The following is a 72,089-nucleotide window of genomic DNA, read 5'->3' as shown; positions in this document are numbered from 1 at the left end:
AAATATACTTTTGGTGAATTGGGGAAAATTGAATATTGAATTGATATTGGATGCTATTATGAGTTAATTGTAATTTTCTTAAGTTTGGTAATGGTATTGTGGTTATGTAGAGATGATCCATTTTTTCTTATGAGATGTGTGCTGAAATATTAAGGGGCAAAATGTCTGAAACTTAATACCAAATGATTCAACAATCACCATCACGACAACAACAGATAGATGGATGGATGGAGAAAGAAAGTAAAACAAAACTATGAGAAAATAATATCTACATGGACCCTTCACATCTCAAGACTGTGTTTGAGTCCATGGTGGCCTCAGCATCTGAGAATGTAACCTTGATAATATAGATCTCATCTCCAAAGATACTAATCTATTCAATTGTGAGAAGAAAACCCGGCTGTGAACAGCTCATGGATAATGTATATCTCTGTACAAGGTTTTGTATTTAAAATTAGTTTGCATCTTGGATACATTCAAACGAAGATTTGTTCTTTCTCTTTAAGTGAACTCAAATTATGCAAGAGACTGATTTTTGTCCATGGCAGGGAACACTTAATCCTGCCATTTCAAGATAACTCTGGTTTAAAATTTAGTTGCTTTGGTGTTAACTATTCAGTCATAGTCAATATTCTCTTCATCCCCCTTCTCCTAACTCCTCATGTTTCATGTATGGAAAGGGATGGTAGGGAGATAGTATAGTGCAGGTTTAAGAGCACAGATTCTGTAGCCAGATAATCTGGGTTCAGATGCCGTCTCTACCATCTCCCAGGTGAGTGGCCTAAAGTAAGCTATCTAACTATCCTGTGCTTCAATTTCTTCACCTGTAAAATGGGGACAATTATAATACTTATAAGTTTGCAGTGAGAATTTAAAGGTAATATTGGTAAATAATGTTTAATAACTATTAAATAATGGTTATCAATAGTAATTATATAAACAAATAAATGATAAAAATTGATAAAGTATCTGATGAACAAATTCTTGCCTAGGTGGCTCCTTAGAGTTATGGGAGAAGCTACAGAGTGAATAATCAGCAGGTGTAGGATCCAGTATTACTAACTACTCATAGGATTTTAGGCAATCTAAGATCTCTTTGGGTTTTAGTAAATGCAGATGTTGGAGAAATAATCTCTAAGGAATTTTCCAGTTCTAATGCTTTGTGACGTTACAGGAGAGATGTAAGTTCTAAATAAATGGATACGTATCAAAGTCCTTTGAATAGTATAAAATATTTGATAAATGAATGTTACAAAAATCATCCCATGAAGTACACTCACAATATGCTTTCAGGAACAGGATCCTGGGAGGAGAATGACCAGAAGCATTGCTGCTTGCTGGCATCATTTACCCTTTGGCCTCTGGCATTCAACCTGCTAGCCATGCACATTGATTATTTTACCCATTTCTGCCTTCCACACATGGGGGATTAATCTCAATGCTAAGATCTCATGTGGCCTTAGAGGTCTATCTCCATAGAGATAGAAGAGGAGCTTTTTGACAAATCACCTGCAGCCATGGAGATTGTAGAGCCATGGTCAGATTGATTTGCTTTTTCAAGACAAAATTGGAAATTCAAATATTATGTTACAGGCACTGTGTCTCCTGTGCCACAGTGCACCTCACCTCTTTCCTTGCTATCTGTCTCTGCCTTGCCGGTTATTTCCATCATAATGGAGCAAGGCTAACAATGTGGGCATGGTACCAGCTCCTATTGTCGTCTGATGCTCCAGTGGGCTTTGGATATATGCGCATGTTGAGGGAACATTTAAATAATGTTTGTGTGCTGCACAGTCATAGAAACAACATTTCCACACCAGCTCCTTTGATCTCCTAAAAACCAGCTATCATAATACAAGCAGGTGTTTGAATGGGTAGAAATAAATCCAGGTGGCTCCAGCCTACCCCATGGGGCCTCATACGACTCCATTGGCTCATTCAGGTTTGCCATTCTCCTGATCTTAGCGGGCACAGTTATCACATTTCAAGTAGGCCTGAGTTCCAGCCACAAAATTAATACAAACAAACAAAAAAATCCTTTCTACTAGAATGGTAAGGGGTCAGTGTTAGAGTTGGGGAAAAAAAAAAAGCAAGGAGAATCAGTTTCTTCAACTGAAAAAATCAAGAAGAGCAGTCTATGTCATGGATTATTAGCAGCTCTGGAGCAAAAGATGTGCTTGACTTTAGTTTAAACCTGGTGCCAGTGTCAAAATACAGATGGCAGCAAATTGTAAATACTTAGCAGGTTACCAAATCTGTTTGAAGCAACTTGGAAGTGGAAATAATTCAGGAGGGAGCCAGAATCAGAAAAGTCTCCACAAAGGAGACATATTCCTGGGGAAAAAGAGCATTTGAGCAGAGGAGACTGCATATGAGAAAAAGAAAACAAACAAAAGCATGACATGTTCTGGAAGTTGTGATAAGAGCGTATGCTAGACCATATTGTGTGAGGTGGGGGTGGATAAGGAAGAGGTAAAGTAAACTAATAGGGAATGTTTGGAGTCAGATTGAGGAATTGATGAGGAGCTTAAATAAAGATTCCAGTAAAGTTGCAAATAACAGGAGTGAAGCCTTTGGCATCTATGTGAGGGGTAGGAACAGTAGAATTGCAAATAACTATTAAAACTCTAGTTGGAGTTACTGAGTGAAACATAGGACTAAAAATACAGGAGAAAAATGTGATTGGGTGAAAAGTTAAGGTTTGTGTGTACTGCATCAGATACACACATAGGACTTCTATATGGAATACTTAGGCTGGAAATACGGGTCTGGATGTGAGGAGAGAGAGAAGAGCTGAAAATCTGATGACAAGAGAAGTATAGGGACTGGAACTTTAAATTTGCATGAAGTTGGGAAGTTTCAAGGATAGAAAGATGAGGAACGTGATCAGTGTGGTAGGAAATGAGCAATCATAAATGAAGGAGATTGGGTTGTTTGTTTTTTTGATATTGAGCCGCATGAGCTGCCTGTATATTTTGGAGATTAATCCTTTGTCAGTTGCTTCATTTACAAATATTTTCTCCCATTCTGAGGGTTGTCGTTTCGTCTTCATACAAAAATGGGCAGAAGACCTAAATAGACATTTCTCCAAAGAAGATATACAGATTGCCAACAAACACATGAAAGGATGCTCAACATCACTAATCATTAGAGAAATGTAAATCAAAACTACAATGAGGTATCACCCCACACCGGTCAGAATGGCCATCATCAAAAAATCTACAAACAATAAATGCTGGAGAGGGTGTGGAGAAAAGGGAACCCTCTTGCACTGTTGGTGGGAATGTAAATTGATACAGCCACTATGGAGAACAGTAGGGAGGTTCCTTAAAAAACTAAAAATTGAACTACCATATGACCCAGCAATCCCACTACTGGGCATATACCCTGAGAAAACCATAATTCAAAAAGAGTCATGTACCACAATGTTCATTGCAGCTCTATTTACAGTAGCCAGGACATGGAAGCAACCTAAGTGTCCATCGACAGATGAATGGATAAAGAAGATGTGGCACATATATACAATTGAATATTACTCAGCCATAAAAAGAAACGAAATTGAGTTATTTGTAGTGAGGTGGATGGACCTAGAGTCTGTCATACAGAGTGAAGTAAGTCAGAAAGAGAAAAATAAATACCGTATGCTAACACATATATATGGAATCTAAAAAAAAAAAATGTTTCTGAAGAACCTAGGGTCAGGACAGGAATAAAGACACAGACATAGAGAATGGACTTGAGGACACGGGGAGGGGGAAGGGTAAGCTGGGACGAAGTGAGAGAGTGGCATGGACTTACATACACTACCTATATGCCTATAGGCCACATGGGTGAATCAGTCTATTAAGATGTTGGAGTAACTAAAGAAAAAAAAAAGGAAAAATTATGTAAATAAAATAAAAAGTAGTAATTATTCTATACATTAGCTACTTAAAAAAATACTTATTGCCCTGGCATTGATGAGGGTATTTTGTCCATTTGTCATCATGTGGTCCTAATTGGCCTTAGTAGGGAATTATCATCTGTTTGGTCTTTAGGTAGCATCACTGCCCTTGCTGTGTCCACCATGGCTGTCATATCTCACACCTTCTCTGTGGACTTTAGTACCAACTCTAGGCTTCCAAACTCTTCAGTCTTCCAACTCTGGCTCTTAAAGTCCAGATGTTTGAGAACCAAAATCTTCTTGGTCTCTAGTAGTCAAAAACCATGGATCTTTATGCAATTTTCTCTGCTTTGAGTTAAAATAAGGCTGTTTGGAAGTCAGAATTAGGCAATTTTCTTTTAATATAGGCTCTATTTTCATCTTCCTAAAAGGATCAAGAGCTGTGGGACAACAGAAGTGATCAGGAGGAAACTCATTCAAAATATTGTTATATTACTCAGGAATCCCACATAGAGACGGGCAATTTAGGGAATTTCCAGGGTAATTTTGACTATATGAGCTAGCTATAGATCCTAACTGCTCAATAGAATGCTATCCCTCTGAATGTGTTAGAAACATCCTCCTGTCAATACGTATTATAGTTTCCTGAGGCACTCTTTATTTTCTTTCATAGCACTTACCAGGTATATATTTAAGTATATTTTAATGTATGCCATTATTAATGACTTTTCCTCTCTCTAGTTTTTAAACTCCGTGAGGGTAAGGACCATGCTTGTTTTGCTCATCACTGGATTGATTCCGAGTGCCCTGAGTCTAATACTTAGAAATTGCTCATAAAAATTTGTGGAATGAATAAATAAATGAATGGATTAACCAAGGAATATCAAATAGTGGAGTACTAATAGAAAGGGGCTCTTGTGTTCTTAGGTAAGAGTTGACCAAAGTATGAAGTTATCTTTATTGTTATTGGTACCCATGCAAAAACCTTTGACTTTTTGGAGGTGGGTTGATATCCAGCCAGAATATGTCAGCATGGTGTCTCTTTTGATTGGCTGATTCCTGTGCTATGCCAGCTCATATGTATTTTGTACGTCATCTCTATGGAGAAATATTTTCATTCTGAAATGATCACACTAAGAGTCAATTGTTTAATTAATTAGAGCGAAATGGGCATTTAAGATAAATAAATTATCACTTTATTATTAATTTGTTATCACTGTACTTCATGAAAGGATGAAGGAAGTCAATATACTAACATATCTTCAAAGATACTTCAGAAGAATAAAATGTACACGTATCTTGAAAATGAACGTGGTAAATTATTAAAAAAAGCTTTTAGAGTGACTTAGTTCAATCTGTCAGTACCCCAAAAACTAAGGTGCTAGAATAAATGTTCTAAACTAAACACTGTAGATCATTTAAATGCTATAGATTACTTGAGAAAACCCTCAACAGAAAGACAGGTGAGAAATGTGGGGAAAGGGAAATAAATGAGCACTCACTTTGTGTCAGAGAAAATTGGAGTAGGTTTTAATCTTAGAAACAACCTTTAGCATTCATATTTCCTCATAGTATACATCAATATCTTTAGAGTCATAAAATTTCTGAATGTTTTCTTGATGACTAAACCTGTTTCCTTCTCTGTTTGAGGCATTATTCTGAAAGTACACGGTGTGTTTTATTCTTTGTTTAGCAAGACAAGGACATTCTATGTTAAAGAATGTGTATGTACATAGTAATGGATATTTCTGATGAAAGTTTTATATTTTCATTTTAATATATATTTGCCTCTAATGTCCCAGTGCAAACACAGAAATAAAGAACATAGAGCTTCAGTGTAGACACCCGATCAAAAAACAGATTTCTTCATTAAATAGTCATTGTCTCCAGCACGGTAAAACTGGTCATTTTGGAGGGTGAGCTAATACATCCTTTTTCTAGAGGCAAGATCATGTAACACCGTGAGACTTGACTGAGCAAGACAGCTGCCTACCTGTACGACTTCAGTGCCTTTTTGCCCCAGATCTTACCTGGGTCCTATTGGTTCCTTTGAAGGTTGAAGTAGGGCTTTATTCTTTCAACTTAAATTTTGATCACTATTAAAATACGTACATTTCTTCTCCTCCCCTTGCCTGGGAACTCTTCAAACTATTTGCAGTCATTTAAAGCTTAATGAACTGTTTCTGAACTCTTCTGAGAAGCAGGCTTGGGTGGGTCATACAGAAGCACCAGGAAAGAGGTTAAGCCCCCTGTAGGGGATAGCAAGTCTGTGCAGAGTAGCAGGTCAGTAAATGCACAGGAGGGCTGAGAATGAGAGGATTAGGGCGATCACTGATGCCAAAGAGCCCATTCCATATTTTTGCAAATCTGTATGATTAAACAATTTGCTTTAGTTTACTAAAAAAAATGCATGTCTTATATACAATTAAATATTTGAAGAAATGATTTTTGGTTTGAATTTTCTATTTTTCTTCCCAGCTAGAAGAGTATCATACACAGTAACCCATATGAAGGTAATAAAATTAAAGAAATATGAAATTTTGATGAATTGTTTCTGCAAAAGTTATTTCTCGAAAGTAGGTAAAAGCAGTTTTGAACAGATTCACTTTTTCTCATGTCACAGGGGTGCTGTTTAATAAATTACTTTTCTTGGGTATTAAGAGCCAACTTTATTCATCTGAAAAGGTTAATGCGTCTGTTCAAAGTGTCCAAGTTATTCCCAGAGAATAATTTATGCACTGAAAATCTGTTTTATTTGGGAAATGCCTAAAGAGAAAAAAAAATGCAGTACAAATTAAACACAGGTAGATGTGGTAGTTCATAAATGAAGTTGTTTTTTTTCCCCCGAGCCTTATTTATATGGACCGATTTATATCCCTGACCATTTAAAATTTCAAAACTCCCTCTCCTCCGCCCCAGAATTTCCTATCATTCCTTTTACTTTTTCTCCATAGCACTAATTGTAAATATACTCTGTATTCCACTTATAGATTTCATTTTCTTCTGACTTCCTTCACTAGAATGTAAGTTCTATGCAAATAATTTTTTCTGATTGCATTACCTCAGCTCCCCTGGACACTACCAGGCACGTGTAAGCATTCAATAATATTTGATAAATGAATGTAGGAATAAATCAATATTGATTAAATTTACCAAGTAATCTCCAAATTCCCATTTGAGGTACTGTTGTAAGGGTCATTTTCTGGAAGGCAATGCCATATAATAGTTGAGGGTGGTTTCTGGAGTCATTGTGCGTTGAATCTTTTTTTTTAATTTTTATTGGAGTATAGTTGCTTTACAATGTTGTGTTAGTTTCTGCTGTACCACAAAGTGAATCAGCTATACGTAGACTTATATCCCCTCTTTTTTTGGATTTCCTTCCCATTTAGGTCACCACAAAGCATTGAGTAGAGTTCCCTGTGCTATACAGTAGGTTCTCATTAGTTATTTATTTTATACATAGTATTGTATATATGTCAATTCCAATCTCCCAGTTCACCCGCCTTTCCCCCCTTGGTGTCCATGCACTTGTTCTCTATGGCTGTGTCTCTACTTCTGCTTTGCAAATAGGTTCATCTGTAGCATTTTTCTAGATTCCACATATATGTATTAATATACAATATTTGTTTTTCTCTTTCTGACTTACCTCATGCTATATGACAGTCTCTAGGTCCATCCATGTCTCTGCAAATGGCACAATTTTTTTCCTTCTTATGGCTGAATAATATTCCATTGTATATATGTACCACATCTTCTTTATCCATTCCTCTGTTGATGGACATTTAGGTTGCTTCCATGACCTGGCTATTGTACATGGTGCTGCAATGAACACTGGGGTGCATGTATCTCTTTGAATTATGGTTTTCTCTGGGTATATGCCCAGGAGTGGGATTTCTGGACCATATGGTATATACATTGAATCTTGATTCTCATACTGGTTATCTGTTTAACCTTGGGCAAATTCCCTAACATTTCTGTGCCTCAGTTTTTTCATCTCAGAATAAGGAGAATAGTTTACCTGTATCATGGTTAGAAAATATACTTAGAAAATATTGTTAGAAAAGTGCTTAAAAAAACATTCTGGTGCATAATCAGCCCTTAACAGTCACTGGCAGTATCATTAAATCAATTTGTGAAAATAATAATATTTTTATGCACTCTGAATAAGTGAAATAAAGTTATGACAAGTATGTAGATATTAAAAATATTTTGCCTCAATCATCTGAAGCACTTAGCTCAAAGCATATTTTAAGAATTCATTATTAATATAATTTACTTTCTGAAAATTAACAAGACATTAATTTGATTTATTTGACAAACTCCAATTAAGTCGAACAGAGTATTACAATAATTCCAAAGATCAAGCTTAGTTTTGAATTCTTCTCTGTCATTTACTAGGTCTGTGACCCTGGACAAGTCAATTAAAAACCTTGACCTCAGTTTCCACATTAGTAACATGGGTGAAAATTAAATCTATGTTAGTAGTTGAATATTAAACATAGCACAGAATCTGGCACTTAACAGATCTTAATAAAAGGAGGGTCAAAAAAAGATTATTAAATGTATAAAATCTAGAGAACAGTGTGACAGAACTATCTCAATTTATATAAAACTGAGTGAGAATTAAAAGTGAAATTATGTTTTTCTGACTCCAAGTTCAATCTTAAGCAAATAAATTAGAAATTCATATTTTAGAAGAAGTTATTTTAAAACAAGAACTTAATATGAGAAATATTGACATTTGATAGTAAGTCACTCAGCATATGACTTCCTTTGTATCGCTCAGTATAAAACACAGAGCCTCAATACCAGTTTAAGAGATGCAAGTGTCTCTTTAAAATCAACACTTCTGAATTCCTTAAAATTCAATGTTATACATACAATCCTCTCCGTCCCCTATCACAATCAATTTAAATTTATGGAGGTACTGAGTTAAGAAAGATGTACAAAAACCTTGTGATACATGTCTTCAGGGTCATTGTTATCTAAGAATGTGTTACTAATGTTTTGTAATATTGACCATGTCAGACAGTCTTGTACAACACTGTTAAGCACCAAAGTAGGGTCATTGGATGCTGCACTTAGTGATAGTGGAGAAGTTGGGAAATGCTTCTGCTCAGGTTCTCTAATCAGAGTTTGCTGGAGCCACAATGGGACAGCAAGCATTTCAGGTCATCCCAGGGTAAACCACAGACCCTGGGTTCTACCTTGTGACATGAAGCTCAACTAAATTTTTTAAGCCAGATAGAGACTGGAGTACACATGTCTAGAATTGCACATGCCCAGGAGCTGGGGAGTCTGAGCAAACAAGACATTATGCTTTAATGAGCGTAAAGAATCTCAACACAGTCTCCAAACCCCAAGCACTCCCATTTCAGAAAAAAATTCTAGAAACTGTGGCAAGTAACATCTCCAAGCTTGCTACTACTGTGAGTTGATAGTCAAGTTTTCTATGTACAGAGCAAATGATGGAGATAGGATTGAGGATGGGGAGTGTACAAAAAAATAGTTCATTAACTCCCAAAGTCTTGAAAATGCCATGAGCACTGCCAATGTTATAGGGATCAGAATGTGGATACTGCCTATACAAAAGTTGTGGTGTCCTTCAAAATTCCCCTGCTTAACGTACCATAATATTAAACACAGACCAATACAAATAACATTATAAATATGATAATGTGATGCAACTAATCAGGGCTGTTACTAGCCCTTGGGGCACCTTTGTATTGTGCAGTCTAGCTCCAGAGCATGTGGCTTAGTCAGAGGAGCACAGACCCTGTCACCATCCCTCTCCACGGGGTTGAGAGTGCCTTATGTCCAGACTGTGCTATGTTCTTTACGTGTTTGTAGTTTATAAAGTCTTATGATCATCATCTTGGTTTTCAAATGCTAAATCTAGAGAATGCCTGAGGGGGAATTTGTATCTGCTGATATCAAAATCAATGGATTTTTTTGTTAAAGCAAGCTGCCTTCTACCTCTACCTTCTTCTTGTCAAAAAAATATTTATTAAGAGTTTTAATCTCCATGACAGAGCTCTAAGTCTTATTCAAAGTGTAGAGATATGTCTTTTGGACAACCTCAGATCTGATCTAATGTTGTAAAGCAAAGACTTTACTACTGCTATTAGTGGTCCATTTCAAGTAGCACGTGTTTCTTAACCATTTTTGCTAAACATAGATGTGTCCAGTTTAGTCTGTAGTAATAATTCTCACTGTTTCCACAATCAGGACCTCCTCTCCCTTTTTCAAAAATAATTTTCTTCCTCACAATGCCCATATTATTGAATACATCTATTAAACAAATTGCATTCACTATGTAAGAATTTGTTTATTTTTATATGAAAAGATCTAATAAAGGGTACACGATTTTAAAAGCTAAAGAAAACAACTGATGATAAATGGCAACCAAAATAACATGAAATTTATTTACTAACAGATGATATCTAGGTAGCTTGTGCAGCAAGCTCTTATCAGAAAGTTCTGGAGTTGAATTCTAATCCCACTTGTTTTCCATGTCACTTTAGCATCCTGAGACTTATTTTTCCTTTTCTGTACATGGAGTGGTGATTCCAGTATCATCCAGTGTTTATAAGGATTTGAATGAGAGACTATAGGTAAATGATCTGGCAACTCACTGCCTTCTTTGTATACAGCATCCACTCAATAAGCATTATTTTTCTCCTGTGAGACAATATAAAAGCTAGAAAGCCTTTTTGAATAATAAAAATAACTCACTCTTGAAAATTCCTGACTCAGAATCTGTTGTCTCTCTAGATTGAGAGACAACAGTGTGAGTCTAGAGTCTCCAGTGCCTTCTAGGACCCATCATGAGAAGGAAGCGGCGGGGCATTGCATTGCTGTGTGTGTGATGGGATGTACCGTTCAGACACAAGCTGCTGTCTTTCCTAAAAGTCTTCCAAAGACTCCAAAACAGCAAGGCTGTCTTCGTCTATTTGGAGTGACCTGAGGAGCTAGACATTGAAGTCATAGGCATGGCCGAGAGACCCCAGGGTCTGGGTCAGCCATTTGTGTGAGTCTTCTGTTTCTGGAGTGTCCTAGCGGATCAGAACTAACCAGACATGGCTGTTCTTCCTAAAGTGACTAGGTTTGTGCCTCAGTGGTATGTTATAGTGCGTAAGGAAGGAAGCTTTCGTTTAATTAATAGTTTTTGTGTCCATTTTGGGGAGTAAACTCATGCTTTCCTTTCCCACATCCTCACCAAAGTGACTTTGTTCACCATAAACATGTTCTACTAAAATGACGATTCAAAAGCAAGATGTATTTCCTTCCTTTTGCTAAAGACTTGATTGATCATCTAAGGGCAGATCTTTAAGGACAGCTAAAACATCATTTTTTTCCCCCAAGCCCAAAGCTTTAAAAATGCAATAAATTATTTGAATAAGCCATTTGCAGTTTTATTTTCTTTTTGTTTTTTATACATAGACCAAAACCACCAACCCAAAAGATTTTTTTCCAGTGCACAAACTATGCTCTGAGAATAAGTTGGGCACTTCTGGAAGATATTTTAGCTTTATCAGGACAATAAAAGGCCATAAAGGAAAAAAAAAATTAAATACCAGACTGACTGGAGTTTAAGTATTAAAGTCAATTTATACTTATTTGTTCAACACACATTGACAATTTCCATTACACTCTCCTAAGAATTCAAGGTTTTCATACTTCTGTATCAATTATCAACCACCAATGAGCAGCCATTGGAGAAATCAGGATGTCATTCTACACGTAGTATTTTTCTGTTCTCCCTTTTGCTTTATTCCTGTGTTTCCTAGGAAAATGATATACAAACCATTGATTTTGAGAAGTAGTAGTATCCTGGAATTCCTTTGTTGAGAGGAAATTTTTCTTGACATTATTTGGTCATTGAGAGAATTGAGAATTCTCTGAAAATCAACTCTTGAATGTTAAATCCCTCTGACTATGGATATTGGTACTTTAAAGGGTAGCATTGCCTCCAAATCAGTCAGTCTGCCTAGCTATGCTGTTCTAATCTGCTAAATACTTGGTTTGAGTTCTTCCTATTTATAATAAAAATCTTTCTTTCGCAAATGTTATGATTTATATCTTAGTTCTACTACAAAAGCCTAGCTTTGTCACGCTTGCAAACTGGAGTCAAAGAATAAAAATAATTTTGAAATATTGTAGCCAAAATCTCTGCCTCATTGTCGATAATTATTTCTGATAATCCTTAGGTCTTTAATGAGCTTTGCCTGCATGGATGTAGACAGCCTGCCTATCCAACAGTGAGGTGAGATCAGCCTCAGTCTTCCCAGCAAGTGAGAGTGAAGGCTGGTGATGTCCACATGAAATGTAACTCTTTTCTAGGTTTTGCAATGGAACGGATATGGTTGCTCTTGCTTCTAACAATTAGAGTGCTTCCAGGGTCTGCTCAGTTCAATGGCTACAATTGTGACACCAACCTCCACAGTAGATTTCCTGGTAAGTCCGAACCCAATATTTTCTCTAATTGTATCTGGAAAGAGCGATTATGTTTGAATAGTAAATCATGTGACGTTTCTAATTTATTTGAGGAAAGGTAATCGGGCTTGCTCCAGAATAAAGACAAGAGTATGTAGGAATGGCTTCATGAGCCCAGACCTAGTATGAAAGTACTTGACAGGTTTAGTAAAATAAGGAGGTCAGGATGGGGAATGTCCAAAGACAAGTTTACAAAGATAAGTTAAAGCAGGGTTCTTAATGATTTTGAATACCACAAATGATAGGATTTTTGTTTTTTTTTACTATGGGAAATTTCAAACATATGCAAAAGTAGAGATTAGTAAAAAAGCACTCATAGTAATCATACAGCTTCATCAGTTGTCAACATTTGTAAATTTTGTTTATCTCTCCTTACTACCTCCATCTCTGAAATATTTAAAAATAAATTCATTATTCATGTTTCATTATATATATAAGTGAAAAGAACTATAAAAAGTCATTACACTTGTATATCTAATAAACTTAACAATAATTACTCAATATCATCTTATACTCAGCCAATTTGCCTCTAAATCCACATGGTGCATTTGTTGACGTGTTTCTTAAGTCTGTCTTAATTTATAGAAGTCCCTTGCTTTTCTAAAATGCCATTTATCTCTTTAAATAATTTGGTTATTTGTTTCTTAGAATTCCAACACTCTGGATCTGGTTGACTGTAACTCTTATGTGTCATTTAACATGCTTCTCTTTTCCTGTATAACCTGTCAACTAATGAGAGCTAGAGGTTTGAGTAAATTCAGGTTCAATTGTTTTGGCAAGGATACTTTTTGTATTATTTGTGTAATAAAAGTGTTTTGTCTTCATTTTGTAAGCAATGAAGAGCCATTGCATCTTTTTAAACATACCTTTTTAAGGATTTGATGTGGTCACATTTTGTTTCAGAAAGCAGACGTTGGGGAAAGTATGAAGGACAGAATCAAGTTAGAAGAGACTAGAGGCAGAGAGACATGTCACAAAGGCAGTGACAATGGAAGCAGTAGAAGGAGACAGTTATTAAGAGATGCAGTATTTTGTGGTGGACTCCCCAGAACTTGAGAACTGATTTGACTTGGGAAGTGAGAGAAAGAGAAGGCTAGAGGCTGTTTTGAACTTAGATAACTGGATGTTGATACTGTTAACTGACGCCAAAAGTATAGGGCATTTGCATGTTTTAGAAAGGAAGTTTGGGGTCGAAAATAATGACTTTGAAGTGCTCTTAGAGAGTAGAGTGGCAGCCTCTACTCAGAAGTAGGAAATATGGACCTGGGTCCGAAGAGAGAGGTTGAAACCAAAAATAGCTGTGTGAGAGTTGAATCCCTGTGCAGTGAGTGAGCAATGAATGAGGGGTAGGAAAAGGAAAGTTGTGGAAATAGACTACTATTTAAATAACCCTGGTGGTGAAAGAAAGGGAGGAGTAAACTGAGCCAGCAGTTTAAATGAGAACGGAGATTTTTGGATTAGAGGACTAGAGACACCTGAGTCTACATGAGCAAAGGGAAAGTATTCAGAGACTAGGAATACTAACAAAGAAATAATTGATGTAATGAGGAAAGAAAATATGGAAGCGATCAAAGGTACAGGTGGAGGAGTTAACCTTGGAAAAGCGGCAGCTGTTTGTTTGATTTAGGAGAGAAGAGAAATAAAAGACAGAGGCAGAGAGATGCTAATTATGTTCATCTTCTTGGTTGAAGTGGAAGGCAGAGGCCCTCAGAGAGTGAGGGGCCAGAGGCCTGGCTGGGGCCTGGGAAGCGTAGTCAAGTCTTACCCTGTTATGGATAAAAGAGAAGGCCAGAATGTAAGAAGATTGCTCGGCAGAGAGGAACTAGCTGATGATGTAGTATACCTGTAAAGGTAAATAAAACCTGTAAATAAGCCAAGGAGTGACTAGGACAGCAAAAGGAAGTATTTTTCATATGGTAAAATTTTAAAATTATGTTAAAACTTCCATTTACAATGGTGCCCACTGACCATCGGCATCAAAAATCACCTGAGATAGTTGTTCAGTGTGGACTTCACTGCTTTCCCCCAGATATGTAGTGTCAGAATCTCTGAATATGGTGCTGGGAATTTGTATTTTAAATCCTGCAGATGAGTCTCATATGCATTATGATTGAGAACAGCTGACGGTATTCTATTACTTTCTTGAATCCATTATTCCAGTTAAAAGCACAGTCATGTTTGGGGAAATATAACTAAAAACAAAATCTTCTCCCAACCCCAAAATTCTTTCCACAAAGATAGTAGAAATGAGAACACATTTATCATTGAATAAGCATTAAACCAGAATGTGATGCTCAACACAGGCAATTCATTAAAAGTTTGCAAAGACAGAAAGGAATCTCACTCTTTTACATAGTCAAGCAGAGGCAACCCATTGCATACATGTTTTCAAAATAAATAATAATTAGTTCTCAAGTAAGAGGACTTGACAGCACCATTTGTCATGTATAGTTCATCCTGAATTTATCTGGTAATTGAGGTGACCATCTGTGTTAGTATAGTAGCTTTCTCCAGAGGGAAGATAAAATTCTCATACCTTTATGAAAGGAGGTACTTTTGTGATTTGGAGCAAGGCTCCCTCAGAAGTGAGGCTCCCACCCTCCCCAGACTGTGAGATAAGGATACTATTTTCCTTGATGCTTACATTTCTAAGAGATGGTTCCCAAGTCCTTGAGAAAGACGTCCCTGCATCATAAAGCTGACAAAAGTCCTATCTAATTTTCAAAAGGATTTATATACATTTCAAGGAGAAGAGAAAGTACTTACAAGTTTTCTGATATAAATGGTCTCTTCCTTTATTTTCAACAGGGAGAATTAAAACTCTTATTTTTAATTTGTATTTGTCCTTACGCATGTTAGCACTTTTAGTACTTTTGGGCTTAGACAACAAATATCCAAACTTTCCAAATTTATACACACACACACACATTGTTGCAATTTAAAATTTATATTAAAAAAACCTAAAATTCAGATAAATCAAAAGTTCCATGAGAGGCTTTAAGTTTATATGGGTAGTCTTTTCAAGTAAGCCCATTTTTGCAGGTTGTGTGCAAAAGACCAGAGTGAGCAAATAAAGCCTGAAGGTTAATTGCTCACTCCCCTCTTGACCTGTGGCTTCTCTTCCACATCAGGATCACCCTTGATGTCATAAGGAGCTCCACAAGCTGCTCAGATACTAAGCAATGGGCTAGAATGAGAATGAGTCTGGCAAAGGAGAGGAGCTATCTAAATGCAAAGTAATGTTAATAATGATGAGAGTAATCATCTCACCCTATCTGACCTTTGCTGTTTCATGACATTAGAACTATTTTCTTTAATTTCCATGCCATTTATCCTTAAGCCAAGGGAACCACCATGGCCTAATTCATTTTAAATTTAAAGGGATACCATTTAATTTTAAAGGTAGTTAACTCTTGCCTATCGAAGCTAGTAGCAGGGAATAGACTCATGCCCAACTGACATTATAATTATGTTCTTCCAAGAATAAAATGCAATCCATAGTTGACTTTTAGAGTACCAAAGAATTATCTGGTCAAAGTGAAACATGCAGATAAATGCATTTGGCCTCTGCAACTAATGGATACCTTCTGGAACCAGCCCCTCTTTTAGAAGACGGTATATGTAAGGGTCGGCCTAAACTTTCAAGCCTCTAAAGAAGTCTTTAATGATAAAGGCACAATCAAGGAGAGATTAGGTTAATGACACCAGAAACTTTGTGGCCTGACATTGTTTTATGGTGAACTAACCAGTCAAGGCACATTATGTAATTCTCTCTTGTTTCTTACAATAAACCTACAAAACTTTTTAATTTTTACTTTATGATATGGAGATTGAGGATTAGAATTTTTCTAATACTGCAAAGCTAGCAATTGTCAGAGATATAACACTAGAGCTCTTTCCATCAAACCATGATGCCTTAAAGTGAATCTTGAATACTAAGTTTAAAAAATGATTTATACCAAAAACCAAATAATCCAATTACAAATGGGCAAACAAATGAATAGACATTTTTCCAAAGAAGACATACAGATGGACAGTAGGCACATGAAAAGGTGCTCACTAATCCTCAAGGAAATACAAATTAAAACCACAATGAGATATCACCTTACACCTGTCAGAATAGCTATCATCAAAAAGACAACAGATAAATGCTGGTGAGAATGTGGGAAGAGGGAACCCTTGTGCACTGCTGGTAGAAATGTAAATTGGTGCAGCAATTATGGAAAACAGTTTAAAGATTTCTCAAAAAATAAAAATGAACTACCGTATGATCCAGCAATTCCATTTCTGGGTATATATCTAAAGGAAACAAAATCATTATGTCAAAGAGACATCTGTACCCTATGTTCACTGCACCATTATTTACAGTAGCTGAGACATGGAAACAACCAAAGTGTTTATCAACAGATGAATGGATAAAGTTGTGAGATACACACACACACACACACAAAAGAAGGAAATCCTGCCATTTGTGACAACGTGGATGGACTGCAAATGTTATTATGCTAAGTGAAATGTCATACAGAGAAAGACAAATACTATACGATCTCATTTATATGTGGAATCTAAAAAACAAAAGCAAAACTCATAGAAAATGAGAAGAGATTTGTGCTTACCAGATGCAGGGGTGGGGGCATGGGAGAATGGATCGAAGTGGTCAAAAGGTACAAACTTCACACTATAAGATAAATAAATACTGGGGATGTAATGTACAACATGATGATTATAGTTAACACTGATGTATGCTATATTTAAAATATATTAAAAGTTGCTAAGAGAGTAAATCCTCAAAGTTCTCATGACAAGGAAAAAAGCATTTTTTTCCTTTTTTTTGTATCTATATGAATGATGGATATTAATTAAACTTATTTGGTAATCATTTCACAATAAGTGTAAGTCAAGTCATTATGCTGTCACCTTAAACTTATATAATGCCGTATGTCAATTGTATCTCAATAAAACTAAAATTTTAAAATTATGTGTAAATGGAGAATCACAATGGAAACTGCTACATTAAAGAATTTGAAAAATCATATGGTAGGAAAATTTGTTTAGCTTTTTCAGGACCAGCTTGACTAAGGAAATTTTTTCTCTGATAATATTTATTAATATTTCAATGAGTACCAGTGTTCCCCAGGAAATAAAATAGAGAATCACCTATTTCAGTGATAGACTTCATGGGCAGGTCAAGTAAAATGAGCTGCCTGATTTTGTGTTAGGCTTTGCTTAACCATTGCACTGTTCTGTGCCCAAAGACAAAGTAAGAGTGGATTATGGAATAATTATCCCAGGGAATACGTTCTGTCTCTCTGTGTAGGTAAGAAAGGCCAATTCTGCTGCCTTCCTACATAGTAGTAGTGTTTTGGTCTGCAAGCTGTGAAGAGGATACCTGCTTTCGCTTTGCAGCTGTGACTGCAATTACTACACCAGATGAGGCAGAAGAGCTGATCGAGACAGCGATTGCAGATCACATCCTGATTAACCTTCAGTGATAAAGTGCAGTGGAGAGAAGAGGAATTAGCAAGTTCAGTAACTGAACAATTCAGAGTTCTGAATTGTTCTTCTTTATTTTAATAACAAAGTTCCTTATTGCATGGATTTTTTCATTTCCTCTACTTGTATAAGTAAAACCTATATGCTTTTTTCTGCTTGAAAAGATGACCAAACTCTTCTAGTTCTAGCAAGTGTGAATAGAAGCCTGCAAAGTTTATGGAGGACTGCGTAATGCATTTCTTTCAGCCCTGCAGACAACAGCTTGCATTTGCTAATGAGAAACAGAAGGGGAAAACTGAGGTGGTGACGAACCTGTTCAATACAGAGGGGAAACCTGAATTCCTAATCCACTTTAAATTCTTCATCAGCTGCTGGTATTTTGGGTAGATGAAATATCAATACCCCTTTTAAACTTCTTGCTCAATATTGTATAAAAACTTGAGGAGAATTAACTTTAAAAATTGTGTTAAAACAACAAATATAACATCTGTTTTCTAAGCAATTTTAAGTTTATGTAGTGCCAAATATTGCTACTCTCATTTTATAGAGATAGAATTAAAAATGATATATAAATTACTTTTATAATCTGCTAAGATTATATAGTCTTGGAATATCTCTTGGAGTCCAGGAAATAAATTAGAGTTGACCTTCCATATCCATGGGTTCCACATCTGTGGATTCAACCAACCTCAATGAAAATATTCAGAAAAAAAATTCCAGAAAGTTCCAAAAAGCACAACTTGAATTTGCTGCATGCCAGCAAACATTTATATAGCATTTACATTGTATTTACATAACATTTACATCATATTAGGTATTATAAGTAATCTAAAGATGATTAAAAATATATAGGAAGATGTGCATAGGTTATATGCAAATACTGCATATGCCATTTTATGTAAGGGATTTCAGCATCCATGGATTTCTTTTAAATTTTGGTATCCAAGGGTGGTCCTGGAATCAATCCCCCATGGATACTGAGGGATGAGTGCCCTTTATTTCCAGGTGAGATTTCTGTGGTACTACAAAGCAGCGCAGTCTTCAGCATACAGAAAAGACTCCTCCTATTATACTGAATAGGTTTTGGTTCATACAATCAGTTTTAAACCAATGCTACCTTTAAGTGTGTATAAACCAGCCCATGGATCCAGGTGCAATCATAGTCTGGGAAATACTGCATCTGACTGCCCAGAGCCGTCAGTTGCTCACAATAGACTCACGCAGCCTCACACATCTCTTTCAGTTGTTTCGAGGAGTGCCCGGGCCTAGTGCCATTTGAGGTAACTGTCCTGCTCCTCTGGTTATTAAACAGCTATGGTTTGTAGCATGGGGTGGAGGTGGGGAAGGAGAAGACTGACCCTCTTCCCAATTTTATTTCACACATTGCCACCTGAGCACTAAAGTAGACTCATTTGGGTTCAGTCTCGCAAAGCCTTTCACAACCCTCTTTCATTGTAATTCAAACCAGTTAGTTCCTCAAAAAGGAAGGGATTCAGTCACACACCCATGCCCTTTACAATTTGTTTCTCTCTCTTTCCTGTCCCTTTTTCATCCAAATCTCTCCCTGTTGTAAGCCTATAAATCATACGGTTTTCTGGGAGTGCTTAATCCCACCTGATAGAACCCACCTAAGGATTACTTCCTGCCCAATCAAAATGTATAGTTATGACTAAGTAACTCAGTTGGTTAAGAGACTTGTGTAGGGGAGGAAAGATAATTTTCCCTCTACCCTTCTAGGTTCTTAGCTGAAGCCCCCTATAATAAAAGACAGATTAATAGAAAAAAACAAATAGAAGTTTAATAACATGTAAACCTCCTATATTCATGGAGTAATCCCTCCATGGAGTAATTCACTCCATGAATCTAGGATTACTCCTATATTTTGTGTACCAGGAAAATGGAGTAACTCCCTGAAATGGCCCAAGCCACTACCTTAAATACCATCTCAAGCTAAAGACAAAAGAGATGGTGGTGGTGGGGAAGCCAGTTATGGGAGGTCATCAGGTAAATCACAGTAAACAGGAGTATGGTTGTTATGCAGATTTAGGTCTGTAGCCTCCTTTGTAAGAGTTTCTGGAGGTTTAGTTCCCCTCTTCCTTCCTGGTACAGAGAAGGAGATGCACTTACAAATGGAGATTTCCCTTATAAATGTAAATGTCTCTTTCAGAAGAGTAACTTCCATTTGTTTTCAGGGATTCTCCTATGTCTGCCATTTCTTTTTTCTTTTTTAAAAAAAAAATTTTATTTATTTATTTAGTTGCACTGGGTCTTAGTTGTGGCACGAGGGCTGCTTAATTGTGACATGCAAACTCTTAGTTGCAGAATGCATGTGGGATCTATTTCCCTGACTAGGGATTGAACCTGGGCCCCCTGCATTGGGAGTGCAGAGTCTTAACTTCTGCGCCACTAGGGAAATCCCTGCTGTTTCTTAAAAATAATCAATTTAAGGTAGTCCTTATGCCCAAGAGGCATATTTTGGGGTGGCATATTCTGCTCCCCTTCACTTGCAACATTGGCATCACCTGGGAGCTTGTGAGAAATGTAAAGATCAGGCCCCATCCCAGATCTACTGAATCAGAATCTGCATTTTAATAAGATTCTGTATAATGCATATTCATAAGAAGTGCTGATTGGAGCGTGGTACTCATGATGTCTTGCCAGCTTTATGTTGTTACATACCAGAGTGTTTATGCCAACCCCAACTGGCTGTCACGCACTTGCTTGCTATTAATGACAGTAGGGATTAGCAAATCCCTTGCTGTTAAGGGGAAATGATTTTAAAAATTTATTATTAATAATAAGGCAAGATAATTAATTGCCAGACTAATGCACTTAAAAAAGCTAAATACCTAAACAAATAGCAAAAATGTATTAATTTCATATTATTTAGTGTGTTGAATTAGAAAATATCTGACATAGAGAATTTTGATGTTCCTGTAAAAGTCTGAAAACAAGAATCATCTCAGGCAGTTGGCAGAGTACAGATAGGAAATACGAGTTCTGGATGAACAGTCAAGATGAACCTATATCATTGAGCACATATTTTCTTTGTGAATCTTGAAAGTTGATATTAAAAAGTTAGGGGCTTCCTAACTTTTTAGGAAGTGGTTGGCGCGGTGGTTGGGAGTCCGCCTGCTGATGCAGGGACGCAGGTTCGTGCCCCGGTCCGGGAGGATCCCACATGCCCGCGGAGCGGCTGGGCCCGTGAGCCATGGCCGCTGGGCCTGCGCGTCCGAAGCCTGTGCTCCGCAATGGGAGAGGCCACGGCAGTGAGAGGCCCGCGTACCGAAAAAAAAAAAAAAAAGAAAAGTTAGAAATCATCCATGCTGTTTGTGAAAGAGTTTAATTAAACATATTTTAATAAACACTTGCTGAATGTTTGTTAGGCACGCTGGGAAAACCCAGAGCTTTCAATGAGTTCATAATCTAGTGGGAAAGCAAATATCCACTTCCAGGTATAATGTAGGTGATATTGCAGACTCATAGTTAATGTGATGTGGGGTAGAGCGGAAGAGAATGACTATATATCATTGGAAAAATGAAGTCTTATAAAAGGAAGCCTTAGAAATTGTTTTTCTTTTCTCAGCCCATTTCTATTACCTGAGTGCTCTCAATGGGTATTTCATCTATTATTATTGTTTATAATTGACGTACTGAGTATTGGTGATTATCAAATTTATAATTCTTACTCTTTTCTATCCTCTAAATATTAGACTCTTATTTCCAACTACCTGCTGTATATTTCTGCTTGAATGTCCCATGTGTACCTCAGCCTCTCAAAAACTGAGCTCATCATCTTTTTCCTTCCTGTATTCCTTATCTCAGGGAATAATCCACCCAGTCACTAATGCTAGAAACTTGACCATAAGTTTGACATCCTCTTCTCTTCATGCCATCATCTAATCAATTTCTTATAAAATTTAGCCAGTTGGAACTGTTTCATTTCTTCCCAACAATCCCTTCCAAACAGCTGTGCCCTACCGAGGCATGGTTGTATATAACGTGGTATTCAAACCTCTATCATATCATTATCAACTGCATTGCAATTGTCTGTTTTTTTCTCTGTGTCCTTTACCCAACCATGAGTTCCTTGAAATGAAGGAGTCCTGTTAATGTCTTTATCCTTAGAGTTTAGCACAGAGACTAGCATACTGTATATAAACAAATGCTTTTTTTGGATACTTTGTTAACATGAAGTGGCATGTAGTTTAGATCTTGAAAATAAATAGGACCAAATAGCCTCTAGCTTGTGTAAAACTGATGGCACTGATTTTGTGTGTTCAACTCCTGTGCACCCCACCCTTTTTTTACAATCTACACTGACACCCAGAATTGCTTTTCATACAGATTTTTACATTTTCAGGTCAATAGTGAAGGAACATTTTGAGCCACTGCACTGCAGTGCTGAGTTCAGTTCAATTCTGGAGTGTTTGTGTTGCAGAATATATGTGTGCAAATTATTTGAATACTTGCATTGATCTGTGCCCTTATTAATCCAGGTAATAATTAGAACATGTTAAATATTCTGACACTACTGAAAGGAAATGTAGGTCTCAAACTTAGTATTGAGATGAGAAAAAAATCATTCCATGTATCAAAAACTAGGAATCATTAGCCTCATCTGGATGCAATTGGATGTAAGCCAGTTGAGTATGGAATTGTTGAGAAAAAGAAAATAGATATATTTGTTAAATATGTGAATCATATGCTGAGAATATATTGTCATTAATTATGTCTAAAGAGAAAAGTATATTAGGTGTTCTAGGAATGGAACTTTCTTGGAGATAAATAGGTAGAGTGATGTTTTTATTCACATATACAGAATTGGATCCATTCCCTTTTTACTCCATTTATATGGTAACCATATTCTATGAACCCCATATCAGGCTATGTTTTTGTACATGGTGAAATAGATGGTGACAGGATATTTAGTGTGACAGGATATTTAAATTTGCATAATTTTAGAAAATCTGAGACAAACTCATTGCCTGATTGGTAGGTAAGAGGAGTGCAGAACATCTCTTTATTTTTATCTGAATTCAATTGAATACTGCATTTTTAAATTTTCTATGAATAACTTAGCTTGGTTAAATATCAGGGGAAAAATCACCCTTTTGGCAGCATAACTGCACATAAACTCTGTATGTAGGCCTACCATTTTAGACATACTTAGTATCTTTAGACAGAAAACACTAGAAACCAAACATCTAAAGATGTTTATTCCTTGATTATTTTTTGTCATTAGCTTGTATTCATTGGATTGTTTAATACTGCAGTGTTGTTCAAAGGGATATTACAATTCAGGCCAGGGATTGGACAATAAAAAGGCTAAAAAAAATTAGTTGTTGAGAGCAACTGTTATTCAGTAACTGAAAAAAATTTCTCTACTTTTGGCAGAAATTGCTCTTTGGCAACTTGAAGTAGCATTTTTGTTTCCCTCAAAGCCTCACAAATGGAAAAGTTGTGCTGAATAGATGTCTTTAGTATCTACAACCAGGGAAAAATGTGTTCCTTGGAAGGGACAGTGAAAAGTCTTTAGAAAGCTAGGTTAGGATGGATTTGAACAGATCCTTTCTTACACTGTAAAGTCTTTAGTTTGTTATCATTTCTCCAAGTGGAATCAGCTTGTAGCAAATTCAGTTCCACTGCAGGGGTTACAAGTCTCCAGTTATAAAGCAGAAAACGGAAGAGAGCACTATGTCTGGACAAAGCAATCACTGCCATTGTTAAGCTAGCATAGGCATCAATTAATTCTCAAACAAAGGTGAGGAAGCTAAAATCTTCAGTTGGTTTAAGTTAAGGGAGTGATACCTCTTTTGTAACATATTTAATGATATGTATTAACTTCCATACATTTAGGGTATGCCAAGTAATGCAATGATACTCATTCTCTATTTTCCCAGGCATAAAGAGTTCTTAGTGCACGGTCTAGTAGTTGAGAGTTTGATTTCACATTTAAGTAGACATTTTGCTACCTTACAGAGACCATTTTGTATGTGAAGGTTTCCTGTGATCTTGCCTATGTGCTTGCTACTTGGCCTTATTGCCTACCATTTCCTCCTTGCTTTTTAAATTCTAATGAACTGTCCAGCTCCTAACCAGCCTGAGCATATTTATTTCACACTTCTGTCATCATTCATGCTGTCCCCTTTGTGCTGTAAGTTTCCCACTCCTTTTTGTAGCTAACTCCTACCGATACTTCAAAACTCAGTTCAATGGCATCTTCTCCAGGAAGCTGTTCCTAATCAACTGGTCTGGGTAAGGTTCTCTTTCGATGCCACCCCATGGTTCTCTGTCCAATTTTTCTGTAAATGTGGGCCACATCTACCTCCACTTATGGACTGTGATCTACTTAAGAAAAAGGACCACTACTTTGTACATCCTTAGTGCAGTCTATTGCCCCATACTTTATGTGAGTAATTAATTAATTACTCACTGGAGTACATCAATGAATATCATGGCTTCCTGCTTTCTGGGACTTTCAATTTATTGAGAAGACAATTATACAAATACATATATGATTCCAAGTCAATACGACAACATAAGACAGAGTAGCATAATTTAGATTTGGGATCAGGAAAGTCTTTGGGAAAAAGACAATGAAATTCGAGACCTGAGGGATGAGTAGGAGCTCCTCAGACAAAGATTGGGAATAGGAGAAGCATCCTACGGAGGGGAAAAAAATGATTGAAGGTCATGTGTAACCTATATTAGGCTTTTTAAAATACGGTATTTTATTGAGGAATAACATATAAAATAAGATGCAGCAATTTTAAGGGCGTGGCTTGAAATTTTAACGTATGTATACACTCATGTTATCACCACCCAGATTGATAGAGAACAATTTTATCATCCTCCAAATTTTCCTTGTTTCCCCTATTCTAGACAGTTTTCCTTCAGAGGTAACCACTATGCTGGCCTCTATGATTCAGTGTGATACATTTAAAGAACTGAACAGAGTTCAATGAAACAGATGTAGGGAGCAAGGGGGATAGTAGAGAGGAGATGAGAATGCAGAGGTAGGCAGGTGGTGGATCACAGAGTCTTGAGGACCTGGTTCAAGATTTGGACTTTTGGCCTGAGTGAAATGAATAGCTGTTGAAGATCTTCGCAAAGAGGTAACATGATTGGATTCACGTTTTAACAGCTGTACTAATCAGAGGGCATTAAGAGTTGAAATAAAGGAACCAGTTAGGAGGTTAATGTAATATTCTAGGGAAAATATAATTATGGCATAGACCAAGGAATAGCATAAAGATGGAGAAAAATCACCAGATTTAAGATGTAATTTGAAGTTTGAATGTTTGAAACATTCAAACACTTGTTAAAATGAACTCATTATTTTAATAAGAGCATCATTTAAAAATTATAGTTGCATTTGAACAGCTAATGTTGTTGAAAGCTAATAGAGATATTCTCCCAATTTTAAGTGGTATTTATTATTTTCTGTGTTGGCACAGTATGCTTCATCTGTGGGTTATCATTTTATTTTCCACCTACAAGGGGAATATTGCTTGGAGTTTTACTTACCAAGCAGCCTAATATTTGCCTTTTGGCCATGAAAAAGATTTTCCATCTTTCTGTCTTTTGCTATGAAAAAAATTTTTCTTTTTTGTATTGAGTTTAAAATCATAATCAAATATAGAAATTTCCATTTTGATTGATTCGTATCCTCAAAATATGACTCACTTTACCAACAAAAAGCCAGTATGCAGAATAAACACTCCAAAGAAATATGCCATTGAACACTTTTACCCATAGATTAGAACGGATATATTTAAGCAAATTAACTTTATGCCAAAAAGTCATGAATGACATTTACATATTACTTAGATCATTTACCAAAAAATATTTTATTATGCTTGTTTTTCCTTTTTTGAACAATCAAGATGATTTCTCCGAACAGCCTAATCCATTTTTATTTGTTTGTTTTCACACTTTGAAAACCAGATGTATGTTTCAGATTCTTTATCTCAGTGGTAAAAAATAAGAGTGGTAAAAAGTAGTAAGCTTACTGTATTAATTTCCTAAGTCTGCTGTAACCATGTGGCATAAACAGAGTGACTTCAAACAACAGAAATTTATTTTCTCGCAATTCCGGAGGCTGGAAGTTAAAAATCAAGGTATCAGTAGGACTAAACTCCATCTGAGACTCTGGACAGAATCCTTCTTGGCCTCTTCCCAGCTTCTGGTGGTTTGCTGGCAGTCTTTGCTGTTCCTTGGCTTGTAGGTGTGTCACTCCAATTCTCTGTCTTCACATGGCATTTTTCTTCCTGTGTCTCTGTCTCTTCACATGATACTTCTTTTAGAAGAACACCAGTAATATTGGATTAGAGACCCAGCCTACTCCAGTATGACCTCATCTAAACTAATTACCACATTCCGAGGTCCTGGGGGTTAAGATTCAATGTATCTTTTTTTTTTTTTCTGGAGGGAGGGAAACAATTCAATCTGTAACAGTTACCAAAACCAATAAAACTGAAAGCTTCTGACACTGGGGAATTACCTAGCAACAGCCAAATTCTCCATTTTCTACATATATTTTCCTCATTACATGCAGAAAATAACTAAATAGAGACATGAAAATCTTGTGTGTGGGGTGTGTGTGTGTGTGTGTGTGTGTGTGTGTGTGTGTGTTCGTGTGTGTGTGCCTGCTCACGTCTATAGACCTGGAATGGATCCCATCACTGATAACTCATGGAATCATGGAAAACTGCAAATTGTGTATTTACATTTTCATGCCTAGTTAATTGCTTTTATTCAGGCATAGTCATTGGCAAAATTTTCTTAGGGTAGACTGCATGTCTGACTGTAATATCAACAGATAAGTTTTCATTCTCTTCCTCTCTAGCATAATTTAATAAAATAAAATGGAATCTGGATAGATGGCTTTTGTTTATACATCCTGGATAAGATGGGTTACAAAACACCAAAGTGCTCAACAATTTGGCTTAGGATGGATTTTAACTGCTTCTTCCTTACACTTGAGAAAATGCATCATTTGTACTGAGGCTCACTACTCTAGACAGGTGATCTAAATAATTCAGTTACTCTCTTCTGAATTTCCTCAGTGACCTAATTTTTTCCACTCAATTCTCCAATCATTTTACACTACCCAATCAACATTTAATGCGCATCCACTGTGTACCGGGCACAAGGAAACAGAGATGCACTATAATCTCTACACTCAAAGATCTCTCCTGAAATAACTAAATCAAAGACTATTTTTCCTAATACTTTCACGTTGGATTATGGTGTATTCAAGTATAGGAATGAATTAAACAGACCAAGGGGATGAAAATACCTCAGGGGATGGTAAAGTTATTCTTGGACCCCATGCTGTGCTTTTGTGATTTGTTTGTTTTTTTATATTTTTTATTTCAGCTGAAAGAGACATCAGTGTCTACTGTGGGGTCCAGGCCATTACAATGAAGATTAATTTTTGCACAGTACTTTTCTCCGGTTATTCTGAAACAGACCTGGCACTGAACGGAAGGCATGGGGATTCCCACTGCAGGGGGTTCATCAATAACAACACCTTTCCTGCAGTGGTCATTTTCATCATCAATCTCAGCACCTTGGAGGGCTGTGGAAACAATTTAGTGGTAAGATTAGTGTGAAATTGTGTGCTAGGTTTGGGGATCATAACTAAAAAAACTCCCAATTTCATGAAATAATCAGAAGCCCAATCTATCTTTCGAGAAAAAATTCCAATAAAACTGAACAAATAGCTTTCCTTTGCCTGTTTGAGGCTTCTGCTCCCGATCATACAATTTTATTTTCCAGTAGTGGTTCTGTTTATTGTAGCTGGTGGTTGAGGGGCCTGAGATTAACTGTGCTACTCTAACCAACATTATTTTGTGTGAGTGACACTGAGGAATATGTCTCTACAGTTATTATCTAATTATCTAATTATCTAATGATAATTAGCTATGTTCCTCATGCGTTTTATGGAAGTATCTTTTATATTCCAGTGAGTTTGGCAATGGATCACTTGGCCTATTGCTTCTTAGTGACCTCATTCAGGAAGAAAGATGAAATATAGAATGAGAAACTTAGAATCTTCTAGGTATCATGTTTACCACTGAATGATCCACACCACTGTTTTGTAAAAGAGGGCTGTTAGCATTTCCAGTGTGAAATTCTTCATCCTGTGGGACTGTCCTTTGAATTTCAAAATGTTATCATACCACAGTCCTTACCCATGAAATCCCAGGAGCACGCTCTCTCCAGTCATTGTGAAAATCAAAACACCACTTCAAATATTTCCACCTTGAATGAGAACCACTAGTCTACACTATTCATTTATTTATGCATGCATTGAATACCAAAAATAGAATTGAAAGAGGCATTCACTCTCCTGGGAATTAAAATTAATTGAAGTAAAAATATTGTGATTTGGGGGGTGTTACACTAAAATTCATTTAGCACTATTTTTTCTTTTGCTTGTTTAAATATAGTCTTATTGGTTAATCCTAGCAAAGACAAAAAGAAGATTCAATGAGCATGACCACTTAGCCCAGTGAAGAAGGAGAGAATCAGTTTTTCCTCTTGATAAATTATTGTTTTGGGATTAAGGGGAAAAGCTTGATTATTCTAAGGGCAGGGCTTTTAAGACGTGGTGGGAGATAGGAGACAGGAAAAAAGAGATTTCTTTTGAATCTCCTTTATCTTTCCTGGATGGCAGTTAGAATATTGTGCCCATGACCGTTTCCAAGTCTACAGCTTGAGTATTGTTGACTCTTTTTATTGAAAACGTTTATTCATCTCTCTGGGTTGTGTGCAGAGAGGTTATGAAGTGGGCCTAAGGGAGAGTGAGGGAGAGGGATTCAGGTTGATTATTACACATCCAAGGTTCCGTGTGGAGGGAGGGGGCCCCTGTGGAGAGCAGCAGCCCTGCCCCTCCTCCCCTCCCACGGTCGCCCAAGGCCTCTCCTTCAAGGAGCTTTCTACTCTTGACTTCAGTCTTACCCTGCTGCTGGAAAAACAATTTGGGAGAAATGCCAGACAAAGCCTGTGTGTGTGTGTGTGTGTGTGTGTGTGTGTGTGTGTGTGTGTATACGTGTTTGTGTGTGTACCTTCATTTTTTTTTTAGAGCTGAATTACTCTGGTATAAAAATTGAGATATATATCATGTGTATATATATAAATATATGTATATAATTTTTTTTCGCAGACAGAATTTGCACGTTTCGCTAGCCAGTCAGGCAAGCCATGTGTAGAGAGGAAGAATCACTTAGTTTTTTATTTTTGTCTTAGATGTCACCACCTTTGGAGTTTGCTCCAAGGATAGTCCTGTATGGGAAAAATTAAGTAGACTACTAAATCATCTGGATTAGAATCAAAATGTTTTCATTCATGATGATTTTGGTTCTCTTCATGAGTCAGCTAGATAATTGCTTCAGCTTTGCCCATGTGCTCCTAGGTTCATGTATAAAGTGTATTCTATTATTGAAAATTAAATGTTACCAGTCTCCATAATATCTGCTAAAAATATTAATTGAGCATCATATTGTATTTGACATGGTGGGAGAAGCTCAATTGTATTATGAAGGTCAAGAACATTATTGATTATTCCTGAAATGCTGGTTCTTAAATTTTAGTGGGATTGGAGAAATGAAAGCTAATCAGTCCCAGGAAAATATACACATGGACAATATTTTTATATAAATTCTAGGAGTTCATGATCCCTCCGCAACCCAGCTAAGAACTATTGTCCTGGAAGGGGATGAGAACCTCCATGTACCACAGAGGAAGACCCTGAGAAGATCGACCCTAAGAAAATTTGTGACCCTAATTCATTTGTTCAGAATTTATCTCGAGGACCCCAAGATGCTGGTGTCACTGAGCTATGCTGAAGGGACAAAGGCAAACAAGACCAGGAGGGTCTCCTGCCCACAAAGAGCTCTGATTATGGATGGGGGTGTGCTGAGTCAGACTGCTCATGCACTGTGACTGCATGAATAGAAGCTGTGGGGTGTATCAGGAGAAGTTTCCAGGGAAGATGAGATCCAGGGGAGGAGTGGGATATGTCATGGTGAGGAGGGGAGAGTGGAGGCAGGAGGAGTATGCACAAAGGCCAGAGCAACAAGGGCCTTGGGGCTGGGACATTATTAACCAAGAGTGGGAGCCTGGAGATGTGAAGCTAACATGGAAAACAAGATCAGATTAACAGGGGTCTTTTAGGCCATGCCACGGAATTTGGACTTTACCCATGAGCATTTTCAAATTACTTGCTGTAGCACAACGAGTGACATGTAGTCTCTCTACTTTCTTATTTATGAAATATGAGTATAGTGTCTTTGGTTATATGAAGTTTTATTTAGTTAAAAGACACATATGAGTCAGACAGAGAAAGACAAATATCATATGATATCGCTTATATGTGGAATCTAAAAAAATGCTACAAATGAGCTTATTTACAAAATAGAGTCACAGATGTGGAAAACAAACTTATGGTTACCAGGGGAGAACGGGGGAGATAAATTGGGAGATTGGGGTTGACATATACACACTACTATATATTAAATAGATAACTAATAAGGACCTACTGTATAGCACGGGGAACTCTACTTAATACTCTGTAATGACCTACATGGGAATAGAATCTAAAAAAGAGTGGATATATGTATATGTATAACTGATTCACTTTGCTGTACACCTGAAACTAACACAACATTGTAAATCAACTCTACTCCAATAAAAACTAATTAAAAAAGAATAAAATCACCCTCTTTATGAGAGGAAGAAGAAAAAGACGTATGATCACTTATAAGTAGCATTATATGTGTATAATCTCAAAACCATGCCATGTTATAGTTGCAACAGACCCTAGAAATGATCTGTCTACATGCTTTATTTTGCATATGAAATGCCTAGATTTACATGTAACTATTTAATAACTGAGCTTGATCTACCATTCTAACAGGTATCCACAATTCCTGGAGTCAGTGCTTATGGAAATGCAACTTCAGTACAAATAGGAAATATTTCAGGATATATTGATACTCCAGACCCACCAACAATCATCAGCTACCTACCTGGACTTCTTTACAAATTTAGTTGTAGTTATCCATTGGAATACCTGGTTAATAATACCCAGCTTGCTTCGTAAGTCGCATTTTATTCTTGTTTTCTCATATTGTCTTTTGGTTTGAGTCATTTTTACCCTTGAGGGACTTATAAAGATAGTAGGATTTGTTGTGAATAGCTAAACTCAATCTCATGGAAACCATATAAGGTCTTATCTGTCTACTTACCTACCTATCTACCTCTCTATCCATCTGTAAGTGTTATTGTTATGATGCATATCAACAGCTCAGTTTTAATCTCCCCCCAATTAAAATTGGCTCAAACTAATCAGATGTCTGCCTGGGGTTCTCCTAGCTCCCTTTAGAACGGCCCAAGAACCCAAGAACCCTGGGTGCTTATGCACCAGAAGGGCCTGTCCTGTTTCCAGTGTGTGGAACATTCGGTCACTGCATTTTTGGCTCCTGTTTAGCTTCATTCTCTGCCGTATCTCTCACTGGTGGACTCTGCTGCCCAGAATCTGAGGTCTCCATGCCTCCTGCTGAGGTGTCACCTGCACAGTTGCTGATGCTTCCCAGGAAAGGTGGTGTCACCCAGAGCCAAAGAGCTTCAGACATGGACTGCGGTCATTGCCTTTTGTTTAGAGTCATGTATTCATTCATTACTCCCAAAGCACATACTCCAAGACAGTTATACATCCACGTTACAATATAACCATATGGATTTGTGAAATATTTTTGACAAGATGGGGTGATTGAATAAGAACTTTCCCTCTCCAGTTCTAGGGTTTTCTATCACAAAAGTAGTTATTGTTTAATCTCAGTCACAGGGAATGTGGAGGACACATTTTGCTTCAGGTAAAAAATATTCATAGATGATGTAATGGCACAATGATGACAAACAACTTGGTCAAAAGCAAGATTTTGATGTGGAAAACAAGAAAAGAAAGGCCTTGAGTCAAAAGGATACAGGTGCAGAGGGAAGGAGGTCATAGTCTTTCACTCTGCTCCCCTCAACCTTCCCACTGAATACATTCCTGAACTTCAATGCACATGGAAATATATTCATTTATTCAATAAATATTATACACGTGCTACGTGCCATGCAATGTTCCAGCAGTAAACAAAGTAAAACAAAGTCCCTGATCTCATGAAACTTCTATTGAAGTGGAATTGATGAAAATGTATTTGCATCAGATTCAATTTTCTTTGGAATGAGGTTTTTCTGCAAAAGTTTCATGTAAGTAATAAAAAGTGTAAAAAAGGTTCCTTATTTAACTAAAAAGATCATAAAGAACAGTTTGTATTTACTTAGTCCCTCTTGCTGTTTGATTATTTATCTGTTCAGTAATTTAAACAGTATGCACACTACAGACCTAGTTAAAAGTATGTCAGGATTACTCAAGAGTTTTTTGCCTTAAATCTAACATTAAGATATAACTGAAACTTTTAAAATCTCATCAATGCCTTCCTTTTCCTCAATCTGTTTTAGGTCCTCAGCTGCTATTTCTGTGAGGGAGAACAATGGTACATTTGTCAGCACTTTGAACCTGCTCCTTTATAACGTAAGTTGATGGGCGAAGGATGTTATCTTCTCTTTCACTCTTCTGAGGAGCCATTTACGAGAATGGCTTTTATATAAAAATCTACCAAAAGCCACATTAACCTTGTTATACTTTGGTAACATTTATTCATCTTTACCACCATTTTCATATATCTTAGTGATAAAAGTATACTTAAAAACTCCATTATTTTCTAGAAGTTGGTATATGATTTAAACTTTATTTTATAAATGTGATTCTGCATAGTTACTCCAAGTGTCTATCTACATTTATACATATATATTTATTTATGTGTGTATGTGTGTGTGTGTAGCCATAGTCAGGGTCAAGATTTTGGAAATAATATATTTGTGATAAAAAGATAGGAAAAGTCCAAATGGTACTTGACTTGAAGGCACGATGCTTGGTGATGAATGTGTTAATATTTTCAATGTGGGTTTTGGCTGTTGTCAATTCTGTCACATCTGAAATAATTTGGGTTGACTGCATAGTATTGTATAAACTTTTGTCATTTAAATATCGACAGTGGCAGCAAAAATGTGAAAAATACATGAATTTCTATTTATAACTCTAACATTAATCTCACAATGATATTTTCATGTTGATTAAAAATTTTTACTCATACATGTTAAATGCCTGATTTAAATATCAATTTTCAATCTATCAACCAACATTTTTGTAAATTATGAATCTGATTTTTACATTATTATTCATGTCATCATGGCACTGAGTTATAATTCATGCAACTGATTTAAAAGTCATTGCATTATACTTTGAATATAATGTGCTATAAATATTGTAGTAGGACATTTTCCAAAGGCATTTAAAAAAATCATGTTTATAAGTTTGTAGTCTGACACCACAGAGTTCTAAACAACAAATTAAAATGTGTTGGAATGGAGATTGCCTTTCTGTCATTTCTGAACTTTCTTCTGCAAAGAGAAGCTGCCAAGATACTTGGTTTTACAATACTCAGCAAATATGGGCCAGTATTCATTCCCAGTATGGCCAGATATTTATTATTGTTGTGAGCAATACTTTTAAATTGGAACCTTTCTGTTAATTTATACGTGTAAGGTCCCTCAGGTAGAATTGCGATGAATGGTTTGGATCCAATCTTAGTTATAATTGAGTGAAACAAAGATGGGAATTCCTGATCCTAAAAAAGTGAAAAACATACATGACATTTAAGGATACCACTGTTTTCTGTGAAATTAAACTATTCTCTCAGCAGAAAAGCAGAAAATCAAAATTTAGAAGTGTGGATTTGAAGACAGCTTTGCTATTAAGCTCTTTCCTTTATCATTAGAGAGTATTATAGTCCTGTTGCTAACTAGACCTAATCCTTCAAAGAGTTTCTAGAATCTTAACGCCAAATAAAAGTGTGTAATTTGATGATAACCTTAAGATTTTAATTCTATGGTAAAAAGGTAATTGATATCAGAATATAAATGAAATACATAGTGCAAAAATCCTTTTTTTTTTTTTTTTTTTTTTTTTGCGGTACGTGGGCCTCTCACTGTTGTGGCCTCTCCTGTTGCGGAGCACAGGCTCCGGATGCGCAGGCTCAGTGGCCATGGCTCACAGACCCAGCTGCTCCGCGGCATGTGGGATCCTCCCGGACTAGGGCACGAACCCGTGACCCCTGCATCGGCAGGCGGACTCTCAACCACTGTGCCACCAGGGAAGCCCAATCCTTCTCATTTTTAATCAATTTGCAATGAAAGTATTACTAATGGTTGAATTAATACATTAAAATGTAAAAGTTATTTACTAACCAGTTATTTAATAAAATTCAACCACTTCCCTACAAACTAGTGTTTTAAAAATTAACAGACTTAATTTTGTTAGAGCAGTTTTAGATTTACAGAAAAGTTGACCTAAAATGTACAGAGAGGGGTTCCCCGGTGGCGCAGTGGTTGAGAGTGTACCTGCCAATGCAGGGAACACGGGTTCGGGCCCTGGTCTGGGAGGATCCCACATGCCGCGGAGCAACTGGGCCCGTGAGCCACAATTACTGAGCCTGCGCGTCTGGAGCTTGTGCTCCGCAACAAGAGAGGCCACGACAATGAGAGGCCCACGCACCGCGATGAAGAGTGGCCCCTGCTTGCCACAACTAGAGAAAACCCTCGCACAGAAATGAAGACCCAGCACAGCCAAAAAAAAAAAAAAAAAATGTACAGAGAGTTCCTATAGACCTCCAGTGCCTGCATACAACTTCCTCTGTTATCTGCACCTTGTATTATGGGTCATAGGGCATATTTGTTACAATTGATGAACCAATACTGACATATTATTAAGTAAGGTCCATAGTTTACATTTAGGTTAATACTTCACATTATATATTCTATGGGTTTTGACAAATGTATATGACATGCATCCATTATTACTGTATCATACAGGAGAGCTTCAATGCCCCAAACTAGTTTCTTAACATGGCACCATTGTAGTATTTTGCCAGCTTACAGGACATTAAAAAACTAGTAATTTATACTGAAAAAAATTTTGTATACTTTGACGAATTGATCCCAAACCATATTTATTATTTATTTGGAACACTAACATTTAGCTACCCAAATGCAATTTTATTGCAGCATTTCAAACTAAGTATTATTTTACAACCATTAGGGGCCGTATTTTCCTATTTTACCTGCAAAGTTTGTGATTTCTAACCCTTAGGAATGATGAAAATTATATTACATACCTACTGCTCTTATTCTATAGTTAGTTACTTGGGTAGGAAAAAGTGCAGTTGTTTATTTCTATGTGTTCTGGGATTCAGTGAATGTACTTAGGAAAATTTTACTTATAATAAATAATGACATTTATTGACTGTGTGATTTTAATATATGGAGTTTACTTCAAGTTGAACTATGACCTTATTTTTACATGGTATAAATAGGTCAGTTTTCTCCTCTGTGGAAACTGAAAGTGAAGATGACCTTGTGAATTTGAATTGTACCTAATTAATAATGTCTTCTGAGCAGGTAAAGAAACAGAGTAAATCTAAAACTGGGTTATGGTAATTATGAATTATTTTTAAAGTTGAGGAAAAAATGTAAAATAAATATAATTGATTTTAGGGACAATATTGTACTAACAGGAGTAAAGGCAACTAAACAAAATAAAATCAAAAGATAACCTTTTAGAAGGATAACTTTGATAAGTCATGATTAAACCACAGCTGAGTCATATCACTTGCAAATGACTTTGTAGTATAATACTTGTAAAAAAAAGTAAGCATTCTTCCGGGCAATATTGATGCAAATACAAGATGAAAGAGCTGTATAGTTAATGAAATGTGGATAACTTGGAGAAGTTGGAAAAGGGAGCCAGAAAGATAACGAAATAAAAATACTACCTATCAGAAATGGTTAGAGGAGCTATTATCATTTATCACAGAAATATAGAAAATAAGTACAGCGTATAATCCCTCATTTATCAGGCTTTATTTGAGAATGAAATATTCCACATGAATGCAACTTTTTCAAAAGTGAAGCATCCAAATTATTATTGTTTTAATTTTAAAAATTCAATGAAATAGCATTATCTTCAGAGTTACTGAATTTGGGGGAAACAATTTGCCTCCATGCTAAATGATTTGACAGCTTAGATTTTGAGAAGTTTTTTCTTTATTCCACATTTTTTTTCTGTTTTTCTTTACTATCAAATTAAAGCTGTCACTTCTCAATTTCTAATTTGCTGCTTTCATCGACTGTAGATTGGGAAGTGATATAAATAAACTCTCCAGAATTGGTCTAAACTAAGGGTAAAAGGTAGAAATGAAGTCCTAAGACACCCTTCTATAAGTCCTTACCATGTAATCTAGTACAGGAATTCCAGGCCATGCATTTTGGCAACTCAGAGACCATACTGGTCTCTTTTTAGGTTTTTTTATTAAATTTTGGTAATTTCAAATTGCCAGATAAGTGAGTTTGGGTAAAGTGTAAAGACTTACATCTCCAATGGCAAAGGGCTTAAACTGAAGCAGATATAATTTAAATAAACTGAATATTAGCCACTAATATTTAAATAACTGGAATATGAATTTAAGTAAACTGAATATTGATAGCTGAATATTAGACAAACTAAATACTAACCTCTGACTAGTAACCATTGCTTATAATTTAAATACACTGAACATTAATCATCATAAATGGTAAACTACTTGACACAAAAAGATTTATGCATGAATTTGTTACTTGGATATGATTTAAGAACAGTTCTGCCAAAAACTAGAGGATTAACTAGGTCCTTTTTGGAGTTGGTTCTGTAAATTGATGTTGATTTGCCCCCTTTTCTTTTATAGGACATTATTGTCTTAAGTAAATGTGCTGTTGGGAAGGTAATGATGGATTAATTGCTTATTTTTTTCATCATTAGGATTCAACCTACAGTCAGCAGTTAATTATCCCGAGTATAGGATTACCTTTGAAAACCAAAGTATTTGCAGCTGTACAAGCCACTAATCTGGACAGCAGGTATTTTCAAACCCTTATCTTTTGTTGGTTAAAACATTTTGGCTGCCTAAAGCCTCATGAATCATAAAGTTAGCTCATTCACTTTAAAAAAAATATTGCCATTGCCATTCCATTTAGAAATGCTAAACAATGGCTCTTAAAGAAATAGTTAGGGGGGACTTCCCTGGTGGTGCAGTGGTTGGGAATCCGCCTGCCAGTGCAGGGGACACAGGTTCGAGCTCTAATCCAGGAAGATCCCATGTGCCACGGAGCAACTAAGCCCGTGCGCCACAACTACAGAGCCTGTGTTCTAGAGCCCGTGAGCCACAACTACTGAAGCCCACACGCCTAGAGCCCGTGCTCTGCAACAAGAGAAGCCACCACAGTGAGAAGCCCGCGCACAGCAAGGAAGAGTGCCCCCCACTTGCCACAAATAGAGAAAGCCCGTGCACAGCAATGAAGACCCAACGCAGCTAAAATAAATTAATTAATTAAAAGAAAAACAATGTAGTTAGGGGCATAGGCCTGAGGCCACTCCCCTAGGGATTTTAATACGTCTCCTGCCCTAACCAGGTACAGACATTTCACTCTCGCCATCCATGGCTACGCATTTTTGCCAAACATAGCAAGGCTTATGCCATTGCCTCTGACCAGACTCTCTCTCCACCACCACCCTCTTGCCTCACACACACCCTTCCATTTTATTTCTGCCAGCTCAAATCCTACCCAGTGTTCCTGGCCCTGATCTAGTGCCATCTCTGTCTGATATCTATCCTTATCACTCCAAACAAGAGAGCAGTCAGAATGGGGTGAGATTAATCAAGGGAAAAGACACGTATTTAAAGGAAAAGAAGAATAACAGTGGAACCACTGTTCTCCCAGTTTCCAAAATGGGAAACTCGACGCTATGTTAAGGTGACATAACCTCACCTTAATTGTCCAAAAAACTTCTCAGGAATCCACCCCATCTTATTCTTCAGTTTTCCTTCCCAAGTACCTCGCCTATTATGTCTATTATTCTTCCACCCATGCAGCCACCCTCTGGTCCAGCTGTCAGCATCTCAAACCACCTCCTGCACTCTCTAGCACATTCATACCAAAACATCCCTGCCAGACTGGGGATTGTAACCTTCCTTCATCCTGCTGCTCCTCCCTCAAAAATGTCAGCACCTAAGACTCCTGTCCAGATTTTCCAGTGTCTCCGTGCTGCTCGCATCTCAGCCCTCCCACCTGACGCTCCACATGAACCCAGGACCTTCCTAGTCCCTTCTGGTCTTTCACACCTTTGTTCACATTACTCTTCCCACCTGAATGCCCACCCACCCACAATCGCCACGCCTTCTGAAGCCATAGACCTCAGATTCTCCAAGAGAGGGATGATTTCAAATGTTCTGCCTCCTGTCAAACTGTATATCAAATCATGTATTCCATTTTTTTGTTTAGGAGGTAATGCCTATATTTTTTGGTTTGCCTATATGTAAAAATATATATATTTTACGTATTTGCCTAAATTAAAAAAAAGAAATGCTAATAAGTAGTAATAACATATTACAAGGGTGCTTCCCTAGTGGAGCAGTGGTTAAGAATCCGCCTGCCGGGGCAGGGGTCGCGGGTTTGAGCCTTGGTCCAGGAAGATCCCACATGCCGTGAAGCAAATGGGCCCGTGCTCCACAACTACTGATCCTGAGCTGTGGAGCCCGCATGCCACAACTACTGAAGCCCGTGTACCACAACTACTGAAGCCCGTGCGCCTAGATCCCATGCTCCTCAGCAAGAGAAGCCACTGCAATGAGAAGCCCGCGCACCGCAACAAAGAGGAGCCCCCGATCCCCGGAACTAAAGAAAGCCCGTGTGCAGCAATGAAGACCCAACGCAGCCAAAAATAAATAAATAAATAAATACATTTATCTAAAAAAACCCCAAATTACAAGTATTAAAGGGTGACACCCACTTTATGTCATTAATTGGAAAATAGCAATTCTTCCCATAAAGAAGGAGGGGTAGTGACTGGACGAGGGCATGGGGAGAGCTTTTGGGATACCAGAATGTTCTATGTTTTTCATCTGAAAGATGATTAATCAGATGCAGTCATTTTGTGAACACTTATGATTCATGTATTTTCTATGTGTGTTACTATTCAATAAAAGTTTATTAAAAAACAAAAGAACTCTCCCCATAAGAATCTGGGCCAAAATTATATAAAACGATCTCCAGAAACATCTCTGCAAAATAACAAAATCAATCAAGTTTCATTTGACACTTAGAAAATTCAGAATGATCAAAATTGAAAGGAAATTCAAAAGTAAAGATCCGGGCTTCCCTGGTGGCGCAGTGGTTGAGAGTCCGCCTGCCGATGCAGGGGACGCGGGTTCGTGCCCTGGTCCGGGAAGATCCCACATGCCGCAGAGCGGCTGGGCCCCTGAGCCATGGCCGCTGAGCCTGCACGTCCGGAGCCTGTGCTCTGCAAAGGGAGAGGCCACAACAGTGAGAGGCCTGCGTACCACAAAAAAAGTAAAGATCCATTTCTGCCCTAATAAAAAAACTGTAGCCTGTAAATAGTTTATTTTGGGTTTCTCATATATTATTATTTAAACATTGCATCCTGAAGAGATTAGTACACTCTAGAAATCTGGTTCTACTTTACCTTCTCCCTTTTTGTCTTCTTGGCATTTTTATTCTTGGTTGTATGTGATTCTTGATGTGTGACAGCAATTTGTTGCAGACTTTTAAATACTTTGAGTTTAGGAGAAAATTTTAATAAACAAGAAGTCTCTGCAAATAATATAAAACTATGTTCCCTGGTATAAGATGTTTGTCAATATCTACTTCTCTTGGATTAGTAACTAATATCCAAAAGGAGATTCTGACTCTAGATTATTCTTACCTCTTCCTGCAGATGGAATGTCTTAATGGATTATTGCTACACGACCCCATCAGGGAACCCAAATGATGATATTCGATATGATCTCTTCCTTAGGTAAGTGTCTAAGTCTTGTATTGATAGCAATAACCCTACTATAGATAATTAAAATAGAAAAGCTAAGTCAGATAAACAAATTATAGAGTACTTTTATAGCTTTTAAATTTAAAGTTTTACATTTTGAACTTTTAGTCCTTATATAGTTGGAACTATAAAAGTGGAGAACAATTTTCAACATGAAATGCTGATAAGGCTGTTGTTGAATGACAGTTACAAGTAAGTTTACTCCATCAAAGATGTTTTATTAATGTTTAGGTCATGTGGGAATATTTCACTGTCTTAGGAAAAGCATGGCTAGGGTACTATTGACAATATGAGAAAGGCGGTGAGAGGGTACTATTTTTCCAAAACTAGACTGTCTCATGGTATGTCAAAAGGAGAATAAAATTAAAGTAATGGGCTAGATAATTTAGACCCCAAACTGCTTTTCTTAATTTATCAGTATTTAATATGAAAGTGTAATACAGCCTACCACTCCTTTTTTATCAGAGCCAATAACTTCAACTTCATTCCCCAATAGACAGTGATAGAGTGAATGTAATCTACATTTGGGGAAAGGGGACATTGATCATAAAAACATTCAATCATCTCAGTTCCTTTTCAGCATTTTTATCTGACAGGGGAACAGACTTGAAAGCCAAGCAATGGCTTCTCATCATGCTTATAAAATGCAGTTGGCTCTGATCACTGCCACTTATTGACACATGATGGGAGTAATATGATGGGAAACCAGAAGAATAAGTTTTACTGGCTAATAAACGTTAAGATGATACTCAGAGGGTATGATCAAACTGACACTCATATTCTATTGCTGGAAGTGTTAATTTGGTTAACATTTTTGGGAAAAAATATCAGTATGTATCAAAAAACCTTAAAAGATTTCATATCCTTTGATTCTACTTTTGTGAAATGGGAAGCATATTCTAAAATATTTATGACTTTCTTGTCTATCAGTGCTATTTAAAATAGTAAAACATGAGAATCGACTGCATGTTCAGCAGTAAGGAAATGGGTAGGTGAATTGTGGAGAACCAGTAAGTTGAGAGCTCATACAGACATAATAATCATATAAAATTATTTATAAAATAGAAAAAAATAGTTGGTTCTATTTTATCTCTTCCCCTTCTGTCTTCTTGATATTTCTATCTTAGAAATATGTGGTTCTTTAAAATTTAAATGTATTAAAATATGAAATGAAAGAATTAGCATACACGATTGTACAGTTGACCTCATTTATGTAATAAATGATAGAAAAGACTATAAGGAAATACATCAAAAGGTTCACCTTTGTTATTTATGCACAGTGAGATTGTGGATCATTTTGTTTTGACATTTTTCTTATTTTCCAAAATTTCTATAATGATTACATATTGATAATCTAGAATAAGATCATCAGACTTCTGGTATGACTATGGCTTCAGCTTAATTCTTTCAGTTTTCTTCTTGGAAACTATAGAGACTGAAATGGATAACTAAAAAAAGTCCCCTAAGTGCCATTTTCAGTGAGATAAGGAGGAAAAGAAAACCTAGAAATTCCAAAATATGTGTTAGTGTTGATAAAAGCAGTTAAGATCAAGACAAAACAGAGCAGGAAAAGGCTGGCAGGAAGCAGAGTAGGAAGAAGTGGCAGGAGAAACAAGGAAGAAAAGTGATTGCTGAGGGGTCCCACTGCCATAGGTCCCAGAAACAGTCAGGAGAAATGCATACCTACAAGAACAGAGAATCACAAGCTAACTGAATCGAGAAAAAAGGGATAAACAAAAAATCCATAAAATGCCAAAGAAAGGGGGAAATCAACATCGAAATGAGGAGGGTATGGCTCTACCAGATATTACAGTTAATAGAAGCTCTAAAGTTATTAAAGGGGTATGATATTATGTGAGGCTAGACACATAGACAAAAAGTTAGAATAGTAAGTTGAAAAATAGATCCAAAACATGGGAATTTACTATATGACAGAGTTTGGTAACATGCAAATCAGTGGGATTGACAGAGATTTTTAAAAATAGTGCTGGATAGTAGATAATCTTAAGGAAAAAAATAGCATAGGATCTGTACTTCACTCATTATACCATGATAAACTTTAAATAGATTAATTTAAATGTAAAAACTACAGCTTTAAAAGTGATGGAAGAAAGCATGCAGAATATCTTTAGAAGTTTGGAGTAAGGAAAATCCTGTTTAGCCCACATACTAGAAGACATAAAATAAAATATTTAAAATTATGTAAAAATAAAATTTCTGTGTGCAAACACACACACACACACACACACACACACTGGGAGGAATGTCCAAAGCCAAACAACAAAGTTAAAACAATTTACAACTTATGTAACAAAGAAGGAAGCACTCTTCCTAAAATCCAAGAATTTATAGGAATCTTAAGGAAAAGGCCAACAGTACAATAAAAATTTGAGCAAAGAACATAAACAATTTTCAGATAAACACAAATGGCTCTAATATATATGAAAAATGCACACATCCATTCACACTAAGAAAAAGGTGAATTGATATTATATGGTGATAGTTTATTGTTCCTACCAAATAGGGAATAATCCAGAATTTCATACATATACTTTGTTGATGTAGCTCTGAGGGAAATAAGTATTTTTATACATTACTGGGGCAGTACAAAATGCAACAATATTTATAGAGGGCGATGTGGCAAAATCTGCTGAATGATCCTACAGATATATAGATAACCCAGCACATGTTCAAAATGATGTATTAAGACTATTCATTATTACTTTGTAAAAATGCAAAAGATTCAAAATAATGCAAGAGTACATAAATAGGACACAGGTTAAATAAATTCTGACGTGTGCATGATGAAATAGTGTACAACTGTGGAAGAAGATGAAGGAGGCTCTCTAAATATTGATATGGAAAGATCTCTAAGATTCATTGTTAAATTAAAAAAAAGGCAAGGTACAAAATAATATAGAGAGTATGCTATCATTTGTTTAAGAAGCGGGGAACATTGAGAATGTATTGCTTCTGCTTCTATTTGCATATGCCCTGTGAGGCTGCAGTAACATGTGAGGTCACCACGGGCAGATTTGTGTGTGGACATGGGAGAGCATGGACAAGGGCAGAGATGTGGGGAGAGAATTTTTACTATATATATTTTATAGTGTTTGGATTTTTGAACCATATGAAAGTATAATTCCTCTAAAATTTGATAATAATATTATAATCAGAAACTGGTCTGCTTAAATATTGTGATCTAAGTCACTTACATATCTGTTGAGTTAGTTTATTCTCCTATTAAGTATTGATAACATGGCATAATTTTGTTAGCTCTTAATGTAATAGGGTACTCTTAATACTGCAGAAATTAATTTACAAGTCACGGTAGGTTGGTACTTTCCAATAATATCGTTTTCACATTCTCTAACGTGTAGCTGTGACAAAGATCCTCAAACCACCGTCATTGAAAACGGCAGGAGCCAGCAGGGCCGCTTTTCCTTTGAAGTGTTCCGATTCGTGAAACACAAGAATCAGAAAATGTCCACTGTCTTCCTGCACTGTGTTACCAAGCTCTGCAGAGCTGATGACTGCCCGTTCCTTATGCCAGTATGTTTTTAGCAACTTTATTCTGAACTGTTGAATTGATCTAAGCTGAAAGTTATCAAGTGTTAGGAACTAATTTCTACATAGAAAGTGGATATGCATCAGGTCAAATAGTTTGAAGTACAATTTTTTCATTCATCTAGGAAAGATCTATTGAATGCCGCCTTGTGCCAAGCATTATGCTGGTAATACAGAAATGCATGAATGAGTTCTGAATTCAGTTAGCTTATCCTTTAGGATCATGAGATAATCATGGCATAAAATATGACAAAATGTTATGGTGCAAAGGCAGGCATATATATGGGCTGTAGTAAAAGGCATTATTCATCGTTGTGAGAGAGATGAAACAGGAGAGGCTGGGAGGCTCAGTGGAAGAGATATGACTTTGAAGACAGATGAACCCCAAAGAGGCAAAATCAAGAGTGTAAGAGACATTCCATGCCAAAGGATGGTCAAAGTCACAGACACATGAAACAGAGTAACCAGGGAACTTCCAGTCCTTCAGTAGGGCTATGGAGTAGAGTAGAATATCTAGACAGTAGGCCCCCTAGTGTTACAGCAATATTAACCTGAGAAAAATGCAGTCATGTTTTTTGATTTGAGATAGCTTTAATGTGTTTATATGTGTGCTCTAATTCATGCATTACTTCACAATCATTAGTTGCTTTAGTCCTAAGTAACTATATCAGTTGGGGTTAAATGGAGATTCCACATTTCCTTGGCTCTGTGCTGACCAGCATTTCAGGGAAAGATTTATTAAAGCCTTGAGAGAAATAAAAGTAGAAAAGTTTGATAAACACAGCTCTTTTTCAGGGGAGCCATTGAGCTATGTAAATTAATGAGGCAATGCACAATTACAATGGGAGGAAATAAGAAATGCGGCCCAAGCCAGGATAAGAAATACTGTAGCAGTTATATGCAAAGTAATTAAATAAATGCACAGAAGTAAATGAATAAAATTAAACATGTGGTATCTCTTCTAAGAGAATCTGCTTTCCAAATGGTCATAAAGAAACAATTTTGTGCTGGTGTGGAATTTCATTTGTTTTCTTAACTCCTTAGATTTGCGACCACAGAGAAAGGCGAGATGCGGGGAGGAGGACCACCTGGAGCCCCCAGAGCACTTCTGGAAATGCTGTCCTTTCTGCAGGGCCCATCATTACTCGGAGTGGTAAGAGTGCTCCTCCTTTTGTGTGTAGTAATAGACGGTTCCAAAATGGCTTGTTCTTTGGCTTCTAAGGAGAACTCAAAGTGATTCTTAAAGAGCACTAATTAACTGTGAAACAAGATAAACTGCTAGACAACTTTAATTTCATGGTAGTTTCCTGTTTATTCAACTTACTTAGGAAAATATTCTTTACCACATTTCCCTTCACACACACACACACACAAGTATATGGTGCTGGACATGTTTCATTTGCCCATTCGGATCCACTCTGCCCTTCCCAGCCTGTCTCTGACCTTGAATACTGGTCTCTGTGAACTGCATCCCCTAGCTGCCTTGCCAAGTAGTTTCTGGTTGGACTTGGCCAATAGGTGGCACTGTCAGAGGTTGGGTGTGAAGTCCACACAGCTCCCACCAGACAACTCTCTCCATTCAACTACTCTCAAGAGTTCTGGAAACTCTCCCTTTAACCTATAGCCTAGGTAACTTGACTTTCTCTTGTCAACTCCCTCCATCTTTATAAATAGTCCTATTAAATCTCCTTAAATTGCTAGTTTGAATAACATTTGCTCCCTCCCAGGATCCTGAATTGTAGTAGTATGTAAATACACCCACCAGTGCACTCATTTGTGCTCATGACTCTAATGGACACAATTGTTTATACAATACATTTTCATGTATACAAATATTTGTACATGCATGTCCGTACACATACATATACACATACACACACACTCTCCAAAGGGATACTGCTTTACAAGCGTGAACCTGGAGATATCCAGAATCAGTTGGATAAAACAGACATGCATTGTAAACAACACACACTGAAGTCTGAAAAACTGGTTCTAGTTCCAGCTTTTGTCCTAATGAACTGTGGAACTTGGGATTTTCCTCCACTTCTCTGGACAAACATTTCTTTCTTTCTTTTTAAAATAAAGGGTTTGAAAAAGTAGCCTTTCAGATTCTTTCTAACTCTATGGTTCTAAATTTGTCTAAAAACGGAAAGCAGAATTCTGATTTGGACTATATGCTAATAATTTTTCTCTATTTTATAATAGCCATAGGCTATTATTATGTTTCAATTAGATTATCTTTACCTTTTCTCCCACACCTTCTGTCCCACAATGAAAAGAAAGTTTTGTCTGAAAGGGGTGATTAAGCAAAAGTCATTTTGACCTAAAAAATACAGACAATTGCTTTAATTATTCACTCCTTTGTGTTTGTGTACACATATTAGTATTTTTTAAAAAAGCCTAAGAGACCCTTTAAATAATACAGAAATTTATTAAATATAAAATTTCAAACTTAGTCTGTACTCCCTGAGGGTTTGGTATGTTTGAATGGTTTGAAAATGACTAGTTTGTGGTTTGTCAGAGGCCCAGTCCTTATCTCTATCTAGCTGTCGGAAATAGCTCATAGAATTACATTGCATGGAAACTCAGCTCTTGCTGCCAATAATTAGGAATGCTTTGGGGTAGGCACAATAAAAAAATATTCTTATTTCTATGGAGCGTATCTGGAGTCAGTTTGCCATAAGAAAAGAACCTTGAAAGTGACATTTCTCTGTCCATGTTGAGTAGATGACTTTCCTCCTTTTTAACTTCTTGCTTCCTTCTTACCTGGACGAAATCAAATTTAAATATTACAAATTTTAAATAATTTACTAGTGTAATATAATTTTAAAACAGACCAAAATTATTAAGATCTCCAAATCCCAGTAAAGATTACAAGGAGCAGTTTCTAATCCTACTGTAGCTCACCAGCTATCCAGGTTTATAGGTTTCTTTCACATCACATCTAGTCATCCGAAATATATATGTTAAAACCTCAAAGAGCTAATGCCTTTGATAACAATACCTCTGATGTCATGCCTGGATTTCTTCTTTCCAATTTCGACTTGTTTCCACCTCAAAGATGACATTTATTTCCCAATGCACTAAGGTTCTCTCCTAGTCACCTTGGTCTCTCCACCAGTAAAGCCCGCAAAGGATAATTAATGGTTAACCTTCCTTCATTTCTCTCTCACTCTCTGTGGATTTTTGTTTTGTAACTTTGATAAATAGCAGTAGAATGGTCCTTATTTTTAGATATCATGGTGGCGTCACTGCCTAGAGGACCATGTATTACAATGATTTCATAATACTACTATAATATCCTTAAAATTTTTTAATTTTAAATTCCATACAAATACAACTCAGAAATCAAGCTATAGTCATTCACAGGCAAATTCTATGTAAATTTAATGTCCAGCTTAATGACCAGGGCTACCTTCTTCTCTTAGTTTTACTTTATTTTTTACCTTAATTCAGCTAGAATTTATCTCTGCAGATCCTATGGCTGATTTCATAGACAAGTCCAGTTTCAGGCTTGATGTTGCTCTCTTCAAAGCTCTCTGATACTTGGAATTTTTGCTCTGTTTACTCACTGAACCACACCTTCCCTAGACATCTGGCTTGGATCAAGTTTAATAAGTTGTTAAACCTCAGAACTTCTGTCTTGTTTTGTTTTTACTTTAATGAAGTCAAATCTGTTGTGGTTATTTTTACCCAACATTGTTAATCCTTTTTTTAGTTGACTTAGAAAATATTCATATGCTCAGAATTCAAAAATTCATGAAATGTTCTTATTTTAAGCTCTGAAATGCTAAAACTATTCGGTAGGGAAATGCTTATCATGGGGTACAATCCTGGAAATTTAAAGGTATAATCACTGGAAAACAGTAGTACCTAGTTTTTTTTTTTTTTACAAAAATTCATGTGGAGAAGTTCAAGCCAAACTCTTGTCCAACTAGTGTCATTGAGTTTCATTGAATATTCATTCTAGCATATTTATTTAGCCCTACAGGGACAGCCACTCTGCTAGGAACTGGGAATAAAATAGAGAACAGGCCACAGTCTTTGCCCTTGGGGAATCTTAGAATTCAACTGTAGAGAGAGACTATTAACGAACATGACCCAGTGGAGAGTAAAAAGTTTTGAGATTCTCAACCTGAAATATGTGGTTCATTTTACCACATAGGTAAATTGAAGACTTAAAAAAATAGTTTGTGCTTAGAAAGGAAAAATATTCATTCTGCATATATCTTTGCACTTATGTTCACCTTTTCCATTTATTTCAGCTACTTATCTGAGAGAAAAGCAGAGAATGACAATTTATCTTCCACTTCTGGCTTTTAAATAGCTGTGGTATTGCTACTGTCACTTTCCTCCTATGGGTCCTCAACTAGCTATATGTTTTTTGAAGAGCTCACCAAGTTTAGAATTCCAATCTGTTTGAATTCCATAAGGTTTCTTTTAGTGTACATGTGTATAAGACCAAGTCGGTGTGAGAGAAAAACAGAAGTGTGTGGTGACAAAAAGCTCATGAAAAATCACTACCTCCTTTTCTAGACAGTTCTTTGATTTTCTTTTAATTGCAATGATCCTAACTGCAGGATACCAGAAACAGAAGATAACAGATAAATTTATTCTAAGTTTATTCAGTATCGAGTACAATTCCAAACAATATTCAAATATTACACACTCTGATTTCAGCCATCTACCAAAGGTAGGATGCTTTCAGTTTTTCAGAGTCCTGGAGCCTGCAGCTGATGTGGCTCATTTGGCATCTTTGTCCCCACACAGAGATTTTGTCCACAGCCAAGTCCTTGTAGATGACAGCTGGGATGTTGTTCTTACAATAGCACTTTGGTAATGTAAGAGAGGAGTGGATATTCTGACTTCTTTTGTTAACCTGAAATTGCAGAAAATAGTGGGGGCGTACAATCATAGAACTTTTGCTTAATTTGGGATACATAGGAGGAAACTTTCTATTCTTTAATAGAAACCTTTTCTTTTAAGAGCAAATAAATGTAATTCCTAAGCAAAGAATAACTTTTAAAAGGGAATTTTATAGCATTATATATTCTCTTCCATGTTCCAGTGAGGCAGCTTGTTTTGGGAAAGGGGCACACAGATCTTTTGGTTGAATTAATCACAGTGCATACATCCCGTCTATTTCCATGAGAAGCTATTGTCCTTGTAGGATCATATTGGTTGGAGGTTAGGATTTTCCTAAGGATGTCTTATAATGAAAATTTGTATTTTTTTTTCTTTTTGTCTTATAGCAATGCACTGCACCATTCTAAAGAATCCTATGAATGAGTGCTCTATTTATTTTGGACATTATACTTCAGGGTCAAACAGCAGAACCATCATTTCTGCCAAGACCCATATGTCTGAAAAGAAATGGCATCAGATGTTTTATAAATATCTCACCAGGTTCTCCCATCAACTATTTCAAATACTAATCCTGGAGTTTTATAGTTTGAGATATTTATCTCTTTTACTAAAAATATTTCCACACTTGCTAGTTTATATTATTTTAGAAAAGGGACTCTGAAACTGACCTTTTATTTAAGCCTGTGTTTACTTTATCATGGAGGCTATGACAGATGGAAGTTTCTTCATCTGTAAAATGGGAGTAGCAATAATATCTAAACCATATGGCAATTATGAGAATTAAATGTGATAACATATGAGACAGCAGTTTGTAAACTGTATGAAATTACACACATATTAATTGTAATAGTATGTATACTCCAGAATCAAAAAGCCAACTGTACACATTTTATGGTTCAAATAACAAACACTCACAGGCACATATACACCCATGTATTTAAACACAAATATCCACCCATTGTGTATGCTCAAGGGTTAATTGCTATATGATTACAAAATGGGTAACAAAAACTGGGAAACCAAGTGAATGTGTTCATTGCATCTATTATGTTTGTCAGGGAAAAGTGAAAAATCAATGGCTTCAGTTTTTTACTTAACAGATGCAAATAAAACTGCAACTCAAGTTCAGGAGTGATTTTTCTTTTCATTTAGTTATTAAGTATGAATTTATTTTCTTGGAACTTGATGTTTTTTGCAGATTATAATGGGCAAATTGGCATCACTTAAAATAGAGTGGCACTAAAGAATGAATGTTTCTCTATAACAGAATAATAAGTGGCAGGTTATAGGGCTCTAAAAAATGTAATAGCTGTTAACAATTACTGCCCCCACTAACCTGACTGGAGAGATAATGATGAAGCAAAGTCAGCAGGAAAGAATACAGCACAGTATGTTTTACAACTTTATTTGTATGCCCAGGGCAGTGGCAGGGTGTGGGCTTGGAGGAATAGATAGATGATGAAATCCTGGACACATGGAACAGGAAATGAGAAAGCAGACGGTTTAGCGGGACTTCCGTTATTGCCTTTCCCAGGGAGCTTGTGGGTGAAGGTGAGGGGATATATAAGTAAAAAGTAATTATAGAATTATAACAGACATAGATAAATATTTGGAGACACAATATTGCTTTTCTTTTTCTTTTCTTCCCCCCAGATGAGACTCCAACCAACAATTCACAGCTTGGTAAGATAATTAACATATATTGAAAATTAAAGTATAATTTTTTTAAATGTTAAGTATTTTTTGGTGATCAGTTACAAAACTGTAATCAGCTAAAAATAATGAGCTCTGGTTTAACAAGCTTGTTATATTTTAAATAACAGTTCACTGAGGATTTCTGAACTCATATGCAACCTGTTGGTCAATTTTTAGAGCATTTTATAGATGACTTTTTTTGGCTGCCTGGGGGATACCAGGCCTCTAAACCATACAATCCTTTGGGTATTGAATTGAATTATAGTCAAATAAATTGCAGCATAATTGTCTCATGCCATTATTCTATAAGATACTGATGACAGATGCTTTGCAGGTTTAAATTGGGATAAGGTGAGTTAAATCTGTTACTGGACCTTCCCATTGTGTGTGTTTATTACTTGCAGGTTCTCCAAACGAACCTCATTTCCAGCTGAACGCCATCACCAGTGCACTGATATCAGGAATGGTCATTCTGGGAGTCATGAGCTTTTCCCTCCTCCTGTGCTTACTGGCCCTTCTACACAGGAAAGCACCCACCAGTTTGGTATTGAACGGCATACGAAACCCAGTCTTTGACTGACGGTCACAGGCCCCTGCTCTCGGGAGAAGGCTTCACTGGCTCTACAGGACTGCAGTCAGTGTTCTATCTGAATTGAATGCCAGCCAGCATTTGATATTTGTAGGTTTGATAGACTTCAGTGTAGCTTGTTAGTATGACAATAGTGAGAGAATTTTGATAATATTGCTCTTGTCACTTACGTTTGTGGTCAGGTCTGTTTGTATGGCACCCGTGGGTATACTGAAAATAAGCAAACAACATTCAGGACTTAGATCTTACAGGATCCATCATTGTTTCATTTCATTTCAATTTTCTTTTGATTATTGGTTTTATAGATAAAAGGTGACCATAGGGAAAAAAATAAATTTGTTGCAATTTTATCCCCTAAGCATTAAAATCTACTGTGATGGCAATTAGATTTGCATATGTGGTCCCGAAATGAAAGTTGCTTTTTGTTTTATTCCAGATAATTGCAGCTTGGGGATAGGTTTTAATTGGACCAGCCAATTTGGACACCTGAGATTTAATTTCTCATTCTATGACCTCCTATGTTTTTGGCTGATTTCCGTGTCTGAAAACATTCATTTGAAAAACAAAAATACAAATCTTGGGTATTGTATCCTAACCTGGAGGGAGCATCCATTTGTGTAGCAAACACTAAAAATAGTCGTTAACCTCTAAAGCATACTGATACTAGGTCGTTATTCATTTGATAGAAGAATCTGTGATCAGTTTTCTCCTGGTTCAAGTGAGAACATCAACACGTGTTCCCTCTGCTCCCAAGTAAACCACTCAGCTGCTACTGCAGCTGTGCTTCCAGACTGCAAAGATTATTCTTAATTCAGGAACCATTACATGGGAAAACAAACAGTAGTTGTGGGAGAGGACATCATCCCCACACACAAGCATAGCGTTCCTATGTGGGTTTTTAAAAACCTAAGTTCCATTTTTTTACCCTAGAACAAAGAGGAAACAGGTTAAATGTTTTTGCAGAATTTTGTTGGAGTCTCCATGAAAAAAATGTCGCTTTTCTTACAAATTTCTGATGTAGACAAAACACATAGTCTGGAGGAGGCCTACTTTTGCAGGTGTCTCCTTTAAGGCATCATGATTGCCATGGAAGAAACAGTATTTTCCTTTAATAGTAAACTGCAAGAAGCATTTTATTTTTTATCAGTTTTGCAAAAAATTTTAAAAAGCCAAGTTTTAAGCTTATATTCTTACCAAAAAATCAAGCTTCCCTTTGTTCAATCTATCTACACAATGGAACAAATAAAACAATTCAATGACAAACACCAGAACCTAGCATGTGCAGCTACTAGAAGTGCTGTTTATAACTGTAGAAATTGCTGTAGAGACTAATTGTTATTCAACGTTTGTGACCTATTATTCAGGACTTAATTTTACTATACTACATGCAAATCACTATGCAAGCTTAGATTTGTTTCAAATGAAGTGTCTATGCTCTGATGTTAATAATTAAATCAATCATCAAATCAAAAAAATACCTTTTCTCCAATTTGCCTGAATAGTTCAGAAGAAAGTATTTATATTACTCTAATTAGCTATATAATTGCCTCAACTTTCTCTTTCGAGGTATAGACACAGTCAGAGGGAAATAGGTTTTGAAAAGTCTCCTGATAATTTCTTCAATATAACAGAGTCACAAACACTTAAAAAGCCAATCTCCTCTTCCTCCTGTTACTTCAAAATAACTTTGAAGTGACCATTCTGAACTTTATCAGTGTTAGCAATTTATTTACAGATTTAAAGGGGGAAACCTTACAGAAAAAAATATGGACCATGCTACTTATGTGACCCTCCATGTACAGGGATAGTATTGAAATATTCTGGTAAATCTATTTTAGATACTTTAAGTGAATTGCCATTGATCCAAGGATTAAATCCTGTGAATAGTACATTATATCATTGAAACTGGTTTGTCAGTTTGATTTTTGTGCTTTGGGGATAGTTACTGTTTCAGCTATTAACCCGTTAAATTCTATACACCATTTTCTAAAACTGAATAATGCACATATCAGTTTGCAAGTAACTTAAATCTCATATTATTTTTTGCCACCTTTATAACATAAGTGGGATGTCCAAAGCTATAATGAGACAAACCAGGTTTGCTTTAAATAGCTTTGTTCTTATAAACCTGCAGTTATATGTAGTATTTAGTTATACTGAATATTCCAGTTACTATAGCGTGAAAACCTTACAAAATATGTGCAAATATTCCTTCAGTTTTAATACCTCAAACTGTTTTTTGCATTTCAGGGGTAAGATCTGATGACATGTAAAAGATGATTGTTCATTGTTCAATAAAATAATTGTAAGTGATATCTTTAAAACTGATTTTTTTTTAATTTATTTTGTTTTTAAGATATATCTCCATCCTACTCTCACCATTCTATTCCTACTTTCACAAACATTAAGAAAGGTTAAACTTAAAATAAGCTGCCTAATGCAGGGAAGGGCAGTAGCTCTAGGCTAGATGAAGCCTGCCCTCTCCACACTGAACTTCCGCAGCCCTGTGTTGGGAGCATATTCATGAGACCAGCTGAGGGTAAAGAAGTACTTTACCTTGTGTCTGAGCTCTGACTAAAACTGAGCCTACGATTTTTAAAACTTTGAGGGGAAAGTAAAAACTGGAAAGACAGGAGCTCAGCTTCTGCCCAGAGTTGCATAGTCTCTCATGACAGTTCCATCAGGGTCTGACTGCCACCCCTTGTTTTGGAATACGACAAAGAGTTGAGGAGAAATCCTTTTCCTCGCTCAGGGAGAATCCAATCTTACAGAACTGAGTACTAGTCTGGGTCCTCAGGTATTGGCACTTAGCTTTGGGAGCATCACAGACATGATGGTTCATGAAGGGGCATTGTTAGCTGTGGAAAATGTAAGGCAGTGAACTTCTAGAAGTGAGAAAAGAGCAGGAGAAGAAGTATATGGGAGACACTTGTGAACACACACAAGGTGTAGTTTGAAGGATTCTCAGAGCACTTGGCAGGAGAGAACTGTAACAGGATGGAGAGCCTTCTGTCAAGATGATAGAGGCTATTAGGCTAGCACACATTTGCTTTCATTTTATATTTATAAGGAAAACAGGAAGCTGACCATAGATCAATTGCTTTTGAAAATGAAGTTCCTCAATTATTTACGAGTTGGGGAGACATCTAATACAAAACAATCCAAATTTGTAATTTAGAAAAGCATATACTTGGGTAGTAAACAAAATAAGTACCAGGATTGGCTGGTGTATTAGGATTCCCCAGAGAAAAAGAACTAATAGGATGTATGCATATAAAGAGATTTATTTTAAGGAATTAGCTTTCATTATTATGGAGGCTGACAAGTCCCAAGATCTGCAGTGGGCAAGCTGGAGACACAGGAGAGCTGGTGATGTGTTTCCAGACTGAAAGCCAGCAGGCGCAAGCCCCAGTAGAGCTCTTATTTCAGTTCTAGTCCAAAGGAAGGACTAAACCAGTGTCCCGGTTGGAAAGGCAGTCAGGCAGGAGGAATTTCTTGTAGTCATGGGAGAGTTAGACTTCTTGTTCTATTCTGATTTTCAACTGAATAAATAGGGTCCACTCACATTAGAGAGGGCAGTCTGCTTTACTCATGTATTCAAATGTTAGGTCTCATCCAGAAACATCCTACAGACACACCCAGAATAATGTTTGACCAAATGTGTGGGCAACCCGTGGCCCAGTCAAGTTGACACAAAATGAACCATCACAGCTGGTAAACTTGCAAACACACCATTATTATGTGTCACACTACTAAAATATAAAACGTCCTAATGAACCCAGCCATATTAAGGGAATGAATAAATAAAAATATTACAAAATTTGATAATCTCCTCTTGAAATTACTTTGAAATATTTAATGTCTGGAGGTAAGGGCTTGTGAGCAGAGGGTCCTCTTTCATATTAGCTAAAAATATGGATCAAACAGAGAAAAGACAGGGCTATGAGTGGGTGGGAAGTGATGTGCTTGGAAATTATGCTGAATTATCTCTCCTTATCATGAGAAACAGGGCAGAAGGAGGCCTGGCATCAAAGTACTGATTGGACCTACATCCTGCAGGGTTGGTATTGAGGGGGCGGGTGGCCAAGGAGTGGAGTGAGTGATATCATCAGCAATGACAACAGGCCAGAAGCAGTGAAAAGCATAAAACAGCAAAGCAGAGATAATAGGGGGCAAATGCAACAAGGAAAGTGTTGAACCCTGTGAGGAGAGGCAGCTTCTCAGAGGGCATAAGTTCATTGGTAGAAGACAAAAACAAATCTCTGGTAGCTGTTACCCATGTTTCTCATGATGGTGACTTGTCTCCTCCAGAAACTCAAAGGAAGTGGAAACTGGATAAATATAAGTTATACTTTCATGTTTGTGAGAATATCTTGCCTGATCTTTACAAATTTGAATAATATAGGAGAACTAAAATTGCCTTGATTAATACCACTTTTTGCTGAGATAGCAAGGAGAGAATTGGTTTGGGTACTAGACACAATATTTGGAAATCTCTGTTCAATAAACTTCATTTAAAAAATGCTTTGTATTCTTGGCGAAGTGAAATTGAGAACTCAGATTGTTATCTGCATAGTTCAAACCTCCAATTCCCTTTTACCTCAAGTATCTGGATATTTTTTGTTTTACTTAAATTGCCAACATAATTATCTCAATTTTCCCTTTCATTTTCTATGTTGAAAAGAGAAGTTACATCATTATATGGAGGTTTAGTCAAAGGGAACTTGGATCAAATGTTGAGGTTAGTTTTCATCAGGAGCATAGCTGTGTTAGCAATGCCCTAAGCACAATCTATTACTGAATAATCCTGCTCATTTGGCTAATCAACTAACACTGGAAGATCCTGGGAGAGTTTGGGTTTGACAATTTCACGCAACTCTGACTCAAAGTTATACAGGTCGTGAAGCCATTTCTCCCTTTGCGTGTAGTTTTCTAACTTTAGAAATTATTTACCACTTGGGAATTGGAACTGATTTTATTTTAAAAGCTATTGTTTTGCTAACATATATTTTGTTGTTCATAAAATGAGATGGCAGAATGCCCACTGAGAGAGAACTGAACCCAGTGATTTCTCTTAAATTCTATAAAGATAAATCACAATTAGTTTTTGCATCACCCTCACTCTCAAAACGCAATATGGAACACAGGTGATTCACTATCTCATTAAAAGATTTATCAAAACTTTAATGCTTTCTTTCCAGTTTGTCAATGGATCCATAATGAGAATTTCTCTTATTTCACACTTCACCATCCCTGGTCTGTAGCCCTTGTCTTGTGGTCCAAAATGGAGAAAGGTCCAAAAATAGAGGCAAAGAACATACACACATCGTCAATAGTTTAAGGAAATTTCCTGGAAGCTGCCACAGGAAACTTTCTCTCATTATTTAACTTGCCAGACTTAGTCACTACCAGCACAGGTGTCTCAGAAATGTACTGTGGGTGTCCATGTGCCCAGCTATCATCAGAGGATCTGACTTAAACCTATGTTACTCAAGTCATGTCATCATTTACTCACAGCTTTAAAACATGAGATATATTGATTTATGTACAAGGATGTTTATCACTATTATTTTTAATAAAAAATATTAGATGCCACTTAAATGTTTCCAAATACAGAATTCTTAGATGTATTATGGTCCTTTGCTGTGCTATAATGATATGTAAACACTAAAATCAGTTATAAAAAGACTTTACCCAAATGGAAAATGCTTATGCTATAACATGAAAAGAAAAAAGCAGAATACAGAACTGTATACATAATATGAGCTCACACAGAAAAAAGACACGAAGGAAACTGATAGAAAAGTTAACTATGGTCAGTTAGGAAAAATAATTGGTTTTGATATTAATCTTCTTATACTACTAATCTCTAGAATGTTTTCCTTTTTCTTTTCCTTTTTTTTTTTTTTTGAGAAAGTAATTTTAGTGGTCTGGTAATCTGGAAGTTGGGGAAAGTGTTTTGTCTATATTATTGACATAATTGCATCAATTCTCAACTTTACGTCATCTACTGAAAAAAAAAATTCTTTGCACTTAATCTAATGAGCATGTAGGAAGAAAACAAAAATCTAAATCTTTCTGAGAGACAGTGGAATGCAACTGCTTTATTTATTCCAAAGCAATTCTAACATTTTATTCAACATGCAAATGGTGTGCAATGCACTTAAGATTATACAATGGCAGACACTTAAGCAGATTTGGGGAATTCTGGATTCTATTGACAGAAATGAATGAGCTATCTGACTCACTGTTTTTCATTTGTGCATTTGTTTTTCCCATATCACTAGCATTCGTTATGGTCACACAGCCAGGCTCACATTAAACCGAGTTTATGCTCTGGGAAATGCTGAAAAGCATTATCATCTTGATTATTGTCATCAGTGAAAATTATGTTCGTCCATGCTCTCTGGAGTTGATGGCTGGGATGTTTGAAAACAACATCCAGGCATTTTCCCTCTCACCCTGAGGAAAAAAAATACATACCAGTGTTTTTTTTTTTTTTTTTTTTTTACTAATAATCTGTTTTTCCTTTGCCCTTTAGCGTTGACAAAAGCTGCATGTAATGAATGCTATTTGTACATAGTAAGTATAATGTCACTGCCTGGCATATGAAACAGATACAGAAATTCTCCAGATTAGCCCCCTTAGTTGAACACTACTCATATTTTGAAGTAAACAAATAACCATTTCCTGTGCATTTTCGTCTCACCCCATCACCTCATCAGAACAGTGATAATTGCTTTGGAGACTCTTGGCATTCCCTCCATGCCCTACTCAGTATCCCCTGGAAAGGGTGGCCAGGACTCCATTGTAAATACAGCTATAAGGTCCGAATTCCTGCAGGTTTGAGGAGAAAGGTTGTAGCAGCTTTCCCGCGCTAATTTATGAACTCTTTTCAGTTAAATTTTTTCCTCAAAGAGGGATCTTTCCTCAAAATGGCAACCAGTGTAAGTAACTTTGTACATACCCAGAGGGTTTGAAATAATGCCTTGAAGACTGTGTGGTTTTTCCTAAATTGTCAGCTGTAGAGTTCAAAGGGATCACATTTTGCCTCAGTTTAAAACCAACACTTTTCTTTCTTTAAATGGGATTAAGAGAATCACGGAGCCCTGGGGGCGCGGGGTGGGGCCGCCCTGGCGCGGGTCATGCTGGGTCCAGCGCCCGGGTTGCTGGGAAGGGGGCGGAGCACGGCTGCTCTGGAGCGTCTAGAGGGAGAAGTAGCCGCTGCGATGGTTGCGTTCCTAGCAAGACCGTCATATTCACGGACACCAAGGAGTCAAGCACCGTGTTCGAGCTGAAGCGCATCGTCGAGGACATCCTCAGGCGGCCGCTGGACTAGCAGCGAGCGGCTGTACAAGGACGACAAGCTTCCGGACGACGGTAAGACATTGGGCGAGTGTGGCTTCACCAGCCAGACATCAGGGCCTCAGGCCCCAGCTACTGTGGGACTAGCCTTCTGAGCAGATGAAGCATTTGAGGCCCTACGCGTCGAGCCCTTCTCCAACCCACCCGAGCTGCCGCATGTGATGAAGCCGCAGGACTCAGGAAGCAGCCGCAATGAACAAGATGTGCAGTGAGAGACCCTCCCCCCACTGCCCCTCCCCCCCTTAAAAGATATTTGGGTGTCCAAAAAAGAAAAAAAAAGAGAGGTTATTCTCTTAATCCCATCTGAAGAAAGAAAAATGTGTTATCTTTCGCTTTTCAGTTTAAATGACTTCCCCCAATATCTGAACTCTGTGCTAACTCTAAATGGAAGCCAAGAAGCAAAGAATAATGTGCTGTTTTAAATGTAAATGGAAGGTAAGATGTTGAGGCTAAATTTTAAAACCACACCAAGATATATGCATTCTCCTCTCACATTTAAACAATGCTCACATTAAATAATTGTTCCAAAGGAGCTGTCAAATGAAACAGTTACAGCTTTCCCTAACTGAGCTCTGACAACGAGAAGTCTAAGGCTCACAGTGAAGTTATGAAAATAATTTTTTAAAAAACTCATTTGTAAAACATGAGCAAAACCTTATTTCTATCTGATATTGGCAGAAAAATGAACAAGTTCTACAGTATTGATTAGGTGAAGCTTTCTAGATTATATTGATTATGCAGGGCTAGCCCGGGGAATCTAAACCATGTAGGACGAAATTGAGTTTTGAGGACCTGTGCATAAATTGCAAAGGTATAGGCATTATTGTTTTTAACTTTTATCTTAGATATCATCTTTATTTGTGCTTTCTATGCTCTGGGAAAATGTGGAACTGACTCTGAAATGCAGAAGTTCTGCAAATCAGTACATAGAGCTTCCTGGGGGCCTTGAAGTCAAGGAATTGAGCACATTGTTTGTAAAACAGATTGCTTATTCCTGAGAGCTGATATATTATGGCCGGCATTGGTTTGGAGTAAAGAGAAATAAATTGGAAACTTACAATAACTCTAGAACCCTAGTCCTGGTTGTATGATCCCCTGACCCTCACCATCAGTCTTACCCAGTAACTTGTTAGAAATGCAGTTTCTCAGAACCCAGTCCAGATCTACTCAATCAGAAACTCTGGGGGTGGCGCCCCCTATTTTCTGTTTAGCAAGCCCTCCAGTTGATTCTGCTGCATGCTAAAGTTTGAGAACCACTGCTCTGGAATAAGACTGAAGGCAATTCCAGAAAGCTGAAAAGAGATCACCACAGATATATGGAAGTATCTGTATATCCCCAAACAGAAAGAAGGAGCCATACTACCTAGTGTCTAGAGCTGGAAATACACCTCTATTATGAAATCCTCTATTATGTATAGCACTTTGACCCAAATGGTTACACTTATCCATCATTTATGATCACCAGGGATGATTCAGCTGACCTGGCTGGGCAGTGGTGTACTTTCTCCCTCATTTCTCCTTGTTTACTATCTATGTTTAGTATTTTATATGCTTAGTGAAGGGATGAACGTTCCAGATCAAGAAAGATGGTTCTTTGGTCAAAGACATGAACATCCCTGAATTCCTCTGTACCATATTCCTTAAGGACAGAGAATGCTCCAGGACATGGAAGATTTCTGTGGTCTCGATTGTGTAGATTTGGTCTCTAGAAATATTCTATATAGAAGAAAACCCTGTGCTTTGGAATCAAAAAGACTTGATTTGAATCAGTTGTCACTTGTTAGCTGTATGACCTTGAGGAAGTCATTTAGCTTCTTTGAACTTCAGCTTCCTTGCCTATGAAGTGAAGATTCTCATACAAACTTTTCAGGTTAATTTGAGGACTAGGGATAATCTATGGAAAGGCCTGGCACTTGGTAGATATTAGAGCTTCCACTTATCCTCATTTCCTCACTGTTGCACCTGTTCTTGGCCGTTATTGTGATTTCTGACTTAATTTTGTTTCTACATAGTGTGGGAGGTTAAGAGCATGGACTGTGGGTCAGCATACCTGGGTTTGAATCCCAGCTCTGAAATATATTTTGTGTTTTCCTCATGTGTTCAATGTGAAAAATACTACTACTTACCTTCACAAGTTGTTCTAAGGAATAAATGAGTATAAGGTGCTTCTTAAATGACTGACAGAGAGTAAGCATGCCATTAATGTTAGCTATTACTGTTAACCTCATTCCTCAGCCCTGTTGTAACTTCACTTTTCTTCCTTATCCTACCTGTGCCCTAAAAATAGTACTTTAGTGGAAAAAATTCATCTATTCACCCATTCATTCAGAAAATATGTTTGAAGATCTACTATGTGAAAGGACTTGAACACGGGTAGATCTCTGCCTCAGGTTTTTGAAGACAGATTTCATTTACCACTTCTACTCCAAGTTAGTTTCCTAATCTGTAAAACAGGGATAATAATAATTCTTTCTGTGTCCATGTTAGAGTGTTGTAAATAAAATGAGATAGTAAATGAGATTCCAAAAAGTGAAATGAGAAGCCTCAAGACCTTACACATAAAATCAAACCATAAACACCTCCCCAAATAGCATAGAGTCAAGGTAGAGGAGTACGACTACTGCTCCTCCTTTCCAAACACATCCCCCAGCTTCCTATATGTATTTTCTTTAGCAGCCTTCATGCTCTTAGTAGGATGAGATGAGTGAGAAGAACAAACTATTTAACAAGTATGAAATAAGTAAGTAGAAGGACCAAGTTCAGAAGGTTTTCCTCTTTTTCAAAAACTTAAAGCTCTAGACACTACTGTAAATGTGTTGTATATTACCAAATTTATTTGTTGGAAAGAATGTTTATCTACCACCAAGATTACACTCTGAAAACAAGAACTCGATTTTTGAGCACTGAGTGACATTAGAGGTTCAGGCTGCTGAACTGCAGGTTACTACAGATCCATTTTGGAGCCAAGGAACCTGGCAGTAATAGGGACCCCTTCTCCATCAGGGTCATGATGGTAGGGTCTTAAGTTTGTCTTGCTACTTCTCAGACTCATTGCCTCTGGATCTCTGGGAACTCACTGGACATCTGTGTGTCCATCAGGCTGCACTCTTTCCTGTTATTTGTCACCTCTCATGACTGGACTTCAGTTCTAATCCCTGACTTGTTCTTCACTTTGCTGACAGCCTGCACAGCGCTTTTCTCTGCCTCTACTCCTATCAGTTGCTACCAGGTCCTGTCCTGCTATAAACTAGAATTATGAGCTGCAGTGCTCCTGACCAAAGGTGTCACCAGTATTGGAAGATTCCTCTTTGGGGTCTCTTCTCCCCGTGGAATTTTACACCAGCCCAGATCATGTCTAAGTCTGACCCAGGTTTGATTTTTAATTTTAGTTGGTTGACCTCCTCCAGGGGAGCCAGTGCATGTGGATTCTTAACCGTGCTTCCTTCTCTTACGCTATAGTCTGCTGAGCAGTCTCAGAATCTTACAGCCGGGATCATGTGGGTCAAGACGGGGAATCTATTGAGGAGAAAAAGAGTCATTTCAAACTTCCCTAGACAGCAATTTAAGTGACCCAGTCCATTCAAATCATAAAATTTCTAAGAAGGCAAGCAAAAATATTGTTAATTAAATGTTTAAACTTTATTATAACTAGCATATTAATTTTAAGTAGTTTTGATTTATAGTATAGCACGGTTTTATTTATGTGCAGCGTGTAGCCTTTATAGAGTAGAGTGCCCTCTTGTATAATCAGTGTGTATAGGATATTTATGCTCATTTTATTGGACTCTGAGCAGAATTTTAGTATTAAATATATGGAAGAATTTTATGCTTTTTTAAAATGATATCATTGGCCTAAGCTAGCCTTACTTTTATGCCAAGTCTCTTTGCAAGAACACAGCTCTCAATTTCAACATTATTTTTCTATGGGAAAAATACATAAATACACTGTCTTTCATGAGCATTTGCTTGTCTGTAATTTCAGTAAACCTAATGCACAGAGACCTAGGTTTTCTTCTTTCTGTTGGAACTTTTTTTCCTTTGGTATAATGATTTCCCTTCAAGTCATGTGATTATGCTATGTGGTGGTTGAGCCTTTTACTATGAGAGAAGCATTCATTTCCTTGAGTCACAAAATTCTCAGGAAACTAAGGTTCTTAAAAATGCATGTAAGTGTGTGGGGGTAGGAGTGGGGGGCTGTACATATAAATGTAATACAACCAATAAAAGAATCCTTAATTAGAAAACAATTTCAATTTAAAAGAAGGCTAATTGAAATAGAAAATAAAAGTTGATTTAACCCATATCTGTCTTTTATTGTTAGTACTTACTCTCTCAGTGTATTTTAATTCACAGCCTTGTTCAGAGATCTAGATTTTATATGGCCAGTGAGGCCTGAAAACCCTCTCCCTGGTCATCTGGAACAAGATGGAATCTGACAGATGCAGCTGCAGTGCATAATATCCTCAACAACACTGGACATCTGGTGGTCAATAACAAAGTAAGTTGTACCCAGGGTCTCAGGTAATATGCAAAGCAGTAAAAATTGGTTTTATGTTAGAAAGAATGTTGAACAAGAAGCTGGGAGACTGACATTCACTTTGGCAAATCGTAATCTCTCTAAACTTCCATTAGATTCCGTATTGTTGTGCTTTATTAATTTCCTATAAGAAATGTAACTGGCATTTTTTCTGCTTCATGCATCAAACTAATATATTAACATTTTAATAAAAATAGTATAATTACATGTGGAAACATATGCATTGCAACTTTAAGTTGTCTGTGCTTGGAGAGAGTAACTGTTAAGCCTAACAGTGAAGACTTAGGTTAAGCCAGCAATAAATATAATTTGATATTTTAAAACTCCCATCTTCAGACTTTATGGAATAAAATATACATGCTAGAATAATAAGATCTCATAAACAGAAAATACCTAATCATCTTTTGTTTGTAATTGAAAGCTTTTAATTTTATGCCAGTTGTCATCATTGTATACTGTAAGATGCAAATCCTCACAACCATCTTTTTCTACTATTGAAAAGTCATATAAATTTAGAAACTATTTCATTTCATCCATGCTATGTTCATTTCAATCCGGAGTAAGCAAACATTTCACATGCACACAGTGAATCTCTTATAGTCCCATTTTAAGGTTGTCAAGTATTCTGATTTCAATCCTATTTGATCAATTTAAATTGCAATTTAAATGGTTAGATTCTACCATTAGATTTTAATTACCTTCAATGCTATCAGAGTGAGTTCCAACCCTTTGTGGCAGATTCATTTCCTGCTCAACCAAAATGACAATACTCTTTAAATAGGCTTTTCCCTGCTGCTAGTGCTTTCTTTCTGTGGAAAGAAAGCGTTTTAACGCATACTGTTTATTTCCTCTCTTACTCCAGGACAAATTTATGTATAAAATAAGTAACACACCATACAAAGGAAAGACAAGATGAGAAACATGATAATATTTACTTTGTGAAAAAAGATGCTCATCATTTCTTTAATATATGTAACTGAGTGGATTTGTCATTTTAACTAGGACCTGTAAACGCTCATAATAATATGACTCTCCACCTTTAAACCTTCCTTTGCCTAGGTCATTTCAAATACAGCCTCTCTCTAGAGAATGTGTAAGTAAATGAAATACCTAGAGAAGAATAAATCCTCACTGGCCTGTGATTTCAAGCACAGCATAGAATAAAATCATAGAGAATCCATCTGAAGTATACACATATATAAAAATCACATTGTAAAAGATGTAGCAGTAGAAAGTTTCATTCTTATTCTTGATGCTATCACCAGGTACTTCTGGACAAGTCATTAATTGCTTCATGCCATCAAGGTCCACATAGTGGATTAAAGCAGTAACCTTCTAAGTTGTCCCACTGGCCAGAAAGATTTAGGTTAGGCTCCAGAAGAAACCCCCACAATAGTTTATACAGGAGTGCTGAAAGTCGGGCATGTTGGAAATTACTTTGTGACTGTGTATAACTTTGGGAATACAGATACTGTCATATGTGAATAGGTGGTTAAAGGAAAATGGTTTTCTTTCCTTGACACTTGAGGATTTTCCATGTAACAATGTCCAGGAGTGAAGGTGACTCTATTATAATGCTACAGCATTTTGGCAGAAAGCTTCCCATTTTTTGTACACCCTTTTAATTAAAATCTGGTGTGGCAAGAGATTGCCAGTTTCTTTAAATGGGATCTGTTGCCATTATAATCAATTCTGACAAGGCTCCCAGCTCATTTTTAAAAGAAAGTACTGTTTATTCTTGAATCAAATAATGAATAACCTAAAAAGAGTCAAATTAAGTTCTTTATAAGATCTGCATATCTTACATAGGACATGCGGATATAAACAAAGAGTTTGCTTCTATGCCTGTCACTGACCAGTATTATGGAAGTTACTACAAGCTAAAGTGGTTGACAGCTTTGGATTCAGAGAAGTCTTGGCTCTGCCACTTGCCAGCTATGTGATGGACAAACTTCTTTTTTTTTTTTTTTTTTTTTTTTTTTTTTTTGCGGTACGCAGGCCTCTCACTGTTGTGGCCTCTCCCTTTGCAGAGCACAGGCTCCGGACGCGCAGGCTCAGCGGCCATGGCTCACGGGCCCAGCCGCTCCGCGGCACGTGGGATCCTCCCGGACCGGGCCACGAACCCGCATCCCCTGCACCGGCAGGCGGACCCTTAACCACCGCGCCACCAGGGAAGCCCCAAACTTCTTAATATTCCCTAAACCTCAGCTTTCTCATCTGTGAAATGGGGTGACCACGTATAACTGTGAGAATTAAATGAGATCATCTAATATAAATTTTTAGCACAGGATCCAAGACTTAGGATGTCCTCAATACGTTGTTGGTGGTGATGGTGGTGAATAGCTCTCAATTCAGACCGAAGTCCTTTGATAGTTTTCCCATTGTCCGTATTCAGGCTGTAGTCAGATCTTTCAGTTCAACCTCTATCTCGTATCTGTGCTTTATTTTTAGTCCTACCTTTCTGCCCTATACCAGGCTGTATTCAAACAAGAATGTATGCGAGAGTGAAAGAACTTTGTAAATTCTAACACACTAAAGAATTATTGGTTATTTTTAATATTTTACTGAAACTTACCAGAACTATAGTAATTTATTAACTGGTATAGTAATTCACTACACGTACTAATCCATTCTTAACAGTACTGCCGTAGGTACATTTTAAGGCATTTCTTTTTAGATCACTCCCTTCCTCAAATACTTTCTATACCCATAGGCGGTGATGGACGACAGTCTACCAAAGTGGGTCATTGTCTCTCTTTATAACATTGTCTTCAGACATTTCCCCTAAAATGCTATTAATACTCTGCTCTCCAGCACTTCAGAAGATGTCCTCCTCTAAATTTGTTCTAACATTGCCTTATGTGAATAGTTAACTTTTATTAAGTTAATTATTTTTAAAGATTTACATTTATTGAGGTATAATTGAGATATAACATTATATTCATTGATGAATACTTAGGTTGTTTCCATATCTTGGCTATTGTAAATAATGCTTCAGTGAACATGAGGGTGCATATATCTTTTTGAGTTAGTGTTTTCATTTTCTTTCAATAAATACCCAGAAGTGGAATAGCTGGATCATATGGTAATTACATTTAAAATTTTTTAAGGAACCTCCATGCTGTTTTCCATAGTGGCTGCACCAATTTACATTCCATTATATACATATTAGGTAATTCTTTAATTGGATAAATATTGGTTAAAAAATTTTTGCATGCTTTCTCTCTGTACTGAATGGTCTGTTACTCTTTTGACTACTTAAATTCCTATCCTCTGAGGCTCTACATAAAATTTGTTGTTTTTTTTTTATTTAGCTTTCTTGGATCTCCCAGGTGGGAATCAACCTCTCCCTAACCTGTTCTCCATTTTCTAGACTGTATTCATGTTCACCCTTTTATCTTAGTTTGCCATTTGCAACTTAATCTGAGAAGTCTGGAGGGCAAGGACTGGGTTGCTCTTTTCCCTCAACCCTCCACAATGCATTGTGGAACATCTTTCACAAGGAAGGTGCTAAATCAGGAGAAAAAGTATTGTCTTTTTCTCTATAGATGTATTTGCTAATACTAAGTTGTAGTAAAGGGATAGAGGAACAAAAGATAGAGCAGCAGCCGAATTTAAAAAAAATCCCCCAGCCCCCCCAGCAGGGAGAGAGATTGGCTTTGATGTTTCCTTCTCTTTTTCCATGTACTCCTCTTAGGCTGTACATTCTTTTGATATTTATTTTAACCGGAATTCGCTAGGATAAAAATGGTGGGTAAAGGTCATGGATGAAAGATGGAGGGAGAACAAAGTTTCTCCCAAAACCAAAGTTCCACTGTGGACTGAATCTTTGTTCTGAAGTGTTTTACTAAGACCTTTGACCATCCTCACCATCATATAGCAACAACAAAAAGCCCCTCTATAACTCTGAATTTTTTTTGCCATTTGATGTTGACTTGTATTAGCCTGACCTGGTCAGTTTGGTATTCAGAGTAAGGTGAAAATTCATCACAGAACAACACAGCATTTTATCAATGACCATTCTCCTCATTTTGTGCATCCTATCTCTACCCCAATATTTTGTGGTTCTCTTTAGCCCCAAATTACGTTTTTGTGTGAGACGTTTGTGAGAAGATTGAAAAATGCAGTTAGAAAATACTTTATTGGCCTCCAACACCACCAACGTGCAGGATCATCAGTGCTTACCACATCTACCAATTAGGCAACATTGAGAGGATTGCTTCAGGCTTCTCAAATCTTCTTTGATCCTTCATGTAAATCACTGTGAACTCTGCAGAAGATGTAATGGGAAGGGTCATTTGGGGACCACAGTATTGATAGCTGTGGGCAAGATACTGTTATAAGTTTTCATTGTACCTTTCATAGAGTAATTATCTGGATAAATAGCATTGTCCCTTTAAGGATTTTAAAATCCAGCCAGAGCCATTCATCTTTCTAAATACATGAATGAAATTGGTCATCAGCTACAGTTGCATCTCACCTTATGGACAATAAAAACTAGTCATCTTTTATTGTGAGGAATGTATGACCTTAATCACCCCTGTTTTAAATCCCAGCTTAAATATAAGACTAGATGGACTGAAGGAAAAAGAAAATACATTCATCCTCAAATTAGCAATTATGCTGGGCAAAACAAATAAGTTTGTTGTTGGCAGACTGCCTGACTGACAAACTAAATCAGAGTGGAGAAGGCATTGCCTTTTTTTTCCCATTTGTCAAAATGTTGTTCTGAGTTCCGTGGTTCCTGAAATGGCCCTATGATGATGACTTTCATTCTCCTGATATCCCATGAGTCTTGCTTTGCATCAGATTGGGGAGAGAGATGTACTGAGTACTTTTGTTTCTGTGACCAACTCCTCTCCTTTCATTTAAAGGTGCATTAAACACAGTTTACAGGGATATTCACATCACCCAGGTTTTCCTTTTAAAGTTTTCCACTTGATAAAACAGAGCAACCATATCATAGCTACATTGCTATTTGTACTGAATCCACTGTTTCAGAAAGATACTGCCTGCAAAATTGCTGCTAGCTATAAAATGAATAAAATTTATCAATCCTGCACTACAAGGTACATGCCAGATGTAGCCATGCTTTTCTGGAAACTATGCCCACCAACAGGAGCTACATGAGAAGTTGGCCCTGAGCTCTTTCGGCCTCATAAACAGGACTCTAATTAGAATGCTGATAAATGCTTCGGCAACTAGCATACAGAGTAAGCATTCTGCGGTTTAATTTATACAGTTCTTCTAACATTCTCTGGTAGGGAATGATAAACCATACTGCTGATACCAGGCTTTCATGAAAGCAATAATAACATTAGCCAAACTCCATTTACAAAATAATCTCATTAAACCTCAATCGTGAATATCCCTGAAAATGCTGAACAGGAATAGCATGGATAAATGCAATTTATAGATACTCATCTCATATAAACTTTTAGTTTTCAGTTTTAGATTACTTAACCTCTTATACCTTTACTAAAATGCTTTCTATAACCTGAAATATGGACTGATGTGGGCTTTACCGTCACTCCCTTCTGCCTGTTGTTGCTGAGTTACACCAGGCTTTTGCATATTCAGGAATAAGCCCATTTTGGACCAGATACAACAGGTTGATTTTATTTATTTATTTGCATTATATATATATATTATTGAAGTATAGTTGATGTACAATATTATATGTTACAGGTGTACAATGTAATGAGTCAGTTTTTAAAGGTTATACTCCATTCATAGTTGGTATAAAATATTGGCTAAATCCCCTGTGTTGTACAATATATCCTTGTAGCTTGTTTTATACCTAATAGTTTGTACCTCTTAATAGCCTACCCCCTCTTAACTGCCCTTCCCCCGTTCCCTCTCCCCTCTGATAACCACTAGTTTGTTCTCTATATCTGTGAGTCTGCTTCTTTTGAGTTGTATTCACTAGTTTGCTATATTTTTTTAGATTCCACATATAAGTGATACCATACAGTATTTGTCTTTCTCTGACTTATTTCACTTATTGAAACTTACTTGTGTTATGCTCTTTCAGGTTGCAAGGAGCAGAAAGATATGAAGTTTTCTTTTCACGATACGAGTTTTTGGTCTGGATTCACATAGAGGAGTCAAGGAAGTGTTGAACAGCCTCAGAAGATACATAATCAGGCCTCACGGAGAACTGGAACTCAGTAAGAATTCAAGCTGCTCTAGTGGTCCAACAATAATTCTAGTAATGAATTATGCCCATCCCAGTTTTATACTTTCTGCAATTCTTTCTCTACTTCTGTTACTGCTATCAATTGGCATCAGGGTACCTTCTTCCATTTACTGACGGGTCCTCCTGTCTCATGGCTCCTGTTTATTGCAAACTCTCCATGTGTCTTTCCTTCTGTGCTACTATACCTTCTGTGCCTCTCTTATTTTTATTCAAGTTTCTCAGGAGAAGGGATCTAATCAGGACAGATAATTATGGTTCAGCATGGGGTACCTACAATGAATAGATGTTTAACTCTAGGACACATCACAGGCTGTGTAAGTCATTGTAAGGTTGAGTGCCTTTGGTTTAGGGGTCTTTCAACTATACCAAAGATGTTGGGGTGACATGGTCCAAAGCATAGTGACGTATATGCATTGGAATTGAGCATCTTTGGTTATGGAGAAGACACTTGAGCTCTTTTTTAGCTTTTGAAAAAACTTAGGTAATTAATAAAGAAATTGTCAACCAAATTGTTCACCAAAAATACAGCATATAATTGTTAAATTTAGAACTTCCTTTGCATGAGATTGAGAATAGCTTCAAAAAAAAAAAAAAGCTAATTCGGCTGTCCTGCCACTCTACGGGAAGCCAGGTATAAGTACCCTAGAATTTTATAACTTAATAATTATAAGGGAATATAAGATGGTCTTACCCAAACCTCTTATTTTGCAGTTGAAGAATAGGCTAAGTGAATGGTCCAAGATCACACAGCTGATTAGTGTCTAGCTGCTGCATTATGAGGGACAGAAAACATTTCTCCTCTAGATTCTGTGTTTTAGAACACTGTGAGCAACACTTCTGCATGCTTACAGGAGAATCCTATTAGTTTCGAGTGATTACTTCACCACTTAAAACCCTTAAACAAGGGCCACAGAATTCATTTGAGTTACTGACAGATTGCTGAAATAGCTGTTTTTCTCCAGATTAAAAATGCTTAAATTCATATATTCCTGCATGTTGTTTATACACACTAAAGAAACTTTAAATTATAATGCCGTTTTACATTTTTCAAAGGATGTGATCTTACTGTGAATCACAGCATCAATACAATTCATAATTACTCTTTCTTTTTGGTTTATTTCACGGGACACATTGAAACTTTGCAAAGATACATGCAAGGCCTTAGGCCAGGAATCAGTAGCATTGGAGGATTTCACATATTCTGATTACCCTTTGTTATAGACATTGTTATTTATGTGCTCCCAATTACCATTCTGTAATTTTACCTTCCATGGAAAATATATCACATTAAGCCGGCCTTTTAAAGCACAAGAAATTAAATCAAGCTGAGAAATCCTGGGGTATAAATTATGTTCATTTAGGCACTTTCAGGTGCCCAGCTTAAGTGATAGATGTCTTCTTCTCTCAGATTCACGCTTTTCTCATCCCTATGACGGGCAGCTCGGCTTTCTATTAAATTCCTGGTCCTTGAGAAAACAAAGCCAGCCTTTCTGCTTCGTTTGGAGGGTGCAGTCCTAGACTGAAAATAAAATCATTTTCCATATCACTAACACCCCAAGCTGAGCAGAGTATGGCTTTGAGGGTAGAAAAGCAAAAGTGGAATCTTATTGTGAAGGAAAGAAAACAAATACACCTGTTGGAAAATAAAACAAAAACCTCTCACCCATCAAATGACCATTTTAGCCAGCAACAGTTTAAAGTGCTTCATAGAGCCATCCTAAGCTGGCAACAGTGAATTACTGGATTCAAATATATTGTTGGTACACAGTCTCAGAACAATCCTCAGGTCTCAGCTTTGCTCCACTTATGCTCATAGTTTCAATAAGTTATGGCCAACAATCACCTAATATGTTTTGACTGTCAAACTTTTATGCAGTTGGTAGTGATCCTTCCAGAATGGTTTCTGTAGCCAGTGAAGCTTTCACCCATAAACCATAGACTCAGGAAGGAAACAGGGAGTGACCAAGGCATTTTGTGTTTGCATTTGTGTTCATTTGTATACAGACCCATAATTCCTAATGGTGCATTCTTTCATTCTCTAAATGTCACTCTTAAATAATAAGGTAATGGTTCTGAATAACACCAAGGATTTAAAAATAAAACTCTTGTCCTTGTTAAATCTTGGGCTATGATTATATCAACTGTAGCCAGTTAAGACAAAGACATGGGGTTGGTAAGTCCCAAACCTAGGGACTCCTCCTACTTAACCTTATAATAAAAAAGATTGTAATATTCAGCAGGTGTAGCACAGTTCATCAGTGGGTAATTCAGTAAAGCTGTTCTTATCAGGGAAGTTAAGGATGTGATCATTGTTAGTGGACCCCAACTATGGGGAATCTGGAACCAGGATTTATGAACAAGAATCCAGCCTCAGGAAGATGGAGCGTAACTGGCAGGATTGTTCAAAGTGAAAGGGGCAGAGGAGTGGATTGGGGTAGTGGTTGCAATAATAATAACACCAGCAGCAATGATAGCAGGCATAGTTAAAGCTCTTACTATATACCAGGTGCTTTGCTAAACACTCTTCTGTGAACTAGCTCATTTATTTGTTACAGTAATTCTGTAGGTATTGTTATTTTCCTTCTAAAAGTAAGGAAACTGATGTCTAGAGAAGGAACTTGACCAAAGTCCCACTGCTTATTTGTGTTTTTATCTACCGTTTCAGATAGGTTCTATTTGCCTCTTGGATCCTTCTCCACCTTGATCTTTACCTTAAGAGACTGACAGGAGGAGAATAGAGGGAAGTTGGAGAGAAGTAGGGAGGAAAGTGAGGTCAAAGTATTTTTCCCCCAGGTCCCTCCCTATAGGGTAATGTCAGGCTGCTTGTGTCCCTTGTCACCAAGCATCTGATATTAGAGCACGTGGGGACACAGTGTCTAGCAATGTGAGATGCCCAGTTTTCATACTCTAGAAAGGGTTCAAAGAGAGCTGAACAACAAGGGGTGCAGAAACCCATAATGTGGGGCAGGAACTTAGATCTCCTTTGCCTATGATCACAGACCTGGGTGGACTGGATCTGCCTGCAGGGTGAGTCAACTAGCTTTATCTGTGATGTCAGGAGAGCACCACCTACTCAGGCAAGGCTCAGGAGCAGTTAGGCTTCTCTTGACATTGTGTGAGTTTGACTTTCTACCTGCTGGGAAACATTTTTTTATCTTATTAGTTGTTCTTTTATCTAATTGTTGTTATGACATCATGATACAGTGGGGCTTCCCTTAGGAACTTTGAAGTGAGGAAAATCTAATTGCCCTCCCTGCTCACAGAGTAAAATTTTAATGTCAATTGAGCTGAGAAACGCACAAAACTGCCAAAGAGGCAAACTAGCTTCTAGGTCTCCAAGACTTG

General features: G+C 37.0%; 1 protein-coding gene across 1 annotated transcript; it reads left to right on the top strand.

The window, feature by feature from the left end:
- Window positions 1-12,234: 12,234 nt before the first annotated feature.
- On the top strand, window positions 12,235-52,901 carry ZPLD1 (zona pellucida like domain containing 1). Its single transcript, XM_032630705.1, has 10 exons — window positions 12,235-12,340; window positions 27,257-27,477; window positions 30,801-30,982; window positions 32,393-32,465; window positions 36,846-36,943; window positions 39,819-39,899; window positions 43,307-43,478; window positions 44,538-44,646; window positions 50,013-50,042; window positions 50,459-52,901. The coding sequence occupies exons 1-10, from the start codon at window positions 12,235-12,237 to the stop codon at window positions 50,632-50,634; spliced, it is 1,248 nt and encodes a 415-aa protein (XP_032486596.1). The 3' UTR covers window positions 50,635-52,901.
- The last annotated feature ends 19,188 nt before the right edge of the window (window positions 52,902-72,089 follow it).

This window comes from Phocoena sinus, chromosome 4 (assembly GCF_008692025.1).
Source record: "Phocoena sinus isolate mPhoSin1 chromosome 4, mPhoSin1.pri, whole genome shotgun sequence".
NCBI lineage: Eukaryota > Metazoa > Chordata > Mammalia > Artiodactyla > Phocoenidae > Phocoena > Phocoena sinus.
This window is presented reverse-complemented; position numbering and strand designations above follow the sequence as displayed.

What these genes read in the sequence shown, in the direction of transcription:
- ZPLD1 (XM_032630705.1), top strand. Translation starts at nt 12,235, where the DNA reads ATGGAACGGATATGGTTGCTCTTGCTTCTAACAATTAGAGTGCTTCCA. An exon ending in GCTGTGGAAACAATTTAGTG is followed by an intron (nt 27,478 to 30,800) that starts GTAAGATTAGTG and finishes CCATTCTAACAG; the next exon opens with GTATCCACAATTCCTGGAGT. An exon ending in AACCAACAATTCACAGCTTG is followed by an intron (nt 50,043 to 50,458) that starts GTAAGATAATTA and finishes TATTACTTGCAG; the next exon opens with GTTCTCCAAACGAACCTCAT.